This window comes from Mya arenaria, chromosome 14, assembly GCF_026914265.1.
Source record: "Mya arenaria isolate MELC-2E11 chromosome 14, ASM2691426v1".
Classification (NCBI taxonomy): Eukaryota; Metazoa; Mollusca; class Bivalvia; order Myida; family Myidae; genus Mya; species Mya arenaria.
The window spans coordinates 9,815,766-9,887,854 of record NC_069135.1 but is presented as its reverse complement, the minus strand read 5'-3'; the positions used below and the strand labels follow the sequence as shown (position 1 = coordinate 9,887,854).

The following is a 72,089-nucleotide window of genomic DNA, read 5'->3' as shown; positions in this document are numbered from 1 at the left end:
AATTATACTACAGACATATTTTTGCTTACATATATATATTTATTTATTATTTTATGGTTATAACTCCGGGGGTAGTGCTGCGAATATCGCGAAATATTGTTTATTTTTCATTTTTTTCAAGTAAAACTGTCTAAATTTCAATAAACGGGTATCTTTGTTAAGCATATACTGCGGTTCATCGCCGGGGGCGACTTCGTTTTGCACGGAATTATTCCCGTGAAAAGCATGACTCGTTTTTTTCGATATTTTATCATACGGAGTACAGCCCCTTTAATTGTTAATTTCGAAATAAGTCTATACCGATATCAGTATTTAAATGCAATTAAATCATGTATTTTTCCATTAAAAAAGATAACTGGGTATGTCTACCAGGTAGAATTCATTCCTTATGCGTGATTGGCTAGTCGGTGTTATCACGTGCTATTACCGAGGTAGGTATATAGCTTAATTATGTCACCCAATTAGAGTAAGCCGTTGTAGCTCTCAAGTTGAAAAACAATGATTCCAGACTATGATTTGACCAATGAAAAGCCTCAATTCATTTAGGAGTCAGCCATCTTAGAAAGATTCTTTTGCAGTTATCAGTATTTTTTGTGCTTTTTATTGCTATTATCCTGCGTTTTTTTGCATTTGTTACTCATATTGATCAATTGTGAGAAGGTGAGTGTGTTAGGTTTAGCTTTGAAAAACAAAATGAGTGCATTTGTGGTTCAAAAATACAGTGCATTGGTGGTTATATACCCCTCCCCCACCCCCTAGTCTAATAATGAGACCTCGGCCCGGGTAGACCGATTTCTCAAATATTCACACCTTGTAACTGGTGATTAATGGGTGTATGACACCTGATACTAGTGCATAGCCTATATATATACAGCTAAATTAATGCACAACTACGTGCATGTAAAGGTGTAGATAATCAATTCAGGTGTTGATAAAATTGATTTTGAGTAATACCCTGTAGGGTTGATATTGAAAAATATTTAATGCAAAAGATTAAAAATTAGGATAAAATAAAAATTGAGACACATAGATTAGGGGTGTTTTATTGTGGGTGAATTGTGGCTGATTTGACCAAGTTATAAATCAAAATGCCATTTTACATTGGGGATGTTTGGACTAGGGGAAGTTTTGACTTTATACTGTAACCTGCAATCTGACTTGAAGTGGTATGAAATGTTATTGTACAAAAGACAGGAAGTTTGAAAAGTTTGAGTACGAAACAACCGAAAGTCAATATACTGTCATGTAACAGGAATGATATTTTCATTGTATGGTTTAATGTTTTGCTATTATAAACGTAGGTCATTTTCTTTCTTGGGTAGTATACCTACATTAGGAACATTATATTTCATCATCAATATTTACCTGTGATGCTGTTTTAATGATAAACTGTGTAGTGTATTCCACCTTATTTGGAAATGTTATACAATTGCATGAGTATTGCTTTTTTCATGAAACTTATCGCTTCATTAACGCAGAGAGGGCCGTATAATTTTAGTAATACTGTCGGGGTTTGTCTAGCTCTACTATATAAATCAATAAGCTTTATTGTAATATTTTGTAACCGGCTCTTACTTTAAATATATATCTCTTTAAATATAGTTTTTATTCCATGTAATTCTCTGGCTTTTTGGCCATTTAGGAAGGCTGTGATTTATGTCATTCGAGGTCGAGTTAACAGCTAAGAAAGGTATGTACTACCCAGTGTTACTTGTCCACTTTTAGGGTTGTTAATGTTTTTTTATTTATAAGTATCAATTGTTTAACTTAAAATGTAGTGTTTTCTGTGTTGAAATTATAGAAATGTAAGCTATTGAATAAAGAAGAACCTGAGAAGTAACAGGTGTTAGTTCTATTTATTAAATCCTAAGTATAGGTTCTGTTACAGTCAAAATAAACATAAAACTGAAATCTCAATGATGTAAGCTCCTGTTTAGATATCTAATTTTAATACAGTTTCAGAGTGTAAGTTGAATTTTTTTGGTAATTGCCCTCATGCTTTGTAGGTAAATTAAATCTGAGACAATGCAATGAGTTTACTTGGCAGCAATTGCAATATTTCGCCACCAATTGTTTATTATTAATTTGCTACAAAATACATGTTTGTATGCATGAATCTCTATAAGATACCCAGACAAACGTTACTATTTAAAAATAAACATATATTATCCAATATAATCAATATATGGTATGAGATCCTTGTGGAACTAGAGTTGATGCTCTAGTTTACCAATTCTCTGCGATTTTTTTCCCCAAATGTTTTCCCAGTCTAATCTTTAACCAACCTTTGAATTTACAGTGAAACACCGCTCGCTCGAGCACCGGGGCTCGCTCAAACAGTTCAGAGTGCTATTTATTATTTACCGAATTTGCGATGGTATTTTTCTCAATGTTCCTTGTCATTTACAATGTATTTTAAATGCAGAGAAAAATTCAAGAGCAAACATTTGAAATCATCTCCAGGTTTTAATGAAGGCTAAAAGATTGTTCCTTTTCACAGACTTTGTCCAAATTATTGACATCTGTTTTGTGTTTCAAACATTTGTGCAGATTTTTCACATTTTCACTTGTGGCTGTGGCACTAGATTTTCTTTCTTCACACTACTTTCCTCCATATGATTTTGTCAATATTTGTTTTGCAGAGGAGAAACATACCGCTGGCTTTTGGAAAACACACCAGGATACTTTGGATGGTTGATAAACAAACTGAAACAGGATAAGCTATCCCCTTCCGAACATCTGTTCCTGTTCAAAATGACATTGATCAAATATGCCAGCATGTTCCCAGAAGGGAATGAGATTGTCGCCATGAAAGAAAAGAAGAAAAAATCAGGTAAAATTATTTTGATTATGGATTGTCAATTAAAACGCCTTATCTGATTATAATCAGTCCTGTACTTTCAGCTTTGATTATTATTTTGAGAGGTGATATCGAATGAAATTGTAAATACTAGTATAAAGTAATGAATAAGTAGAACAATAACTGCAGTTTGCTTTGCTCAGAAAAGTTATGAACTGATGTATTTTGGATGGAAAAATGACCTTTATTCTTCCAGTATTTTTCAGCAGACAGTGCCAGTACGAAGCAGCAGACGGCTACTGTAGTAGGAGCTGAGCTTGGTAAATTGCTTTCGTTTTTGCATACAGCTTTTATATTATCAGAGTTTTTGTTCAATAACTATAACAATATCATAAGCTTAAGTAAAGTTAAGTCATCGTCTTATTTCTTTGTACCTTTGTTATTACTTGACAGATTTGATTTCTATTTGAACACAACAAACATTTTGACAAAAATTGCAGGCCGAACTACATCACCAAGATCTTGACTCGGGCATATTTTAGTTAAAAAAAAAAAAATGGTATGTCAGCATCTGAGATGGTGCTCCTGTTATTAGATTGGCCTGAAATTGATTAAGTAGATAAGGTGTTTGCATTGTTTTAAGCAGCTTAACAATGAACATATATTTACCTTCAATTTAAGAGGAACTTCTTACAAAAAGGGGCACACATAATTACAAGGTAATCCATCCATTATTTCATTGTGAGTTTCCGCCTAATATATCAGAAGATGTCAGTATGCCACGGATATCAACGACATAAGCGGAACCTCATGGAGACAATTTCGTATTGCTTTCTGCGTAATAACTTCCGAAATAACATGATCTAACTGGTGGCCAATGTTAGATGGATTGCCTTAAATCAGTGTGTGTTGTCCAATTTGGAGTCAAATGGTCTTCCTCTTTTATTTGTGGAAACACAAGTGGTTAAGGCTGCTGACTTCAAAATCAAAGTCCCCATATGACCTGTGTCGGTGTGAAGTTAAACTCAACAAAATGAACAAAACAAAACTGAAACAGATAAAAATGTGAAATAAATGTTCATTACGTTGTGCACCTTTAGCTCATCAAAGGTTCAGGGTGAGCTATGGTTGGTAGTCCAGCCTCAGCAGGATTACACCAACTTGGCCTGTAGTTTTCAGGCACGGATCTATCCCAGGTTTGTACGACTGGTTCCACTTAGCCCTTTTCACAAACCACTGGATGGATATTTATCAAACTTTATCTGTACGATCTATGTATGAAACCTTGTTACTTTAAATTCAAATGAGTTCCCTTGACACTGTTACAGTAGTAGTGTTTAGCTTTACCATGCTTCTGTGTACTACATGCTGTAAAAGCTGATCATGGGAGAAAAAAAGAGAGAACTTCACTTTCCAGGTTTGGCGGTGCATATAGAATACATGCAGTATTTTGTAATATATTGTAAATATATAATTATTGTAAGCTTCATACTAATTAAGTTTGTATTTCTATAGGTGAGCTGGTCGGAGTCTAGTACCTGTATGATAAAACAGGCCTGGAACTTCAGAGTATGGCCCAGACAAGAGAGCAGCTGGAGGAGAGGAGGATGAGGATCAGCAGGAAGAAGACAGTCATGAGGATGAAGGGTTTGTGGAAACTCATAACTCCTCCAGAAGAAACTGCCCTGCTACCCCCTCCAGGAGAAACTGCCCTGCAGCCCCCTCCAGAGGAAACTGCCCTGCTACCCCCTCCAGGAGAAACTGCCCTGTTACCCCCTCCAGGAGAAACTGCCCTGCTAGCCCCTCCAGGAGAAACTGCCCTGTTGCCCCCTCCAGGAGAAACTGCCCTGATACCCCCTCCAGGAGAAACTGCCCTGCTACCCCCTACAAGAGAAACTGCCCTGCTGCCCCCTCCAGAGAAAACTGCCCCAAGGCCTCCCCCAGAAACCGCCCCGATGCCCATCCTTCACATACCCAGTGAGGCCGAATACCGCCAAATGGCAATGGATACTGTCGAAGGTAATTTGTTCAATTATATATATGTAAACATGATTTTTTGTTGTTGTTTTGGCTTTGACACCATTTTTCAACTACAAACAGCAGTTAATTCGCCGAACCAGCGCTCCTGGGGTACTGATCAGCAAACAATCAAATCCTTAAATCTTAGTTCAGAGGTGGAGAAAAACTTACTTTGGAGGGATTATGTCAGTCAAAATGTCATGGAATATCATATGCCTCACCCTAGGCTCTAGGTTAGAATAGGGACATTCTGTCTACCGAGATGATCAGGCAGGCTAGTGAACATGATTATGCCTTATATATAGTTGACCTACCATTTCAATTTATGAAAATTTATCACCATATAGAACTGATACTAGTTCAGTTTTATCCCGAACTAGATTAAATATGGCTGACTGATGGCTATTTTTACATTTCAGTAATTTCTGTTCTTAATTTTATCCCCCCCCCCAAAAAAAAACAAAACAAAAAAAAACAACATGGTCTCTTAACCACTTCTCCATGTCAATTACACTGTTTGTTGGGCATATATATGCATTGGTCTTTGTGGTGCTTGTGATAAAAAGATGATTCAATACAACATCTTTCTTCTTTCCAGGTTTTGAACCACCAGAGGACACCAACCCACCATCCTCCAATGTCCATGTAACTCCCTCCTTGGAAGATTCTAGCACTACAGATCAGAGCAGTGATGTATGTGTTCTAATCATTTTGTTACCATAATTTTTAGCTCATCTGTAGCAAATCAGTAAATATTCAAAACCAATTAAAACTCGAAACACTTATTATGGTTTGCCAGCTTTAAATTCACTTGTACTCACAAAGTCGCTAAGATACTTTGTAAATTATCAAATTCACATGCATCCGTAAAGACAATTCTGGTCTCAACTCTATGATTATTTGCAATCTTATTGATAATAAATATTTGTATTTCACCTATATCTGTATTTCAGGTCCTTGGACCAGACAATGTGCCAGGGTATGATAAAGTGCTGAACCTTGCCAAATTCCTAGTTGAGCTGCGGGATGAGAGGGCTCTTTGTGACAACAAGGTTCAGCAGCTCATCTACCTGTGGGAATAGTTGTCAAGCTTTGACAAGAAAGGAGGTACACAAAGAAGCAATGGTCAGGGAAGTTTGGTGGAAGAGGGAAACATGTTGCTCCAGGGCTGGAGAGTATCAATAAGTAAGTAGGAACATATTGTGATGTAAGCCTATAAGAAAATTGGAAAGGTAGTGGTCAATAAAGGCTAAATAATAATTCTGCGTTTCGGACAACAGTCTTAAAAAGTTAGGTAGGGTAGGGATTGAGTGTTTTTTAACATTTTTAATTTAAGTCTAAGGGGTTGATACGTAAGCAGAAACACAGACCTTTTTTTCTTAGTACCACGAATCCTATTGTTATTTGACCGGCAATACATGAGATATCTAAGTAGGTTGTTATAAGCAAATAAATGTGCTGATGTAAAATTCCTCTTATTTACATGTATGGTAAAAAGGTGATGGAAGATATTCTGCATTAGTTATATATTGATTCTTCTTGTATGACTGAAACTTATATATGAATATAATATCTAATTCCTTGTCAATTTTAATTACAGTTTTTTTATCATTTCCACTTCCTCAGAGTTCTTTTAGGACCCAACCAAAGTCCAGCGCAGTGGCCAAACTGCAACAGATACAGAGGCCCCTTGTTAGCATCTGTTGAGGATCTTTCCTGGCGACCAGAAGCGTGAGAGACGCGTGTGTACTAGATGGCGTCTTGTCCTCAGGGCTTTCCACAACATTCGACAGGTTGTTGTGAAGTCACAAAAGGCCTTGCAGAGGACAGAGATACAACTGGCTTTGCTAAATAAAAACAAGAGATGTTTGTCAAACATTATGCCCCCCCCCCCCCCCCCTGAGCGCCATGTTGTCAGGATTATATGGACAATTGAATGAAATATGCATGGACCGAAATGACAGCTGTTTTGTCGCTGACATTGGATGCCGTTGAGGCAGTTTTAAGATTATGACCATTCAAAGTTTGAGGATAGAGTGTTTTATGACCATGACCTTTGACTCTATGACCTCCAATTCCATAGGAGTCATCAGCTGGTCACCAAAAATCTAAATGTTAAGTTTGAGGGCCATGGGTGCAGGCATTGACAAGTTATCACACAGACAAGATTTTTTCGTTCAAGGTCACTGTAACCTTGACCTTTGACCCGATGAACCCTAAAATCATAAGGGGTCATCTACAGGTCAGACACAACTCCAAGTCAAGTTCTAGGGCCATGGGTGCAGGCATTGTCCAATTATCACTTGAAACATTTTCGCATTAAAGGTCACTGTGAACCTGACCTTTGGCCCAATGACTCCTAAAATCAATAAGGGTCATCTCCTGGTCAGGCCCAACTTACATGTCAAGTGTGATGATCATAGATTTAGGCATTGTTGAGATATCACTGGAAGAAGATTTGTTAACTTTTTTGCGTTAAAGGTTACTGTGACCTTGATCTTGGCCTGATGACCCCAAAGTCAAGAGGGGTCATCTACTGGTCAGGCCCAACCACCATGTCAAGTTTGATGACCATAGGTCCAGGAATTGTCGAGTTTGCTTCCAAGGTCACTGTGACCTTGACCTTTGACCCCTTAAATCAATAGGGGTAATCTACTGGTCAGGCCCAACCTCCAAGTCAAGTTTGAGGGCCATGGGCGCAGGCATTGTTGAGTTATCACTCGGGCAACCTTTTATCGTTCAAAGTCACTGTTACCTTGACCTTTGGCCTAATGACCCCTAAAATCAATAGGGGCCATCTACTGGTCAGGCCCAACCTCCAAGTCAAGTTTGATGGCCATGGGTGCAGGCATTCACGAGTTATCACTCAGACAACCTTTTACCATTCAAGGTCACTGTGACCTTGACCTTTGGCCCGATGACCCCCAAAAAGAATAGGGGTCATCTACTGGTCAGGCCCTACCTCCAAGTCAAGTTTGAAGGCCATAGGTGCAGGCACTGTCGAGTAATCACACGGAAAACCTTTTACCATTCAAGGTCACTGTGACCTTCACCTTTGGCCCAATGACCCCTAAAATCAATAGGGGTCATCAACTGGTCAGGCCCAACCTCCAAGTCAAGTTTGAGGGTCATGGGTGCAGGCATTGTCGAGTTATCACTCGGACAAGGTTTTGCAAATCAAGGTCACTGTGACCTTGACCCCATGACCCCCCAAAACAATAGGGGTCATCTACTGGTCAGGCCACACCTGAAAGTCAAGTTTGAGGGCCATGGGTGCAGGCATTGTAGAGTTATCACATGGACAACCTTTTACCATTCAAGGTCACTGTGACCTTGACCTTTGACCCCCTAAAAACAATAGGGGTCATCTACTGGTCAGGCCCAACCTCCAAGTCAATTATGAGGGCCATGGGTGCAGGCATTGTTGAGTTATCACTCGGACAACCTTTTATCATTCAAGGTCACTGTGACCTTGAGCTTTGACCCGATGAGCCCCAAAAACAATAGGGGTCAGCTACTGGTCAGGCCCAACCTCCAAGTCAAGAATGAGTGCCATGGGTGCAGGCATTGTCGAGTTATCACTGGGACAACCTTTTACCATTCAAGGTCACTGTGACCTTGACCTTTAGCCCGATGACCCCCAAAAACAATAGGGTTCATCTACTGGTCAAGCCCAACTTCCATATCAAGTTTGATGACCATAGGTCTAGGCATTGCTGAGTTATCACTCGGACAAGCTTTAAAATTATTTTACCATTAAAGGTCACTGTGACCTTGACCTTTGACCAATGAGCCCTAAAATCAATAAGGGTCATCTACTGGTCAGGCCCAACCTTCATGTCAAGTTTGATGACCATACGTCCAGGTATTGTTGCCTGTGCAAAGCAATATACCCCTCTTCTTCGAAGGGGGGCATAAAAAACACTACAGCAGTGGTAAGTAATAAAAATGAAATTCAAGCTCCATGAATCGTAATTGTACTGTCTGTCTGTCCATCTGTAGACGAAATCTTGTGCGCACTATATCTCATCATCCACTTGACACAATGTAATGACACAATGTAATGAAACTTCACACAAGTTATCAGTAGTAACCCTTGTTGTGCATGGGTCATGTAAGGTTCTTGCAAAAAGAATTTCCAGAGTTGTTTTTGAAATATATACTATATAGTAGAGATGCAAACGAATATTCGAATATTCGATCAAACGTTTGGTATTCGAATGTCAAAATCGGTATTCGAATATTCGAAAACAAATGTTGAATAAATAGAATAAAAAAACTTTGACCTACAACACTGCTATTGTCTATAAAGTTCGTTTGTCATGTTTTTACAATGATTGGCCCCTTATGCCAGAGGTGTGAATGTGATGACAATACACTAAACACGCGTCATATGTCATTTAGGGACATATCGTCGGGTACTATCAAATGTCCCCGTAATTTTACAACTGGCTATTGGACAAGTGACACCAAAAAAATAAAATATTTTCGGTAAATTTAAATGCCTTTGCCAATTAAGGATATAAGGAATCGGCCTTATCACCAATGTGCTGTCCTGGTTGCAAATTAAGCTGTGAAGCATAGCTCAAATCGCCGTGATACTATGTATGGCATGTGCTACAATAATGTAGTTACATGTATGTGCTGTTAACTGTTTTCCATGTTTCGATGCACTGTTCTTGCTTTGAAATGTAACTGTATAGTATAGCGTTTTAGGATATATTTCCCCAATTAATGTACAATAGAAGAATCAAATTCATGTTTGTTTTTGATTTATTATTTTACTAGTTCCCGAGTTGGTTTGATATATTAGGTAGAGGTCTATCCCAGAACGAGGCTGCTCGTACTACGGAAATACCCTCCATTGGCTCATAACGCCATTTGATTAGGAATCCATCTAATTTAACATTGTTTTACAATATGAAGGCAGCGGAATTATTCGATTTTGATTTTTGATTGTTCATAATGTATTACCTTTTTCTTTGTAAAAATGGGGAATTTCAGAGGCTCATTTGAGGAAAATCAGGGTCCGCCGCGCGTACTTGCTATGGCAAAGTAGGATTAAAATGCCTTGGCTGTTACTTAAGCAAATGATAATAATAGTTTCCTACAACTTCTAAAAGATGTATTTTGGTTATCGAATATTCGAATATTCGATCGAAAGAATTACCGAATATTCGAATATCAATTTTGCCATTCGTTTGCATCCCTACTATATAGACACAATCTTGGGCACACTATACCTCATCATCCCTCGACACAATTCAATGAATCTTTACTCAAGGGATCAGTTGTAACCATAGTTGTGCATGGGGCATGTTAAGGTTTTGCAATAAATATTCTGTAGAGTTATGGGACTTTTTTGTTGTTACTTTACTAAATACAAAGAGTCTGCATATGCAATCTTGTGTGCGCCTTATCTCCTGAACCCATAGATACAATTTACTGAAACATCACACAGGTGATCAGTATCGTTATTAGTTGTGCATGGTGCATTTAATGTTCTTTCAGAAAACAAAAATTCTACGTTATTGACATTGATTTTTGTGTGCGTCAAATTGCAGTGTACTTTGTCAGTGCCTGTGAGGGGTACATTCATCACCATCAGTGATAGCTCTAGTTTGTCTCAATTGTACAGAACTTCTTAGATATCTTCATTGAATTAAAAAACAACAATAAAAGCAATTTCAGAGTTTCTGTGTAGGATGTGAATTAGTCATTGATTATTGGTTGATTTTTAAAAAAAATATTCTATAATTTTTTTGTAACGTTCGTAGGTACAACAACGAGGTCAAGGAGCAAGAACAGAGAATCCTCTTGCAGGGAATATATATGTGCATGCCTCCAATGACAGCCATTTAACAAAAATAATAGTAAAAGCAATTTCAGAGTTTCTGTGCAGGATGTGAATTGGTCATTGATTATTGGTTGATTTTTTTAAAAATATTCTATAATTTTTTTGTAACGTTTGTAGGTACAACAATGAGGTCAAGGAGCAAGAACAGAGGATCCTCTTGCAGGGAATAAATATGTGCATGCCTCCAATGACAGCCATTTAACAAAAATAATAGTAAAAGCAATTGCAGAGTTTCTGTGCAGGATGTGAATTGGTCATTGATTATTGGTTGACTTTTTCATAACAGTCTCTAATTTTGTGTAACGTTTGTATTTCAGGTACATCTAGGAAGACAAGGAGCAAGAGCAGAAGATGCCCTTGCAGGGAATAGATATGCCAAAGCCTCAAATGACAGCCAGTGGCTTGCCAGAGGCCCGTCAGAGACCTGCAGTACTGCCTTCCAGTGAGGCAAGGTTTACATTTCACAACCCCTCGTGTACTGCTGGCATGGCGCATAAGAGGACGAATCGGAAGAGGAAAGTGCCTACCCATGTCCCAGAGCCATCTGTCTCTGTTCAACCGGTACTGCCACCAATTATGCCAGCACCAGAAACCACAATACTCAGGTATCCTGTCATAATGGAGCAGCAGCAATTGTTCATCCTTCCTGGACCATCCTCAACCTTCCAACATTACCAGCACTAACAACTCAAACAACAAAAACACCGTCCAAAAAAGTACAAGATCCTACAAGACCACTGAATATATAAAATGCAGCAAATGTGGACAAAATCGAAAAAAATCTGAGAACCTTTAATCTTTCATGTTTAACATATTTTGTAAAAATTAGGAAACCATCACCTTTGAAGAATGTCACACAACAAGAAATGAACGAAAGAAGGAAATTAAAGAAGAAAAATGTTTAATTTTATTTAAATTATTATACATGAACGTTACTCCATTGTGGCAGGATAGCGTGCAGACAGAAAGAACATTATATTATTCCTTTTGGAAATTTTAAAAACAGTGCAAAATTGAACATACTTTTGGACATTTTAGAAACCGTGTAAAATTTAACTTTCTTTTTGGACATTTGATCAGTGCAAAAAAATATTTTAATGCTGCCTTGTGTGCTTTTAATCCCATATGGCAAAGACGTTCGATGCTTATGTGACATGATGGCAACACAAGAAGGTTCCAAGCCCTTGTAAAAGCAGAGGAAAATTTTGGTTTTGCAATAATTTTTAAGAAAACAATTAATGCACTTATGGATCTATAACCTCACTGAATACATTTCATAACTTGAAATTTTATTCAAGGCTATGGCCTTAGCTCAGTGGATATGACACTGGACTGCAATTATGGCGACACGGGTTCGAACGTCGGCTTAATTTACATCATCAAACTACTCAAATCGCTGCAAAATTGTACATCCAAGAAAAGAAATATTTATACAATTTGTGAGAACATTTATCCTGTCTATTTAACTGTACATGTTAACTTGTTTAATGTGAGTTAAGTGTACCCCATCCGTTTTGAGTTCGCGGGGAAACAGAGGCAAACATGGGGATGCCGAGGGCTCAACAAGGGATGGAAAGAAATACAGTTTGGTTACATATGCACCACCCAATGTGTGTAAATACCGAGAAATGAGTGTTTCCATAGCTGACAGTTACCAGACCAACACGACATTCAATCTCCTGTACAACAGCATATGTACACTTTGCCCAACGGTAGTTCTTTCCGTAAATGAACTTTTGAATGTTATAAGTAGTAAACTGCTTCCACAAGAATGCACTCAAATTGGCCAAAACAATGGTGTGTTTTTTATAGACGACGGACATAACTGCTAGGCAATATGGCAAACAAAGTCACCATCGCGACGAATGTGGGGCACGGTATGGCAGGAGTGAAAAATATGTACTGAGAAATATAAACTCAAAATTGCCAAAATTACTTTAATCCGTGGTCGAAAAACGGGCAATATGTGGTGGAGAGCCGTGTTATCAGAAACATGGATCCCCTACACCCACAGCCACCACATGACAAATTTAACAGTTCATAGAGTACATCTCACTGTGTTGAAGTTTGATGAAGCTTAAATAAAAGGTTTTATTGTCTACCGCCGCCCTAGCGCACTGGAAATATGTCAAAGCGGTCGAATGCTAAAGCCCAAATCAACGACTATTGCCCCACCGCAATATGCCAACTCCAAGGTGAACACTGGGGATATGTGCGTTCCAGCCAACTATGGCTATGCTCACAAGAAGATGACCATTCTTCAGCTAATGGGGCATATTAAAAAGAGGAAGGGGCTTAATGAAGCAGACGGAAATCTAGCCGTTATCGGTATGTTAACCAATCACATGTACAAAGCTGAAAGAATTCACGGCAAAGACACGTGCAAACGCAGATAAATCATTTACTGATCTGAAGACAAGACATTTTCGGTGTGTAATATCGTTGGTATTGGAAAGGACTAAATATTTCATGTCGGACCATGCGATGTTACCACAAAACCCACAACGTTTTGTGACAAAATTCAGGCGAAACTCCAATAGCATTAGGACCATAGGTTAGTTGGGCTGGGAAGACTTCATCATACTAAAGGTTGTATTAATGCATTTTAAAATACTGATATAAATAAATCAAGTATCAAAGCATTCCTAACATGTCTTTTGGTAGTTTACCCTGTCATAGCTGGAGAAAAAACAACACAGAATAACAAAATAACATTACATTGCTTTCAAATTTAGGCTGCATTTTCTGTATTTCTTACAGGTTAGTCACATTTGAAATGTTCCTTAAAATGCATCCATAGTCATAATGCAAGTAACATTCTCATTTAGGCTAGGTTTGTAATTTCACTTCAAAAACTACTTTGATACTGACACATACAGTGGTTAAAGCCTCAGCTCTGAGACAAATCAGAAATCATGTCTTTGTCAAGAATGTTGAAACATTGTCTTCAAGGTTGAAGCTTTAAACTTCCCTTGCATGGACAACTTCATAGATGTTGAAAAGCCACCAAGTGAAAAAGAGAAGCTGTACCTATGTAAACAAACCATGGAAAGAAATTACAACAGATCATGTCTCAGAAGAGAATGCAATGACTCCATAACAAACCTGTTTGAATCAATTAGTCGTTGAAGTACACAAGATGACTTGAAATTACATTATATAAATGAGAACACATCACTTTTGAAAGAGAAGAAAACCAGACGATTGCTTTTTATTTTATTTTTGTAATCAAAAACAGATTTCTCCTCCTATGATTGTCTCATTCAGTTCCACATTTGACATTGATCTCAAATTTCAAGAAATATGGAGAAGACTAGAAATATAGCAATAGTATAGCCATATGACCTTTTTAAGTGTGCCTTGACTTGAAATCGAGGTGGCAGTGACATGCTCTCTGCAATATTCCTTCAAGCAGGTCAAGAGATATGGAGCAGACACAAAATGTAGTCATATGACTTATTCTTTAAGTTTGACCTTGACCTTGAACAAAGCTAGTTGTAAACTAAGCTTATATAAGTTCAGAAAGCTGCTGTGACCTTGACCTCGAAAGTAAGGACAACGGTCTTAAAGGGCAACACATCCTTATACTAATGCGGTCGCTTCTGCCAAATAATTATAAGATATGACCATGAATTAGCAAGATATGGACCAGACACAAACTATTTTCAGTGAGTGATGTTTATAAAGCAAAACATACTTAGTTCAGAAGGTCGCTGTGACCTTGACCTTGAAGGTAGAATCATTGGTCTTGCGCGTGACATACCCTCATACTATAGTAGTCAATTCTGTTATATAAATTCAGACCATGAATGAGAAACGGACAGTTCGACAGTCAGAGGTAACAACCCATGTGATTCCTTTATAGCCCTCACTTTAATTTGTAAAGTTGGGATACAAAAAAAAAATAAAAAAAAAAGGTTAAGTTATTGATCCTGTGAATTTCTACCTAATACAAATACACCTTAACACTATATATATATACATATAAATTTAGTTTCGCTGCAAATCACAAACCTTATACACAAACATTGAAAAATGAGTGAATCCGGTACACTACATGACATTGTATGTTACCTTACATGTACATTCAACAGACTTTACTTGACGGTGCTAGTCAGGTGCCCACTTTGTCAGTACTACTAGATGGTTTGGATGTATCTTCTGTCGATGCTGCAGTCTGGTTGGAAGTAGATTGATCTATAGCTTGTGATTTGGCACTTTCAGACTGGTCGCTTTTTTCATCAGTGGATTGTGATTTGAAATGTTCTGAACTTTCATTGATTTCCTCGGGAGAAATATTATTTGAAACATCATTTTCAACTTGTATAGTTTCAGTGACAGCTCCTGCAAATGGACATTGAGTAAATGAAAATATTCCTAATATACTAGTAATAAATGATGAACAGTGTCAATGTGATTTCTACCTTATGGCATATTGTTCTTGTTTGTTATTTTGATGACTTGTGGAAAACAGAAGGTAATCTACAAGGGTACAGAACCACATTTTTTTTCTCTATATTCATAATATTTATCAAGGTAAACCTGTGTACAGACTAACACCAAATTATAACTAAAATTTAATTTATATTCAAATAAAATAAGCATGCATCTATTATCTCTGCAAGAATAACAAGAGGACTTGGATTATTAATTCAAGCAAGGAGTATTACGCACCAATTAATACAGTCAGAGATATGGGGCCTGCTATTCTTGTGCAAATTGTCTTTAGAAACATGTGTACCAAGTTTCAGTTAAATGTCTTTTGAGTTAAGCCCAACATTGAAGTTTCGCACAGATATACTGTTGACACCGCCACCTCCGACAACAAAGACACCATGGCTATATACCCTGACCTTTATTCTTCAGAAAACAAAATTGTTAAGAAATATAATCTGGTCAGTGATATTCTTTAATTGTTAAAGGAACTGGACACCAGATGATGCAATTGCAAGAAAAAACGATTATTGTCAAAAACTATCTTACTGATCTATCACATCACTTACAACATGTGTCTTTCGCAGTTTTTGTGTATTTTTTTAATTTTGAAATTTACTGGCTTGTCTTCCACGTAAATCCCAGTTAATTTTTAAATAGCATATATAGCAACTCTATTTTAAAAAGGGTAAACTCAGCTGAGACAGCGGCAAAATATTCTTTAAGTCATGAATAATTATATTTTAAAAGCCACATTATAGCTTGTATTGACAATTCTAGGCTTGTTTAACGGTAATAAATTAATAATGTATTTGCAGATTTTGGGACCATCTGGTGTCTGGTCCCTTTAAGAACATCAAAAACATCAAAATCCTGTACTTATCAGAAACATATTTGTATGGCCTAATCCTGTGTAATATCACAGACACAAAATAGCCACGTACCAACTCCTTCTGAGTCTGTCTTTTTATCCTGATTGTTTTTCAAGAACACTCGTCTAACTGTCCACTTCTTATTGGCTATACAATGAAGATCCAGCTCGCTCTCCTGCTTATCTCCAGGAACTTCACTGCTGGAACCTGCTCACACATAAAGTAAATATTCAATATGCAACAAAAAATATCATACTCCAACTGGATTTACCCCGCAAATGATATAAGTGTGATATGGCCAACAACTTGTACTAAAACAAAAGTTTTTTCAGTAATTATAAGATCATTATTAGATGGCAATATTGTCTATATATTTATTGGATTGACTTCAAGTTAATGAACATAAACATTAAAACATCTTTATAACTCTAAAATAAAAACAATAACAAATCTGTTTTATGTTTGTAACTCTGACTTTTCAAGTCCAAAGTATTTTTTACATATTAAACACATGACGAGAGTTATGTGTGACAATGTAATTTTGAAATATTTAAGGAATGTGTGAATGTAATTCAATGAACATCTAAGGCGAGGTACATTATAGGCGTGCAGGTATACTTGAATTCATTTTACCGCACAATATTTATTGATTGAATCAATATATAAAGAATTTTGTAACATTGGTAAAAGAGGTAAAAACTCAAAACTATTATGCACTTATCTGTAAATAAATTTGTGAGTTTTACTTTTTAAACTAATAATGCATTATCAACCCTTCCCGTGGTTCGGTACTTGTTTATAAGTTTAGCAAATGCATTTCAATGAACACCAATTCCTCCAGTGACCTGAAATCATTAATATGACGAATATGATCTAATATCAAATATTCAATGTGTACTTGTTAAATAGGACTACTTTTGCATTGCCAGCATTAATGTGTAATGAAATTTGTACAAACTTGAAAGTGCTATTTAAAATGTTTCATAAATACTTTGTTTCATTTCTTCCCAGGAAAATAATAAATTATGTTTTAAATCATTGTAGAAATAATTTAAATGTCACTATGCAGCCTCTGTGAAGCATAAAGCACATTGGAACGGGTAAACCTTACGTTAACGGTACTGTAGTGTACATAATGTTATGCATAAACTAGAAATGTGTCCATAGGACACGGATGCCCCCACTTCGGTTTTTTGTCACAGAAAATAAGCCATAATGATTTTTGAAGTATTTTTGGCAAAAAAGGGCTGTAACTCCTAAATGACTAAAGCGATTTCCATGACTATCGAACTTGATCAAGATATTATGGTCACAAACATGTGTTTAAAGTTTGGTGAGGATTGGACAAACAGTTTTCAAGAATTAGATCGGAAACAATCTTCGGGACGTATTTTTCAAGTCTTTTTTTGCAAATAAAGGGCCGGAACTCCTAAATGACAAAAGCGATTTCCATGGCTATCGAACTTGATCAAGATATTATGGTCACAATCATGTATGTAAAGTTTGGTGAGGATTGGACACATACTTTTCAAGAATTAGATTGGAAACATATATTTTTGAAGTATTTTTGGCAAAAAAGGGCCGTAACTCCTAAATGACTAAAGCGATTTCCATGACTATCGAACTTGATCAAGATATTATGGTCACAAACATGTGTTTAAAGTTTGGTGAGGATTGGACAAACGGTTTTCAAGAATTAGATCGGAAACAATCTTCGGGACGTACGTACGTACGTACGGACAGACGTACGTACGGACAAGGGCAACCCTATATGCCGCCACTTTGTGGGGGCATAAAAACTATGCTTGGTAGAAAGACAATTATAAAGGCAATTGTTTACTTTTAGTTTTAATATTTTTAAAGAAAATCCTCATGCTTTTAATGGGTTTGGCTATTTAACACTGATGCAATAGATTGTCTAAATAATTAAATAATAAATAGTGTCTTATATTGATGACGGTAAAGTTGGAAGGTAGTTGGTAGTTGGTAGTTGGGGATTCGAATAATCAACTACTTACCAGTTGCCAGTTGGGGATTCGAATATTCAACTACCTGCTTGTTGCCAGTTGGGAATTCGACAACACTGTTTTAATTTACTTTTATTGGTATATTCGCCAGTCGGATATTCGACCATTTCCAGTCGATTATTCGCAAAGGTTCAACTGCAAACCAGTCAGTAGTTGGGGATTCAGTTTATGTCTATATGTATGGTTTTAAAGGTCACATATGGAAAAATTAATCGCCAAATGTTTCTTTATGCATGTACACATATGTATCTTTGCGACAAACACTAGCTGTTTTAATTTGCTTTTATTCGTATATTCGCCAGTCGGACATTCGTTCATTTCCAGTCGATTATTCGCGAATATTCAACTGCTAACTAGTCAGTAGTTGGGAATTCAGATTATGTCTATATGTATGGTTTTAAAGGTCACATATGGGAAAATTAAACGCCAAATATTTCTTTATGCATGTACACATATGTATCTTTGCGACAAACACTGTTTTAATTTACTTTTATTCGTATATTCGCCAGTCGGATATTCGACCATTTCCAGTCGATTATTCGCGAATGTTCAACTGCAAACCAGTCAGTAGTTGGGGATTCAGATTATGTCTATATGATTGGTTTTAAAGGTCACATATGGAAAAATTAATCGCCAAATGTTTCTTTATGCATGTACACATATGTATCTTTGCGACAATCACTGTTTTAATTTCCTTTTATTCGTATATTCGCCAGTCGGATATTCGACCATTTCCAGACGATTATTCGCGAATGTTCAACTGCAAACCAGTCAGTAGTTGGGGTTTCAGATTATGTCTATATGTATGGTTTTAAAGGTCACATATGGTAAAAATTAATCGCCAAATATTTCTTTATGCATGTACAAATATGTATCTTTGCGACAAACACTGTTTTAATTTACTTTTATTCGTATATTCGCCAGTCGGATATTCGACCATTTCCAGTCGATTATTCGCGAATGTTCAACTGCAAACCAGTCAGTAGTTGGGGATTCAGATTATGTCTATATGTATGGTTTTAAAGGTCACATATGGAAAAATTAATCGCCAAATGTTTCTTTATGCATGTACACATATGTATCTTTTCGACAAACACTGTTTTAATTTCCTTTTATTCGTATATTCGCCAGTCGGATATTCGACCATTTCCAGTCGATTATTCGAGAATGTTCAACTGCAAACCAGTCAGTAGTTGGGGATTCAGATTATGTCTATATATATGGTTTTAAAGGTCACATATGGGAAAGAAACATTTGGCGATTAATTTTCTCAACTGGAAAATTGACGAATATCCGACTGGCGAATTTATACGAATAAAGGTAAATTAAAACAGTGTTTGTCGCAAAGATACATATGTGTACATGCAAAAAGAAACATTTGGCGATTAATTTTCCCATATGTGACCTTTAAAACCAATCATATAGACATAATCTGAATCCCCAACCACTGACTGGTTTGCAGTTGAACATTCACGAATAATCGACTGGAAATGGTCGAATATCCGACTGGCGAATATACGAATAAAAGTAAATTAAAACAGTGATTGTCGAAAAGATACATATGTGTACATGCATACAGAAATATTTGGCGATTAATTTTCTCCATATGTGACCTTTAAAACCATACATATAGACATAATCTGAATTCCCAACTACTGACTAGTTAGCAGTTGAATATTCGCGAATAATCGACTGGAAATGGACGAAGATCCGACTGGCGAATATACGAATAAAAGTAAATTAAAACAGTGTTTGTCGCAAAGATACATATGTGTACATGCATAAAGAAACATTTTGCGATTAATTTTCCCACATGTGACCTTTAAAACCATACATATAGACATAATCTGAATCCCCAACTACTGACTGGTTTGCAGTTGAACCTTCGCGAATAATCGACTGGAAATGGTCGAATATCCGACTGGCGAATATACGAATAAAAGGAAATTAAAACAGTGTTTGTCGCAAAGATACATATGTGTACATGCATTAAGAAACATTTGGCGATTAATTTTTCCATATGTGACCTTTAAAACCATACATATAGACATAAACTGAATCCCCAACTACTGACTGGTTTGCAGTTGAACATTCGCGAATAATCGACTGGAAATGGTCGAATATCCGACTGGCGAATATACCAATAAAAGTGAATTAAAACAGTGTTTGTCGAATCCCCAACTGGCAACTAGCAGGTAGTTGAATATTCGAATCCCCAACTTGCAACTGGTAAGTAGTTGAATATTCGAAACCCCAACTACCAACTACCAACTACCTTCCAACTTTACCGTCATCTTATATTGGTATGGATATAATCATTCTGCCATCAAAATTTGGTTGAATACAATTTAAAAAAAATAATGAAGATTTAGTAGTGTCACACTGATAAGTTTCGTTGAGTATGTATACATATGTGTATATATAAATATAAATGCTATTATTCTGTGATAACTTGATCTCAACTGTACCTGGATTATCAGAGGGTTTAACATCAAACATCATGGCAGTTCCAACAGTGTCAGAAAACTCCCCGGTGAAGGTGTAGTCGTCAAGCTGAAGTAACGGCTTACTCGCTTCTATACCCTAAAGGAAAAACCATAAAACTCTCATTTAAAAGTTAGAAATACAGTGGTTAAAAAGTGTGAAAGATTGGTAGAGATTAATTGAGTAAAAAATATTTTGCAGAAATTACAAAGAAAAAGGTTAATATATCAATAACTCTAATCAGGCCACAATACATCAGTAAACATTTTTGACACAAAACAAATCACAGTAAAATCAGTATGAGATGTTATCCAAACATAACCAAAATGTCCTCCTTGTGTTATCCAAACTTTAAAATCATTTACAATACACATTTAATTGCATGGCTTTTATCTCCTTCAATGAGCGTATGGTATATTATTTGAATTTTTATGAAGTACAATAAAAAAAGCTAAGAAATGATAATAAATCAATGGTATAATTCAACAAAGCAGAGCACAATAATGATTGCTTGTCACTTTTTTAAGAGGACCAAAGGGGATAACATGTCAATTTGAAGCCATGGTACACATGATGTGTGTGTTTTGTCACTTGTTACAACTGTGGTGCCATTTCCAAAAGCAACAAAACATGATATGACAATACCTAGTAAAACATACATTGTTAAAATCAAACTTTTGAGGGAAATAGACTAGGTAATCAGTGTACTGAGTACACATTCGTAATGTTAAGTATGAATGAAAAAAAATCAAAGTCTAAGAATGTATAAACTATCCAATGTAGGGCATGGACAAATTAACAGAGAGCCCTACCAGCATCCTTGCAACTTTGACCTGCTCCAGGAAGTTGGTCTCCATCAGCCCCTGTAGCTCCACTAGAACTGTGCTCTCCTATTGTGAGAAAAAAACAAGGTCTTCATGCAAGTCAATTCCCATAACACAGTGAAAACTATAAGCTAGTTGACAAACATTTAAGCAGAAGCCGTTTAAAGATAAATGAGGCAAATCGGCATTGTTCATTTTTACCATTTTAGTCATGATCAGTCACACATGAAGCTGAAGTAATGAACTAATTACCGAGTGTTTTTATGAAAAAATATATCGCTTCCCAATATGCCAACTGTATAAAAACTTATGTGTGCAGTTTTGATTTTTTTAAATATTTAATTCATGGTTGAATTTGGCATAATTTATACTTCATAATCTTTTATAGTAAATAAGTGTTAGTTAATTGAGCTTATTCCATAACAGAAAAAACAAGAGCTGTCACAGTATGTGACGAATGCCCCCGAATGTGACATTGACCTACGAACAAGGTCAGTACATGAAAAGTTGATCTTGCCTTTACGTGTCAAATATATTTTAAATTGCCTCTGAACATAAAAAATACCACCCATACTTGACAACCTACACTGTTATGTCCTTATATTCAGAATTCCCTTGTGAATAAACACTTAGTGTATCTTTCACCTTAGAGGTAGGGACATGGGTCTTGCACACGACACGTCGTCTTCGTATGTGGAACACATGTAGCAAGTTATTTTAAAATCTGTCCATTAAAAGGGAAAGTAACAGCCCTGACACGACAACCTATACTCTATGTCCTTATATGCAGCACTCCATTGTGAATAAAAACTAAGTGTGACCTTGACTTTTGAGGTAGGGACACGGGTCTTGCACGCGACACGTCGTCTTGGTATGTGGAACACATGTGACAAGTTATTTTAAAATCTGTCCATACAAGGGAAAGTTACAGCCCGGACGCGACAACCTATACTCTATGTCCTTATATGCAGCACTCCATTGTGAATAAACACTATGTGTGACCTTGACCTTTGAGGCAGGGACACGGGTCTTGCACGCGACACGTCGTCTTGGTATGTGGAACACATGTGGCAAGTTATTTTAAAATCTGTCCATACAAGGGAAAGTTACAGCCCGGACACGACAACCTATACTCTATGTCCTTATATGCAGCACTCCATTGTGAATAAACACTAAGTGTGACCTTGACCTTTGAGGCAGGGACACGGGTCTTGCACGCGACACGTCGTCTTGGTATGTGGAACACATGTGGCAAGTTATTTTAAAATCTGTCCATACAAGGGAAAGTTACAGCCCGGACACGACAACCTATACTCTATGTCCTTATATGCAGCACTCCATTGTGAATAAACACTAAGTGTGACCTTGACCTTTGAGGTAGGGACACGGGTCTTGCACGCGACACGTCGTCTTGGTATGTGGAACACATTTGGCAAGTTATTTTAAAATATGTCCATACAAGGGAAAGTTACAGCCCGGACACGACAACCTATACTCTATGTCCTTATATGCAGCACTCCATTGTGAATAAACACTAAGTGTGACCTTGACTTTAGAGGTAGGGACACGGGTCTTGCAGGCGACACGGCGTCTTGGTATGTGGAACACATGTGGCAAGTTATTTTAAAATATGTCCATACAAGAGAAAGTTACAGCCCGGACACGACAACCTATACTCTATGTCCTTAAATGCAGCACTCCATTGTGAATAAACACTAAGTGTGACCTTGACCTTTGAGGTAGGGACACGGGTCTTGCACGCGACACGTCGTCTTGGTATGTGGTACACATGTGGCAAGTTATTTTAAAATCTGTCCATACAAGGGAAAGTTACAGCCCAGACACAAAAACCTATACTCTATGTCCTTATATGCAGCATTCCATTGGGAATAAACACTAAGTGTGACCTTAACCTTAGAGGTAGGGACTCGGGTCTTGCACGCGACACGTCGTCTTGGTATGTCGAACACATGTGGCAAGTTATTTTAAAATCTGTCCATACAAGGGAAAGTAACAGCCCGGACACGACAACCTATACTCTTATGTCCTTATATGCAGCACTCCATTGTGAATAAACACTAAGTGTGACCTTGACCTTTGAGGTAGGGACACGGGTCTTGCACGCGACACGTCGTCTTGGTATGTGGTACACATGTGGCAAGTTATTTTAAAATCTGTCCATACAAGGGAAAGTTACAGCCCGGACACGACAACCTATACTCTATGTCCTTATATGCAGCACACCATTGTGAATAAACACTAAGTGTGACCTTGACCTTTGAGGTAGGGACACGAGTCTTGCACGCCACACGTCGTCTTGGTATGTGGAACACATGTGGCAAGTTATTTTAAAATCTGTCCATACAAGGGAAAGTTACAGAGCCGGACGGACGGACGGACGGTGCGATTTTAATATGCCCACCTTCGGGGGCATAAAAAGACACGGTGAGGAAAGGCTTCAAGAACACTAGATTCTTTAGTTTATTTTAAACAATAAATTATATGTTTGATAACATACATTGTTCTTTTGTGAAATTTTGCAAGACGCTGTATTTTTTACAGGTCACCATCAAGGGAAATCCCTGCTAAGAAGATGGAGCGATTACCAATTGCTTGTATACTCATATACTGATGATGATGATGATGATGATGATGATGATGATGATGATGATGATGGTATATTGCTTATTCTAGTATTAATGAAATTTATCTACATATTTAATTATAATTGGGCTCTCATTTATCATAAAATTATACATATTGCAGCCTAGGCAGGTCATATGAGGCTCATTCAGAGTTGGGCCAGTGATACCAGGGTTCATGATGGGTGAATTTACCATTTTGTACCCATGTGGAAGCCATTAGAAGAGAAAATACACCCTTTGCCCCTCTTGTGGTGATAAGTGACTATAAAGTGACTGTATGTCAAATATGTAAACATTTAATTACTTTTTTTCTGAAATAAAATACTTTACACAGTTAAAATATGTTATACAAATTAAAATGAAAAAATATTGTTTTTCCTAAACAACCTGTTTTCGACCATGACCTTTAACTATACTTCACAACAAAAGTAAATAATAAAAAAATAATCCTTAGGCAGGGTTCGACACTTACGGTAGTCCGAGACTACCAGTTTTGTGCTCTGACTACAATAAATTTTAAGTCAATAGTCCGTCGGACTACTAGAAAAAGTAAATATGACATCAGGTAATTGAGCATAAAATATTTATTACGTTTAAACTTGCGTAAAACGTGTTGTAATTTTTTTTAAAAAGCCGAGTATCACCGGTAAATACTCATTCTAAAGTTTGCCGAAGATGGCCGAGCAGTTCCGGACAACCTGAACTGTTAAGCGAGTTTCGCGCACAATTCGTATAGCCTTTCGATCAATATTTAAACCAGTCTGTAAAATGTCTTTATTTAGAAAGGGAAAAAACCATTTTGCACTGTATGGTGTGTTTTAATCGTCAGACACGTGAAAGTCTGCCAGTGTCAGCGAGGTAGATTTGGGTTTAAAATGAGGTAGAATTTCTAGATCCCTTGCATTTTCAGTTAGAAATAATGATAGATATGATGTTAGCAAAAACTTGATGGTTGTTATTATTTTTAGATTTTCTGAAAATACATCATGGTTATTTATTTATCGTTTAGAGTATTGTCAAATGTCGGTGTTTTGATAAAGAAGACAGAAGGAACATTATGTATGGCTTGTGAAATATTTTAACTGGCTTTTAGAAGAGCAGCTTAAAAAATAATCATACTGCTCAAAAATGTCTAATTCAGTGTAAGTGCAGACGACGGCAGAAATTGTGTGCATTAATTTTCGCGCCAAAATGTCGTAACATTTTATACATTGAAGTTAGGGCCAATAACAATTCTTATCTAACTCCCAATTAATTAATAACATTTTGGGAATTAATCTCATTATATTTTTAAAGCATTATTGTATGTCGTTTTAATAGATTAACAAAGACTACTGAATAGTAGGATGCCAATATCAATTATCAAATAGTGCTGACCAGTAGGATGTCTGTCATTTGTGCCATAACTTAGCAACGATCTCGGTCGAGGTGTCAATTGATTTATTGCACCATTTTCCTGAAAGTGACAGATTATGGGGGTATTTTAGCATGGTTTTTAGATTTTTATTCTGGGGTAATTTAGCATGTTTTTTGTATTTTTATTCTGGGGTAATTTCGCATGGTTTTTAGACTCTTTAAGGTTTTAAAATTGAAGGCCAAACATTGCTTTGAAGAATGTGGAAATTTTAAGATTGAGACAGATAAGAAACATGATCAATCAAAGGGTTATTCTGACAATGTTTTTAAGGAAAAGTCTAACAAAACAGTGAAGGAATCCGTTGCAGGCTTGCATTTTTTTTGGACTTTTGCTGGACTACCTGGATTTTAAATCCAGTAGTCCGAGGGACTACCTTGTGAAAAATGTTAGTGTCTAACCCTGCTTAAGCGGTCGAAAACAGGTTGTTACAAATACAAATAAATAACAATAAAACAGACTTTGCTTGACTTTGCTAGGTTTTCATAGGCTTTGCTAGGTTTCGCTGGATTTTTCAATCTTGAAGTAATGTAATTTTACAAATTTAACACAATATTTGCAATCAATTATACATTTTTCCAACAAAATATATAAAACTCATAAAAATAAATACAAATAAATAACAATAAAACAGACTTTGCTTGACTTTGCTAGGTTTTCATAGGCTTTGCTAGGTTTTGCTGGACATTACAATCTTGAAGTAATGTAATTTTACAAATTTAACACAATATTTGCAATAAATTATACATTTTTCCAACTAAATATATAAAACTCATAAAAATAAATAACAATAAAACAGACTTTGCTTGACTTTGCTAGGTTTTCATAGGCTTTGCTAGGTTTTGCTGGATTTTTCAATCTTGAAGTAATGTACAAATTTAACACAATATTTGCAATAAATTATACCTTTTTCCAACTAAATATATAAAACTCATACAAATAAATACAAATAAATAACAATAAAACAGACTTTGCTTGACTTTGCTAGGTTTTAATAGGCTTTGCTAGGTTTCGCTGGATTTTTCAATCTTGAAGTAATGTAATTTTACAAATTTAACACAATATTTGCAATAAATTATACATTTTTCCAACTAAATATATAAAACTCCCATACATGCCATATTTTCTGGAGACCATTCAGGGGGATTTGTTCAAAAGGCTGAAAATTCAGGGGGATTTGGGTGGTATTCAGGGGGATTTTTTTAGCAGGTCTAAGTTGGCGAAATTTTAAAGTATTTTTAGACGCAAGTACGAAAAAATGTATTCACAAATTAAATTAAATTTACCTTCCTCCAAAGTCTTTTAAAAAATTGTGCTTAATTCTATCAGCTTAATGACTTTCAGACAATAAGAGAATAGAATAAATATTATTGATTTCTTTCTTCCAAAATAGTAATATTTCTTTGCCTTTGATAATTACTACAAATGAATTGATCACTTGTTGTAAAAGTTTCCTTTTGGCATTTCACCCTTGTGGAGTTGTTAGTTGTTTCTTTACATTCGGTTTCACTCACATACTGTGGTTTCACTTACTTTGTCATTATTGCCTGATGTAAAATTTCTAAAAAAAAAAAAAAAAAAAATTTTTTTTTTTTTTTTTTTTTTATATTAATTCCGGGGGATTTTTATCTCCCGCCGGGAGACCGGGGGATGGATCGAAATTCCGGGGGATTTTTCCCCCCGCCGGGGGATATGGCATGTATGAACTCCAGGGTTCGAATTTAGACTCGCATACTCGCAAAATGCGAGCGACGTTTGAAAATTGCGAGTGACTTTTGTTCAAGCTGGCAAAATTCTGCGAGTGGCTTTTTCTAGACCACAAAATGTTAAAAGGAAAGTAGAATAAACATGAACTTAATTCCGCTATGTAGTCGAGTGTAAACAGCCTATAAGTGGCATGTTTACACTTCCGGTATAAAGAAGACAGTACGGAGTCACGCTCTAGTAGGTTTTCAAAAATAGACCAAATACGGAAAAGGCCGAGTTTTATCTCGAATCTTTCAGGGATGCTCCAAGGTGTGCGAGGCCTGCATAAAACAAAGTAAATACGAATGACGTAATCACCTAGCCCAATCATTGGCTAAATTTAGCGCTTTTGCGCACTATATGTAAACCCCATCATCCTTTGAATATATTTCCGCCCAACTGTCAAAATGAATAGACTTCGTTGATCGATATATTTCATGGTCCAAAGTATCCACGCTACATTTACTGTTGCTTTTTTATTTTAAATTTATTATTTTATTGTTTTTAATACTTATAGACAAATAATAAAATTGCAAGTTGATTTGTCATTTTGCGAGTTGCCTCAAAATGCACTCGCAAAATTTTGCGAGTGCTCCTCAAAGTTAAATTTGAACCCTGAACTCATAAAAATAAATACAAATAAATAACAATAAGACAGACTTTGCTTGACTTTGCTAGGTTTTCATAGGCTTTGCTAGGCTTTGCTAGGTTTTGCTGGATTTTTCAATCTTGAAGTAATGTAATTTTACAAATTTAACACAATATTTGCAATAAATTATACATTTTTCCAACTAAATATATAAAACTCATAAAAATAAGTAACAATAAAACAGACTTTGCTTGACTTTGCTAGGTTTTAATAGGCGTTGCTAGGTTTTGCTGGACATTACAATCTTGAAGTAATGTAATTTTACAAATTTAACACAAAATTTGCAATAAATTATACAGTTTTCCAACTAAATATAAAAAACTCATAAAAATAAATAAAAATACAACTGACTGCTTGGCTTTGCTTGACTTTTCTAAATTCTAGGCTTTGCAGTGTTTAGTAGGACCCTTCCGGGATATCTTCCAAAATCAGGTACACATTTAAATGCTGCATAATTAATGATGTGTTTAATGCCATATAATTTCATTTTTTGTTTTCTAAACAAAGCAGCTGATCTGAAAAAAAATCGTAAATACCTCATACTCGTATTCTTCATCTTCAATGTTCATTTCAATATTGTTAATACCACAACGCAAATTAAATTCCATGGCAAATTTAACAATAAGGTACGTAACTCTATTTTGCGCGGAGCATATAGCAGTTGCCCTGATACGCAGTTACCTATCTTTACAGGAGGTAACGCTTTTTGACCGAATCGAGCGGGCAGTTCCATCCCGTTAGACGCAACATTTTTCGGCGGTTAGGCCGTCTGAAATCACCTTTTCTCCCTATAAAAAACCCCACAGAAATAATCTTGAAATTAAGATTTTCACTGTTCTTCAGAAACAGAGGGATACTGCAGACCAGCCATGCGTACTGTATATTTAAATAAGGAAATTCTTACTAGTGAAATAAAAGTAGTATTAAAAGTTATTTTATGTTTCATTATGTGCTGTTAGTTTGTTAAACAATATTTTTACAATTATATTCGGTTATTAAAGAATATATTTTATATATTCATGAGTTGAGCGATAAGTTCAACAAGCCACATGTTGCTGAAACTGGCTTGACTACATTCTAGGTCGATCATTATAGTCTACATTGATGATCTCAAGAACTCAGTACCTATTGGTCATATATATTGACGCCCCACAATAAATCTAATAATATAGCACATGGTGTTTCGTTTCCATTTTAGGGGTGAACAAGTTTTTGTATTGAAAAAAAAATACATTTGCCGTGGCTTTGTCAATTATTATTATTCTCTATAATTTACTGTACTACTATATGGTTATGGTATGCCTTTCAAGAAGCAGCACAGCCTCAGCAAATACCCAACAACAATTAACCCCCAAAACAACATATATTACATGTCAAACATTCAAACCATTTGGACACTAGTCACCACTGCCGAGTATCCTTTTTAAAGATACTTCTTGTTTAATTATGTTTTAGAGAAACTCATCCATAACGACCAGTCAAATATTCCTACTCGCTCCAGTTAACACTGTACTTATCCAGCCGGTTTACTGAATGGATCGTCATGGTAACGGACATATGGTGTATACAGTGTATGCCCGTCCCCTGGTAGAGTAGCCATCATCATCAAACCAAACTCGATGAATTTGAGATTACATTGCTCTTTGGTGGGACCATAGTTTTTTATAATATTTTTTTTAAGTGCCGCCTAGCAACCTACATGTAATGTGTACTTCTTTCAGCCCGCTAGTTAGCTGTGTTCAATGTCCGGTATCCAAAAAATATATGATGCTACACAGCTGAGAAGCCCGTACCTGTTCAAGTCATGGTATGAATTGTATGAATTATTAATTATATATAAAATTATATATAGTTCTACATCAATTCACATGATCTGATCCACCTAGTAAGCGTGAACAATCCTCATGCTTTACCCTAGTTTTAATGACATCAAACATCTAAATTTAGATAACCATGTAGTATATTATCTTTTCAAAATGAACCATGCATGAATCATTGAAGTTTGATCGCTGATCTTCACAATATTTCTATAGGTAATATTATACATACTTTACAATGATTGCATCGAGTTTCGCGAGCTTGAACAGGTTTTCTAGATATTGAGTGCACATGAATTGCATAATTTTGTTTGGGATAGTACGAAATCAGAATGTTAATGAGATAGGAATGTGGGAATAGCATTCGGAAGACCTCCTACACAGCAAACCCATGCATTAAATGTATTGGACGCTAACCTAAGTGATACTGAAGAGTTGTTGTTGTTGTTGTTTTCAGGAATAAATGAAAACACACGAGACGTTTCTACGCTGGCGGCTTAAACCATCTGATTTAAAATCCCAGGGTAGCGAAATTTACTAATGGCAGAAGCCTAGATGGGACGTTACATATATGTTTATTCAATTATTAAGTAGGCGAAGGTGGATTGTCTTTTTGTCGTAATAATAAAAGATACTGTTGTTGTGTAACATTGTGGTACAATGATAAAGTTTGACAATATCTGCAAAAAGCGTTTCAATCGTTGAACCCCTGACCTTTCATATTAATCCATGTGTGATTTCTGTAATTTTAGGACGCTGTCATTTCGAATGATATGATCTAATAATATCAGAATTTTGTTGTAGTAGAAAGGCAATCTCTGTTTGAAAACTCTAGTTTAGGGAAAGAAATTGTGTATTAATTTCCTTTACGAAATACAAAAATGACGTTTGGTGAGATCAAATGTCAAAATTCAATGGATCTCGCTGTTTCGCTTCCTTCCTCCATGGAGAATCTCCTGTTTTATACAAGTTTAATGAATAAGTACTATTAATAAAACTACCTTAATGTTTCTCTCAAGGTAGGATTACCCATAAATGCAATGCAATACTGTTCTAACCAGCAGAATAGAAGTTACAAATGATCATAGTCACAATCAATGCACAAGATTTTACTTTGATCTGCGTCATTTACAAAGATGATTTTGTTTTATCAATACGTATATACTTTTTGTGACCTTAAGTTATATGATATTATATCTTTATCTCAATTAAAAAAAATGCAACTAAAATCATTTTGAACTATAAAAGCCTCCAATTTTATGTCTAAACAAACTGAAAAGCAAAATGTAATGTAACTGCTTCGTAATAAGAACTTAATACGCACAAGGAGATATCCTGGATGTACCAATTACCAGTGTATTAAGCAACTTTCCAATGGAATTTTGGCCAGGTTACATGCAAGCTTCTTTAAATTTCACTCATATTTAAGAAAAATCATTTTGCCATCAGTAACAATAAGTTTTGTATACCAGAGAACATAATTATTGATTTCTAGTTGCGTTTTGTTTACCGACCGTGGCCTCCATCTTGGATTTTTAGTTACCAAATTCCGGTGGAATCATGGGAAATGTAGCTACTGCATTAAACTTCCAGTTAGTAAGCTAAAATTATTATGTCAGCAATGTTGGCAGGTCTGGGTATAGAATTATAATTTACCTTGCAGAAATAAAGTGCATATTAAACAAAATATTGCCAAAAAAAATAATATTTTTTTGGAGGAGCATAGACCTCTTTACATTTATTAAATATAGCAATACAGTGCCATTCATGAGAATGTAGATAAAATAGTTAGATAAATAAGTATGGAAAAAAGTTAACAATAAATAAATTATGCTTATATTTTCCCCATTTTTACCAAAACAATGTTATTTTAGCCGTATCAAAGGATCCCACCACCATTTCTGGAGTTCAACATTGGCATCTTCATTCAACATTAAAAAGTCAGAAGTTTAGTCAAGTAGCAGTGCTCCCCAAAAGCACATGCTCAGAGATGACGTAATTAACAAGATGGATGCCAACTGTCAAAATTTCTTTGTGAATTATTCAAAATTTATTCATTCATTGTAACAGATATGAAAAGAAAAAGTTCAAAAAATATGTTTCCAATGAATTTTGATATAATAAATGTGTTTTTCACCCTTAGGAACTAAATATTTATTGAAAGTTTCATATTGAGATATATGAAGAAATATTGTAAACAAAGAATACCGGAAGTGCTCTTCATGACCTAGATATTCGGACTTTTCGGATTACACCGGTAATAGGTAACCACCGGTATTTTGTACGTTGGGGATACATTTCAAAATGAAAATAAATCAAAGAAATAGATATAGCCAGTACACTGGCAATAGCATTTCTAGCATTTCTCGTAAAAAAACAACACTTGTTGAGTGAAAATATCACACATCTTACCGGGTTTTCGTTGTTGTTTTTTAAATGACACACTTTCCATTGACCTACTACATTTAATTTAGTTTGGAATTTGATAAGAGTTAAAAATAACAACGACATTTTTGTGATTGCTCCGCCCATTTAAAGATGAATTGCATTTAATACTCAAAACTTTATGGATATTTTAAAGATTACAATGATATCTTAATACTAGTTATAAAATACAGAACTTCAAGTATTCCACACATGCCAAGTTGAGTGCATTAGGGTACAGCATATTGGCTCAGCCTTCACGTTTTAATTCAAGCTCTCTAAAACTTGGCTCCAGCTCAACCTAGAAAAAAGAATATAAACATGCTGTTCCGGTTAACAGACAGTTTTCATTCTCTGCAAAATAAAAGCACTCGATAATACTTTTTTCTTCTTTATACGTTTGTTTACATGCATGTGTTTGATAGGGGAATCGTTGTCATTACTCCATAAACAGAATGTTTACAAATTAATCGAAGTACGTGTTAAGATTACTCATATTTATATGACACTGAATTACGCGATTTCTCATGTAATCACTCATAATCGTAATATTAGGTAAAGCGACGAGTCATAATTACTTCTTTATAATAATGTCCCCGCCTTTGTTCTAGCTCGGACGTGTCATTGGCCCCTTAAAGAGCTGAAGCCACTGTTTCGCATTCGTGTAATAAATAGCACAAGGTGCACGATCGACTTATTACATATTCGTTGTTTTATGAAAGGTGTTGAACATAAGGTCACAATTAAAAATCCCGGGTGCGATACCCTCTCTAGTCTTACTTTGGTTTTATTGCTGGGCACTCCGGTATCACCTTTAACACAGTACCACACACTCGCGCACCATCGTGTAAATATATGTAGGTCTTTTTACTTTCACAATGAAAACAAACTCGACCGTCGGGAAATGAAAAAACACTTGCGGTCGATGTTTTTTATGTGAGCTGGCCGGCAATAGTCAAAGCAAACTATTAAATGATTGTTGTTTCAGTGTACTATAACTTAGCAAGATACCTGTAATTGAGCTATTTTTGTGTACTCTGGGAACTCTACAACTGGAAACAATAAACCGTATATGATAATACATCTATCTAACATAACTGGGGGTACTGCCTGGTGTATAAAGAACATTGGACGAACAACATGACCGCAAAACTGCACTCGACCATTGAAAATGTAAACAGTCCTGCTACCGATTCGTTCGGTTCCGCCTGGTTAGAACCGTCAATTTCACAATTAGTCTTGACTTAATCCGACTTTAATCAAAGCATCTTAAGACGCCTCACGTCTAGGTGTGGTCGGAAACAGGGTTTTAATGGATGTTCTTGTCATTGAAGGTTGGTTGCTTTCGAAAGCAAAATAACAGAACATACACATGATGGCATCCTAGGCAGGTTTAACCGATAACAATATTTCTTTGCTGCCAAGTTTTCAACGCGTCGATAGGAGATTCAATATGTATACGAAAGAAGCAAGTATGAAATTTATTAAACTAAAAGCTTACAGACCACCATACATTAATCATATCACAAACACTCTTGTTGCAACAAAAATAGTTCCAAGCTCTAGTATATCAATACATATCTTACATCCACTGTCACACAACAGGCAAATGTTTACATTTAAAATTTGCAAAGGTGCAGTACATAATAAACAAAGGTGCAGTACATAATACAATACTATCATTAACAATGTAGCGTATGATTGTAACCAATATAAAAGAGAAATGAATCAAGTAGATAAAAAAAAATAGTTATATGTTGAATATTAATATAAATTTATATTTTGTTTCACCTGAATGTTTTGAGAACAGTGTCTGACTGTATTATGTATTTGGACGTTTTTTAAGGCGTTTATATACAAAATATGATATTACAATATAAATAATGTCAGAGGAAGGAAGGTCGATGAATTTTCAGAATTCCAATAACGCCTAAATATCGGTTATGTATATATGTATTACAACTTTACAGCTAATAATGAGTTACATATAGTTGAATGAATTTATGAATTTGTATATATGGTTATTATGACTGTACAAAACCCATTTGATTTTATTTCAATGTGACACTAAAGTTTGGCAACAAATGTGAACATGAAAAATTACTTTTTCAGTTTTTTTGCATTTTCCAAATGTGCTATGTTAAATAAAGTGCTGACGGTTTAAGCTGATATCTTTAATATTCACTGATTTAACGAATTCCGTGATATCACTATGTGTAATAAAATGGGGGAAAAATAAAGTAAAAGGAAGTTTAAATGTTGATAGTACTATCTTAATTTAAAAATTCTGTACTCCATTAAAATTGGATACGATGGTTTTAAACATTATCATCATATCGATAACATAAATGTTGGAAGATATAACACCACGTGAACATTTCGTAGAAATAGATAACATTATTACAACATGTTAGAATTGAAATTATAAAAACAAAAAGTCGGCAAAAATCAGCTTAAATGCGTAAAAATCACATTTGACTTTAATAGATTGTTTTTATTACGATATTAAAATTTTTAAATTCATTTATAGGGCCCAAACAGGTGTTCTGGTGTCTCTAAGGTTACTACAGGTCTACAGTGTTGATAACACAAGTCACACATGTAGGGGACCATAGGCCAGTTACTGGAGAACTAATGTTGTTTATATCAGTTTGCTGGTAATTAAATATTATTTTTATATCTATTATTATTATATATAATTGCACCAAAACGATACCTACGTTACTGACGCCAGTTGTGATTTTTAATCTTCTGACATTAAGCAACAGTTAAAAAATGCATATAAAACACGTTTAAACTCAGTTTTCAAAAGAAACCAACATTTCCATTGTTATCAAAATCAGAAATCTTTGATACATTATATAATTCTCATTGTAAAAGGTTGTTAAAACGTGACGACAGCATATCAGTACATACGTTACCACAAAATACAGTACGTCATTCAGTTATCTAAAGGCAGTAAGAATACACTATAAATTCAGTATTTAATTTCTTTCTAGCATACCAAATATAATTCAATTTGATTTAATTAGGTCTTAATATGTCAAAAATATATGGAACCGATTTTGTACAAGCAATTCAATGGTTTGAACAATTATAATACATACGTTACTGAATGATAAAATAATACATACGTTACCGATACTTACCAAATAATTCGAAACTAATTCGAAACAATCGATAAACATAATATCACCTAGCTTTACCCGATTTGAAGTTTGTAAACCGCCATGATTTAAATATGGAAGGTCATATTTACTAGCTGTATGTTTTTCGGACGTTTCTTGTCTTAACATAATTTGAAGCAGAGAGGCTGATTTGCAGGTATGAACTATTTTGTTGTTTTTAATATTTAGTTTATATAAAAACTGTCTTTTAAATGTGAAAACAATGATATTTTATGATTTAAACTCACGTGGAGTCTAAAGCTTAGAGGAAAGGGGAGCTAAGGATGACAATATAGTGATACATACGTGACCAGTAGTAACGTATGTATCATTATGTTAAAGCACTGATATAAGTAATAAAATTGTGATTTATTTTATTTTTAGTAATACTAATTGCATATACATATTCATATATGCAGTAGTGATGAAAAAACATACGTCATTGATTATAATTTAATTAAATTTGATTGTTTCATTGATAGTAGTTTGTACAGAAATATGTGAAGTACAATATTGACAGATCGAGCCAATTTTTCTAATTGTTTGCATTTCTTTATCACACACCTAGTTTTAATATTTTTATTAAACCTGCTGACATCATATTAGAATAAGTAAAACGTTCAAAGAAAGGTTTACAGGCGGAACTTTTGGCCAAACATGTTGGTAACGTATGTATCGATACTTACGTTACTTTTATATTGGTCTTTCAGAATGGCGAAATCAAGGAGTGAAATACAAAAGGCGTATAGAGAGAGACAAAAGGCTAAAGGGTCAGCGTTTTTAGAGAAAGAAAAGGTTCGACAGCGCGGTTACTATAAACCTGCATTCACACTATCAGAGAGAAAAGGGGTTGAAAGAAACTCAAAAAACAAATTAAGGAACCGATTTTCCAGAATGCTTAAACAACAACAACAACAACAAGATGGTTTATCTCAAGGGAACGAAACTAGTGGATACGAAAGCGGTACTCCTGAAGGAACACAACAAGAGCTACAAGAACCAAGTCGACGTATCGTTAGGTTACCAACATATAGTAATAAGTCAAGGGGTATAAAAACAGTGAAAGCCAGAGCGCTTGCAAGGTCTAACAAGAAAGTAAGACAACTTAAGGAATTGAATGAGAGTCTGAGAAAGAAACTTAAAGTCCGGAATCGCAAGATATCACGCATAAGCAAGAGACTAAATGAAGTGAAACACAATACAACTGTGAATAGTACACCAAAGAAACAGACAGAAGCAGACCTCCAAAGTTTGAAACTTACACATAAAAGCAAACAAGCTATTAGAAGAAAATTATTGTTAAGTAACACTGTCATGTCTGAAATTAAATCAGCACGAGAATCAACATTAGCAAAGAGGCGACAAGGGCTGCACTGTATTGTATCCGGTAGAATAGCAAGAAAATATAGGTTTCTGAATCAAATACAGCGACAGACAGGTCTGTCTAGAAAATCATTGGCTAAAGTGATGAACAAAAATTTGGTCAATATCACGCACAGTAAAAGTCGTCTGTGCATAGCGAGAAATCTGAAAAGTCAGGTAATCGAGTTTCTAAGTCGGGATGATAACAGCCGTTCCCAACCAGGAAAGGCCGATGCTAAGAAGACAGAGTCAGGAGAAAAGCAGCAAACAAGAGTTTTGACAGATTATGTTGGGAATCTGTATGACAAGTTCTTGTCAGAAAACCCTGGAACAAAACTATCTAAAACAACATTTCAACGTCTGCGCCCAAAGAATATTTTGCTCACATCTTTCATATCAAGAAATACATGCCATTGTGTCCATCATCAAAATATGGCTTTAAATATCCAGTCCCTCCGTAAACTTGGTATCAAAATTGGACAAAATCCAGAACACCTTATTGCCCGACAAGATGAATTAGATAATATTCTCGAGAATTTGCCAGAAAATGTCAATTTTAAAACCTGGAAAAAGGTTGAGAGCGAAGGCAAGATGAGAATGAAAGTGATCGAACAAAACATTGATTGCAATACATTCAGACAGGACATGAAACAGCGGCTAAAGGCATTTGTTGATCACGTTTCACGTGTCAATGAACAGTACAAGCAAGTTAGAACTCTCAAGGAAAACCTAGGTGATGACGAAATCATGCTTCAAATGGATTTCGCAGAAAATTTTGCCTGCCGATCACTGAATGAGGTTCAAACAGCCTATTGGAACCAAGCAACTGTTACACTACATCCAATAGTGGCTTACTACAAGGCTTCTGGTTAACTCAAACATCAGAGTTTCATCGTTGTCAGTGATGAGATGTCCCACTCAGCAAGCACAGTGTGTGCTTTCTTTGACCAATTGATGCCATTACTTAAATTGATGAAACCGAACTTGACTACCATTCATTATTGGACAGGTTCCCTATCAAGCCAATACAGAAATAGGTTCATTGTTTACACCATAGTAAACCATCTAAGCATATACCAGTCAGGGGCAAGGTGGAACTACTTTGAGGTAGGCCATGGGAAGGGCCCCTGTGACGGATTAGGCGGCACAGTCAAGCATATCGCAGACGGTGCCATAAAACAAGGACACACTGTCATACAAGACGCTGAAGAATTCTTCAAATGGGGGATAATGTCAAGCATGAAAGATGTCAAATTCATATATGTTTCAAAGACAGAGACACAGAAAAAACAAAATGCAATGGGATTAATCACTGCAAAACCAGTGAAAGGGACCATGAAAATGCATGCAGTCGGTATGTCCAAAGAAGCAAACATAATAATGACAAGGGAAACATCATGTTATTGTCATATTTGTCTCTCAGGCAATTACTGTTCCACATGGCAAAACAAATATTCACACATACAACCGCATGATCATACGAAGAATGATAACGAGGACAATGCCATAGATTGTGTCACGAAAGATAATGGACCAGAGACCAAAACCACAGTAGGGGTAAGGCAAACAACTGTAGAAACAGACCAATCTGAAAAAGCAGTTCAAAATGAAGAAACAGTTCCTGCTGTTAAAGTGGGCGACTTTGTTGCTGCATTATACGAGAGCAAATGGTACATCGGCCAGGTCGTTGATAATGATATTGACAACGCTGAGTTAGAAATCAATTTTATGACACGCGCGAAGGAAATGAACAAATGGCCACAGTATGAAGACCGTATCTGGATTGAATCAAATGACATAATTTGCCGTGTACAGTCTCTTTCTCCTTCCGGGAAATCGGAAAGACTGTTCAGACTTTCCACAGAAGAAGCAGAGAAGATATAGGACATGTTTTCATGTAAACTGATAGAGTGACTTACATAATAATACATACGTTACCACCAAATGTGACTGTTAGCTATGGCTTACCATGTGCAACTCTGCACGTTTAAAACATTTCAACAGTATTGATGAGCTAATGTGAAGATTTTCATGACATAGGAATGAATTATTGGCGATTCATAACATATGCACTTCATTTAAGTATTAAGTGAAGGTTCCTATGATACATACGTTACATTGTATTTGCTCATTTAAGCAAGTTTATTTTGATTTTATGTTAATATTAGATTCAACCTCGTCTTTTGTAGTTGTTTCAGTGTTTCACTTTCATAGTTTAATCACAGTTTTTTTTAATACCTAGTTGAACTGTTCGTTTACAATGTTTTGTACAATTAGTGTTATCAAAACTGAGATATTTTCATGAAATAAAATGTTAGTACACTAAACATGTGTCAACAAAAGAATGATAAATAATTTAAAACAAATATCCCACGTTAAAAACGTTATAGCAGTATTATCTAACTGTTTATTAACATGTACTCCATCATTTGTGTAATATAACAGTATACTGATACATACGTTATATTTAAACATTCGTTTATTTTGAATTTTATCGAACTATTATTGGAAACTAAAATGAGCAGCAGATAAAACATAAGAGGAGTCTCTTAACGCTGCATTTTTCATTTCTTCTGGGCCGTAGAAGCCGTAGAAGATTGTCATAGCATAAAGAAGGTTTACGTTTTGCTGAATTTATGAATATCTCTTCAATTCAAATCTATCAATAAGTCATTGATATCACCGTAGCTATAAGGATTTGCCGTTTTATCGAAATGAGTTTCCTCAGTATCGGTTTTGTGTTTGTCCCCATGGTAAAGTGTGATAAAAGTGATGATTGCAAACAGTAGTTTAATGCAATAAAACATTATAACGAACCATTTATCTAAACACAAACTAACATGCTGCCAAGTGATGGTTCTAGTTGAGTGGTATTCAGTTGAATCGTTGGCCTCAGTTTTCTTTTCAGCTAAGGGGGCTTCACTTTCATCAATACACGTTTGATTGTTTTCAGGATGTTCATTATCGTCATCTTCCAGACAGGAGCATCGCCTGCTTATAAGAACCAATCGCTGTAGAAACCTTGGGATCGTCTTATTGTTGCGTTTGTTATAAAGCTTTGCATTCAGCAATATGAGTACAACAATCACGGCACTGGATACGTACCAGGTAAAAAAGACGATGGTGATGTACGGTACAGGATCAGATGAGGATGGAAGATTGTCTGCGACCAAAGTCATGTATACTGATACCGCAAGTAATACTGTTAGAGCGAGTCCAAGCCTGTCTCCTCCATCTTTAGGGAGAAGGAACACCAAAGGTGCAAGGGACACGAGCATAAACACAGGAATAATCAGGATAAGAATAGGAGCAAATGGTTTGCGTTCAAATATGAACTCGACCGTCATATGATAAATTAAATTATAATAGCTATAACTCTGATAAACTCTTGTGTCAATCAATCTCCAATTTCCATTGTCCAGTCTATTATTCAATACTTCGTGGCTGAAGTTTAATGCAGAATTCAAGTATGGAATTGGTGCAAAAAAATGCACACGACATATTTGTCTATCAAACGGGAAGTACGTTGTGTCGATGTTGCACATTGTGTTGAAACGTTTGGTGTGTGACCAAATTATCGAGCCTTCCATGAACACATAAAGAACGCTCTGGAATAAAACAAATGCAGTAAAATTGCAAATATGGTAACGATTTGGGTAGACTATAAAATAGAGGTCTCGCAAACCGGAAAGGTCTTTCTTTTACATCGATATCAAGAGAATCTATTTGACGTCATCAGTGATCTAAAATTTATACGCATTATGAGTTCAATGAACAAGGTCACAAGCGCCTTTTTGGTGAAATGTACAAACATGCGTTGACTTTGATAAACATAAAAGTAAAATGCCTAATTAAAGCCTTTTACAAGTGCCCCCACCTTCCCCCGCCCCATAAAAAATCAATAAATAAATAAAAATTGTGTATAATACATAACTATGTGAATAGACCTTTATCTTTTAGCCGTCTGCTGTCCATCAGATCTTAGATCTGAGTTTCCCGCTGTGCAGTTCTGGATGTTTAATTATGGAAATGAACTAATAGGTTTTTGTTTACTTTTTTACTATTTTACAATGCTTTAGAATAAGAATATGTGTAATGCTATATTTTATATACAATAACACATTATAATGACTTGTCCATGGTGCTTTATAATTTGGAAAAAAACAACAATGGTGACCATGTGTTTGGCGTGAAATGAAATATATCTGTTATATAACTATTAATACACTTATAACTCTTATTTGCTTATTATTTGCTTTCCATCGGTCAAATTAATAAATACATTAGATATGCATATTTGTATATGTATAAGCTAGACAATGAGATGATTTATTCCAGAAGTGTCAACTCTAATTGGCCATGAGCCAATAACAAATACACCGGAATTGTAAACCTGTTGTGACGCCCGTGCTATAAACAAGGAACGTACAGCAGTGAATGGTCATGCCAAACATTCCTTAAACTAGTTTAAGGAATGTTTGGCATGATAATCCCCTGCTGTGCATCTCCTCTTTATTGCGCTGGTGTCACAGTAGGGGCCATTTCATGTGTATTTGTTTATTGGCTCAGGGCCATGTAGGGTTGACACTTTTCGAGTAGATAATTTTATTGTCTCACTAATACATATAAACAATATGCATATCTAATAAATTAATTAAACTAATTGGAAATAAATAATCAAGAAATAAAAGTGATATGGTTTTAAATAGATATTTAATATATATATATATATATATATATATATATATATATATATATATATATATATATATATATATATATATATATATATATATATATATATATATATATATATATATTAATCCATTTTAAATACATGGCCATTGTTATATCCATGCTATGTGAAGCATCCTGGTTAATCAGATTAATGGGCTATTATATATAACATAACTCTGAATATTATTCAAAGGCGCGATAATAATAATATTATTATCATTTGAAAAAAAACAAACAAAAAGAGAATATGTATTGTCTATTTTTATAATAAAACCTCTATAACTGCACAGTTGGACACTTAGATCAGAGATCTGATAAGCAGCACAAGGCAATTAAGATAATGAGCAATACACAGAAGTTGTGTACTGAAGACGTTATTTTTTATTTTATTTTATTTTTTTATTTTTCATTTTTTTTTTTTGGGGGGGGGGGAGTCTCAAACTAGGCCTTTTAAGTATGTATGAAAACATGAAAACAATCAATCAAGATTTTTAGGTGCAGTTCGAAAAATCCGACCCTCGGGAACACTGCGTGGCCGGTAATTCGACAAGCCCTGGTCAACCTTGTAACTGTCTTACGCGCGTGCCCTCGGGTTGGAATTTTCTATCCAGACAGGAAGCGCATGATATATATATATATATCATTATTCCGGCCTTGTGGCTTCATTATCCGTAGAAAAAAAACCGCTGGTGTTAGGCAGCGTTGACTTATTTTCTCAAACTTAAGTTATACATTGCGTGCATCAAAAGGATCTGTACATCAAAGATAGAATTATTCAAATGTATTTCATCCTTCACATGTTAAGTATTATCACGGACCTATAAACCGATAACTTAAAACGAGGGTCCGCTTCGCTTCTGACGACCACCAACATTTGAAAAGAGTGTCTAAAATAAGCAATATTTCTAGAAATTGGAAATGGTTCAATTTAATTTGAAGTAAAATGCATCTCTCGTATTCTTTTTTTTCTCGTAAAATACCATTTTGAAAACGAATCATCATAAAAGTCGATATAACTTACGTTGCTCTTTTTTCCATCGTCTTGCGTTTTAGAATGATGCTGATTAGAAATCTCCACGGTAGGAGTCCAAATCTTACTTTCATCAATTGGCAAATAATAAAAACGTTTACTGTCATTTGTCAATGTTTCAGATTCCCATGCAAGTCGTTCATCCTTCCACTTATACATGAACTCCATCACGACAGACAATCGTTCCTCTACTTCATCTATCTCGATTAATTCTTTCGAAACAATTGATATATTTAACCAAAATATGTAGTTATAGCTTCCCATAAAAGGTGGAAGATATGATATGTAGTTTTTAAACATGTTTTCAACCTTTTCACTAAATTGTTCTGCACTAGTTCTTATCGATCCATTATGTCTTTGATTCCATTTAACGATTTGTTCGAACACAGATGGTATTTCATCGTCGCTCTTCGAATATGAATTATTCCCATTGGTTTGGTTCTCCGATGTGCTCGTTGTTCGTTCTGAGTTAAACCCTTTGAACAAAAATAAAACTAACAAAATGGTACGCACTACTTTTAATTTTATATAACACATCTTGTTACCTACTTCTTCGCAACCTCTACCCACTGCGAGTTATCCGTTGAATGCATTTAATGTATTCATTTCTTAAGTGTCATCAGACCGTGAACAGCTATAACTTGCAATAACCTAGGCGGCATTTAAACAGAAGCTTCAAGTTACAAATATTATGTCAAGTCAACGTGTTTCTTTCCAAAAGGAAGTATTGAACAGACATATCCAGTGACAAATATGTCAATGTGTTGTTGTTTTTTTCAACAGGAAATATTGATCGTTGGATGAGTTTCAATAACTCTCCTAGACTGCAATGAAAAAGAAGTATCCCGTTACAAATATTATGTGAAGTCAACGTAGTTTTTTTCAATATGAATAATATAGTTCGTTTGATGAGATTCAATATCCTTACCCAAATTTAAAAATAAAATTTGTAACACTGATGCAAAGTAGTAATCAAAATATTATATCCATGTTGTGTCTGATATTGTACTCCAAGCTAGCAATAACCGTTTAATTTTCAACACCTCCAGCCAATCCACTACCTGTGATGAGCTGGCAAAGTGAAATCCAGGTATATAACTTTAGGCACCTGAATATGACAGAAAGAGATAAAACTTTGCATATTGTTTGATTTATGATTGAACTATATTCTTATCACATGATAGAAAAAATACTGTAAAGTCATCCCTGTATTTAAGAAAGATTACTTTTTTATTGAATGATAAGCCTGCCAACGTTATATTACCTATGTCTAACAATAGGTCAACGATCACTGTCGCGGTGACCATGAACTTAAAAGCTTGTATCTAATAGCTACAGTATCTTTGACATTACGGTCCTAAACTTGGTAAAGAGGTTGGTCATGACAACATGTCGTCCCCTATTAGTTTTGCGGTCAGTAGGTCGTAGGTCACAGTGATATTGAACACAAAAGCTGGCCGATTGAAAGCTATAGTTTGCTACGCTCTATGTTCCTGAAACTATTTATGGAGTTGGCCATGCTCAGCTGATACATCGATTTATTTTTTAGGTCAGAAGATCAATGGTCATGGTCGCAGAATGCCAAAATGATTTCTAGAGCACGGTTAGTCATCGTAACACATTGTAGGGAGATTGGTTATGATCAGATTGGCCCCTGTTGATGTAAAAGTTTAAACTATATATTACAAGATTGTGTAACAATTCTACATCATGAGTATCACTTTCGTTAGCACAATGTAACGCGAGAGCGAGGTATTGTGTCGTTAGGAAAACCGGAGAACCTAAAGGAAACCGTTTTGTCAGGTTTGGTGACCACAAACCCAACCCACATGCGCCCATGCCGAAAATCGAAACTGAGTCTTCTAGGTAAGAAGCAAGTGCGCTAGCCGAATATCTCATTGAGGTTAGTAATGACCTACAGATGACCTGTATTACTAGAGTATGATTGGCCGTATGTTCCTAAAACGTGCTTGAAAAGTTGGTCAAGATTAACATTAGACACATAGTAACATTGAGGTCGCTGGGTAACATTCGCGGTGACATTGAACGCAAAAAGGGGTCCGATTGATAGCTAGAGTATATCTCGCCCTTCAGTCTTTGAACTTCAAAAGATGGATATTCTTGACCTGCTAATGCCCTATATTGATTTTAAGGTCAGTATTTGAAGGTCGCAGTGACCTTGAACTTAAAAATCTTAACCAACCAAACTAAAGAGGGCGTGGACATACGGTACTCAAACTTGTTCAAAACAAATTGGTTCACGCTTCAATTGACCTTTATGCAACTATCTGTACATTTGTTTCATCTGTATTGTCCATATTCTTATATCTATACTTTAAAGTACCTATTAACTAATCCACTGCTCTGTGTTCAATACATACATGGTTATGAACTATAACCCATCAACTCCTATGACAACACTTAGAACTGATTTATTACTATTCCTGCTATCCTAAAAATAAAGGTCATAACCTTAAATTACATCGAAAACTCTTAAATCGAAATGACTAATGTCCTGCCATTTGGGAGTATACATGTTTTACAAACATCTTTTCTTCTTTCAAGGTGGCTACATTTCCGACGAGGAACGGTCGGGGCGCATTTGGCACGTTACGCTGATATTTTATATGAGTGCATTTCGCTTGATGTAGTTTGTTGTCAGTGAAAACAGTTTATAAAATGGTTTTAAATAATTTTTCAATTTTCTAAAGTTAGCAAATCAATGGTACAGTGCACTGTCATTTCAGTGGGTTTCAATTCGGCGCGTTTTTTATATATACGTTTTTGATCAGAACGTTTTCCCTTGGAAATCGCATTTGAATGCAGCATGTTTTATTGTCATTGAGTTTAGACTATGTCCAATGAAAATGATTTTGTTTCTCCGACTATTGTGTAATACCTAAACAAAATAATGATAAAACGATAAAGGTATGTCGAGCAAGTCCCAGTCATTGATAATAGCCATTTAATATGATATCCTCAATGCACCTTGACATTGTATAAAGGCTGGTCAAGATCCAGTACAGAAGTGATACATTTGCGTGATAAGTTATTGTGCAGGGATATTATACAATATACGAACATACACGAATACAACATATTCAATATTTCTTTTTTTAATTATCGTCAATGAACAGGGCGGTATATCGGTAAAACAGCTTATGTTTTAAATGTTACATAATACCCGATAATAATCAAATGTTGACTTGACCTGAACAACATATATCGTTCATGGAATACGAACCACACCGGCCACACAATACCACATACACCTGCCAATTGCTGATGATTATATTTCTAGATTCACTGCCCTGAATTTATACTTCGTCCTTAAACGTAGACCATGGTATACAATTTTAACCTTTTATAACAAGGGGCCGGACACGAAAAGAACATTGGTTAAGAATGATCTCAGGTGACGTTGCCCAATAAATGAACGGGAGGACCGGCACTCGACCATTGAAAATGTAAACGGTCCTGCTGCCGATTCGTTCGGTTCCCGCTTGGTGAGAACCATCAATTTCACAATTCGACTTTAATCAAAGCATCTTAAGACGCCTCACGTCTAGGTGTGGTCGAAAGCAGTGTTTTAATGGATATTTTTGTCATTTAAGGTTGGTTGCTTTCGAAAGCAAAATAACAGAACATACACATGATGGCATCCTAGGCAGGTTTAACCGATAACAATATTTCTTTGCTGCCAAGTTTTCAACGCGTCGATAGGAGATTCAATATGTATACGAAAGAAGCAAGTATGAGATTTATTAAACTAAAAGCTTACAGACCACCATACATTAATCATATCACAAACACTCTTGTTGCAACAAAAATAGTTCCAAGCTCTAGTATATCAATACATATCTTACATCCACTGTCACACAACAGGCAAAGGTTTACATTTAAAATTTGCAAAGGTGCAGTACATAATATACAAAGGTGCAGTACATAATACAATACTATCATTAACAATATAGCGTATGATTGTAACCAATATAAAAGAGAAATGAATCAAGTAGATAAAAAAAATTAGTTATATGTTGAATATTAATATCAATTTATATTTTGTTTCACCTGAATGCTTTGAGAACAGTGTCTGACTGTATTATGTATTTGGACGTTTTTTAAGGCGTTTATATACAAAATATGATATTACAATATAAATAATGTCAGAGGAAGGAAGGTCGATGAATTTTCAAAATTCCAATAACGCCAAAATATCGGTTATGTATATATGTATTAAAACTTTACAGCTAATGAGTTATATATGGTTGAATGAATTTATGAATTTGTATATACGGTTATTATGACTGTACAAAACTCATTTGATTTCATTTCAATGTGACACTAAAGTTTTGCAACAAATGTGAACATGAAAAATTACTTTTTCAGCTTTTTGCATTTTCCAAATGTGCTATGTTAAATAAAGTGCTGACGGTTTAAGCTGATATCTTTAATATTCACTGATTTAACGAATTCCGTGATATCACTGTGTGTAATAAAATGGTGGAAAAATAAAGTAAAAGGAAGTTTAAATGTTGATAGTACTATCTTGATTTAAAAATTCTGTACTCCATTAAATTTGGATACGATGGTTTTAAACATTATCATCATATCGATAACATAAATGTTGGAAGATATAACACCACGTGAACATTTCGTAGAAATAGATAACATTATTACAACATGTTAGAATTGAAATTATAAAAACAAAAAGTCGTCAAAAATCAGCTTAAATGCGTAAAAATCACATTTGACTTTAATAGATTTTGATCCACGATTGTTTTTATTACGATATTAAAATTTAAGCCAGCTATGAGGTAAAATGGAACGTTGACAGCAATATCCGTTCATTAACCTTTAGCAGAAAACATGCCACTTTTCTGAATCAAGGTGAGCTGTTCAATCGTAGTCTAGCTTTTGCTGTAAAAACCAAAACAATTTTTGCACTAGCAATTATTGAAAATATCTAACTTGCCAGGTTTAATCAATATTTTTTTTCAGATAAATAATTGGACCGGTTATGTTTGGTTGCCATAGAAAATAACAAAAACAGAGAATAACTATTTTTTGTTTATATCATGAAAAAACGTCATCCTTTAGAGTTATAAAAATGTGTTCACATAGAAATCATAAAAATGGCTATTTAGATTATAAGTATTTCCATGGCCGAGAGTGTGAGATAGGTTCATTCCGACCCGAGCGTAGGGTGTTTTGCGGAAACGAGGTTTTTGCTGGAACTCTTTTGTGCTTAGTGAAAATAATTGCGTATGGATATGCGATAATTGGTGGTTGTCGTGGATATGCGCGCAGTGATTCAGATTATATTAATAGTCAACCGGTCTTTAAATAGTTCTAAGGAGAGTGAAGCATTATTTCATAAAAGGTGCGTGAAAACTGTTTTATAGTGACATTTGAAGCGAGAACAATTATTTAACGTTCTAAATATTGCCACAAGACATGGTTTCCATGATGCTACAGACGACAGTCTTCAACAAGGGAGGTAATTACAATGTGGTGACCATTAAAAAGGAGTTCCATACGGGCATTTTATCTTCGCCCGTGGACAAGATAAGAATTTCTAGCATGGTTAAATTATTGGATCTACTTATCTGAGGTGGGAGAAAAAATTGACAACAACCTATATACATGTATAACAATTAACGTGTAGACTATGTACACTCGTGTATTATAATGTTGTCATGAATAAAACAATGAATGCCATCACAATAATAAATGATATATGACTATGAATAAAATGTATCTATATGCTTAAGTATTCAAAGATCAATCAAGTGTGTGTTTTTTTGGTTGCCATGGAAACCATACATTTCCAAAAATCATGTTGGATTTATAGTTGTTAGCCAAGGAAATACGTTCTTTAAATGATAATGTAAACATCCCACTTAAATATATATTTTTATATATATATGTTTAATTCCCAGCAGCAAATAAAATATGTTTAAATAACTCTTATAAGTCATGCTATCATTGTCATAGTTAATAAATGGGCCAAAAATACTGGCAGAATAATTAATTAAAACATCCGTAGTTTCTTTAACCACAAAGGACCAATTACAACAAATGTGTCATAAAGCAAAAAATAAAGAAAACAAAGTTTTCAAATTATAATAACTATGCAATGAAAAAATCAGGTACTAATTTATTCAAGCAACATAATTTCAGTAATTGTTAACAATAATTGATCATTGCCATGTACCCATTCTTGATTTATACAATTTACATATCTTGGATTCAAGCTGAAGACATATCAGTCAGATTATAGCAAGAGACAAACCCCATTTTCTCCGAAACACACACAAGTATTCCTAATTCCAATATTCTACTTCAACGTTTTTGCCTTTGAACTGCATTCTTTGCAACTAACGGCCGTACATCTATGCATGGTTATTCACTTTTAATATCCTCTTATATTGGAGTAAAAACAAAATTACAATAATTTCTTAACTTCTAAAGTGATCATGATATTACGGATATTCTATCAGAAAATGAAACTGGTCATTGAGTGTATTGCAGAGAAGTCATTCTTGTTCATTTAAATGCCCCCACGTCCGTGCGTCCGTCCATGAAGTTGCATACCGGGGCTTTCTTTGCCTGCTGCTTTAAGTAAACCAGAGTTATGGCATTTGTTTGCAGAACTTGTTTGTATTTGTTTTGGTACATACCATCTGCCCGTACATGTGACGCCACTTTTAAAGTTGTTTACGTTGTACTAAACCTTTCTGGTTGTTTTGCATCTGAATATATGAACATTGAAAGTACATATATTTATGTTCTAGGTACTTCACATAGCTTTCCATTCCATGTTTACCTAATAACAATATTTAGTTTACGAATAAAATTTGAGTAAAAACTATGTTATCTTTTCAGGCCCTTGGTTGAGCCAAACATAAGTAAACCCAATAGTTGGTTTCTGCTGCATTATTTTGTATGTCAATTTATGCCGTTATCTGATAGTTTTTCTTACTTCTGTCGTTGTTATTTTCAATCAAAATTGAATGATTGGTGGCAAGTGATATACACATAGTGGAACACTACATAACTATCCGTATAGAAAAAATGTATAACATTTGTTTTTTATGAAATGAAGGTGAATTTTCCAAGTTACATCTGCTTTTGAAAAAAAAAACCTTTTACTTCTGAACCAACCTTTAGTATCGGTACTATCAATGTGTCAAACAATAATATACATTGGTATAAACGACATTCTAAAAGGAAATGAAATTCATCTTCAAGAGTGTTGGTATTTTTTTCTGGTATTGCGTGCGATTTTTGCCACCGTTCCAATTCATTTCCTCATCTTTGAGATAAAACTCGTTATCTTTATAATGCGTTTCTGCGATGTTTATTTTGAATTTTATCGAACTATTATTGGAAACTAAAATGAGCAGCAGATAAAACATAAGAGGAGTCTCTTAACGCTGCATTTCATTTCTTCTGGGCCGTAGAAGCCGTAGAAGATTGTCATAGCATAAAGAAGGTGTACGTTTTGCTGAATTTATGAATAACTCTTCAATTCAAATCTAGCAATAAGTCAATGATATCACCGTAGCTATAAGGATTTGCCGTTTTATCGAAATGAGTTTCCTCAGTATCGGTTTTGTGTTTGTCCCCATTGTAAAGCGTGATAAAAGTGATGATTGCAAACAGTAGTTTAATGCAATAAAACATTATAACGAACCATTTATCTAAACACAAACTAACATGCTGCCAAGTGATGGTTCTAGTTGAGTGGTATTCAATTGAATCGTTGGCCTCAGTTTTCTTTTCAGCTAAGGGAGCTTCACTTTCATCAATACACGTTTGATTGTTTTCAGTATGTTCATTATCGTCATCTTCCAGACAGGAGCATCGCCTGCTTATAAGAACCAATCGCTGTAGAAACCTTGGGATCGTCTTATTGTTGCGTTTGTTATAAAGCTTTGCATTCAGCAATATGAGTACAACAATCACGGCACTGGATATGTACCAGATAAAAAAGACGATGGTGATGTACGGTACAGGATCAGATGAGGATGGAAGATTGTCTGCGACCAAAGTCATGTATACTGATACCGCAAGTAATACTGTTAGAGCGAGTCCAAGCCTGTCTCCTCCATCTTTAGGGAGAAGGAACACCAAAGGTGCAAGGGACACGAGCATAAACACAGGAATAATCAGGATAAGAATAGGAGCAAATGGTTTGCGTTCAAATATGAACTCGACCGTCATATGATAAATTAAATTATAATAGCTATAACTCTGATAAACTCTTGTGTCAATCAATCTCCAATTTCCATTGTCCAGTCTATTATTCAATACTTCGTGGCTGAAGTTTAATGCAGAATTCAAGTATGGAATTGGTGCAAAAAAATGCACACGACATATTTGTCTATCAAACGGGAAGTACGTTGTGTCGATGTTGCACATTGTGTTGAAACGTTTGGTGTGTGACCAAATTATCGAGCCTTCCATGAACACATAAAGAACGCTCTGGAATAAAACAAATGCAGTAAAATTGCAAATATGGTAACGATTTGGGTAGACTATAAAATAGAGGTCTCGCACACCGGAAAGGTCTTTCTTTTACATCGATATCAAGAGAATCTATTTGACGTCATCAGTGATCTAAAATTTATACGCATTATGAGTTCAATGAACAAGGTCACAAGCGCCTTTTTGGTGAAATGTACAAACATGCGTTAGCCGTCTGCTGTCCATCAGATCTTAGATCTGAGTTTCCCGCTGTGCAGTTCTGGATGTTTAATTATGGAAATGAACTAATAGGTTTTTGTTTACTTTTTTACTATTTTACAATGCTTTAGAATGAGAATATGTGTAATGCTATATTTTATATACAATAACACATTAAAATGACTTGTCCATGGTGCTTTATAATTTGGAAAAAAAAACAATGGTGACCATGTGTTTGACGTTAAATGAAATATATCTGTTATATAACTATTAATACACTTATAACTCTTATTTGTTTATTATTTGCTTCCCATCGGTCAAATTAATAAATACATTAGATATGCATATTTGTATATGTATAAGCTAGACAATGAGATGATTTATTCCAGAAGTGTCAACTCTAATTGGCCATGAGACAATAGCAAATACACCGGAATTGTAACCCTGTTGTGACGCCAGTTCTATAAACAAGGAACGTACAGCAGTGAATGGTCATGCCAAACATTCCTTAAACTAGTTTAAGGAATGTTTTGCATGATAATCCCCTGCTGTGCATCTCCTCTTTATTGCGCTGGTGTCACAGTAGGGGCCATTTCATGTGTATTTGTTTATTGGCTCAGGGCCATGTAGGGTTGACACTTTTCGAGTAGATAATTGTATTGTCTCACTAAATTAATACATATAAACAATATGCATATCTAATGTATTAATTAAACTAATTGGAAATAAATAATAAAGAAATAAAAGTGATATGGTTTTAAATAGATATTTAATTATTATAATATAATATAATTATAATAATATTATTATCATTTGAAAAAAACAAAAACTAAAAGAGAATATATATTGTCTATTTTTATAATAAAACCTCTATAACTGCACAGTTGGTCACTTAGATCAGAGATCTGATAAGCAGCACAAGGCAATTAAGATAATGAGCAATACACAGAAGTTGTGTACTGAAGACGTTATGTTATTTTTATTTATTTTTTTATCTTTTTTTTTTTTTTTTGGGGGGGGGGCGCTTATAGAAGTCTCAAACTAGGCCTTTTAGGTATGTATGAAAACAATCAATCAAGATTTTTAGGTGCAGTTCGAAAAATCCGACCCTCGGGAACACTGCGCGGCCGGTAATTCGACAAGCCCTGGTCAACCTTGTAACTGTCTTACGCGCGTGCCCTCGGGTTGGAATTTTCTATCCAGACAGGAAGCGCATGATATATATATATATCATTATTCCGGCCTTGTGGCTTCATTATCCGTAGAAAAAAAACCGCTGGTGTTAGGCAGCGTTGACTTATTTTCTCAAACTTAAGTTATTCATTGCGTGCATCAAAAGGATCTGTACATCAAAAATATAATTATTCAAATGTATTTCATCCTTCACATGTTAAGTATTATCACGGACCTATAAACCGATAACTTAAAACGAGGGTCCGCTTCGCTTCTGACGACCACCAACATTTGAAAAGAGTGTCTAAAATAAGCAATATTTCTAGAAATTGGAAATGGTTCAATTTAATTTAAAGTAAACTGCATTTCTCGTATTCTTTTTTTTTCTCGTAAAATACCATGCTGAAAACGAATCATCTTAAAAGTCGATATAAAACGACCTCCAATTTGTGTTTGCAAATCCTAGATTTCGCAAACTCAAGTACCCTTTAAATACGGTGTAATCGAATACTGGCCGATACTTTAGTTAGAAGGCTTCATTAAGGTATGATTTTGGTGTTTTTTGTTTGCGAAATGTTTTTGGAAGTTTGTCTAATTGACCCGCCAACTTCGGGCCCCAGCGGGGTTTTCGCAGAAAAACACGGGGTTTTTCACTATCCCGCGGGATTTTTCTCCCGTTTTTCAAAAGCTGGGGAAAAATCCCGCGGGGTTTCAATAATACAAGATTCAAGTTATTTCAGCTCAAAACAACATCTTATATCAAAAGGAGCATTATGCTTCGACACCGGAAGTGAAATAACGCGAAACAAAAAAAAACCGCTTTTCAGTACGGGGTTTTTCTCCTGCGGGATAAAACAAGATTTTACCGATAATGCAAAATCCGTAAAAAACCCACTTCTAAGCTATTATATTATTGTTATGATGTTAATCATCACTTGTTTAAGGATTTTGAAATACTTGCTTTTTATTTAAAGAACAACAGAAATTTTATGAATGTTTTTTACGGGAGAAAAACCCAGCAAAACCTGTTTTGACTATTTATGATTTAAAACGCGATTATTGCACTTCATTTAAAGCAAAAACAAATGTTACTACATATGTATCTTATATGTTTAATATAACAACCATGTTAGTTATGTAAATGATATTATTAAAGGTAATTTAACTAATTTCGAAACTTATGAAATAGTGTAATGTAACCTTTTTAAAAAAAAAAATCTTCCTTTTTTAACCGTCTTTAAAAATACTGCAGGAATGAAAATTATACGTGACGTCAAAGAGTTGTTACGTTAAAAAGATGATATTGCTTAAAATTGTTTAATTATTGGTACTTAAAATTGTTTAATTATTGGTACTTGAATCTGACTTTAAACCGGTTTAACACAAACATACAATTACAATAATCAATACCAGGGTACATGTATCATGCTGGAAAATTACGAATGTGTCAGACGAATTATTTTGTTTTTCATAGAAGATAAACAAAATCATCGAGCTTTGTAGAACGATGAATCAGAATGACTGAATGACACTAAGTTTTGCAAAATGGATATATCCCTAACTTCCATGGTAAGTCATATATATTTTATTCTATTGCATTTTTGTGTGGCTTGTTGAATATGTATCAGCTAAGAACACAGGTAGATCTACTTGACACAAACAATTTTAATAAGAATATCTTAATACACTTATCCCATATATAAGGCGATTATTGATTATGTGACTTGCACCTGTGGCTAAGAAGTAGGACAACTCTTGGTTATGCACCAGTCAGTTATAACCGCCCCCCCCCCCCCCCCCCCCCCCCGGTCCAGAGAATGGCAGGGACTTTGACTTTCCGTCCAGCTGAGCCCGGGCAAAGGCTCATTTTCCCCAGCTATCCTCGGTATACACCCAGTCTCGGGTAATCACGGCCTTCCCAGTTCCGGAGAATAGAGGGGACTTTGACTTTCTGTCCAGCCAAGCCCGGGTAAAATCCTTGTCCTGCAGGGAGGAACTGCCGGTAAAACCCCTGCCAAATGATCCCGTACCCCAAGGACCCTAGGTAAGGCCTCCGGTAATCACAGCCTTCCCAGGTCCGGAGAAAAGCGGGGACTTTAGCTTTCTGTCAAGCCAAGCCCGGGTAAAATCCTTGTCCTGCGGGGACAAACTGCCGGTAAAATCCCTGCCAAATGATCCCGTACCCCAAGTAGTCCAAATAATTGTACGTTTAGATTTTTTTATGATTTTTGATATGGCAAATCCTTAATGTAATCTGTTTCAAAGATGTGATTACTTTCAATGTACCTGTCCTCAGAATTATTAATTTGTAAGTTGTATACATGAATGTAATGTCTGTTCGTGAATAACTGTTCCCATGGGATGTATCTCTTCATTGTACTAAATGTCCTTATAACTCTTACTATAGTATATGTCAGTGTAATGTTCGTCCTTGAATAACTGACCCCATGGCACGTGTCTTTGTAATGTACCATACATTTTAGAATGACTATTATGATTATTACTATATATTGAAAGTCAAATGTAATGTCCGTCCCTGAATAAATGTCACTATAGTGTCATTTTTTGTTATAAAGTACATTTTAGAATAACTATTTATACTATATTGTATGTAATTGTAATGCTTGTCCCTGAATAACTGTCCCCATGGTGAGATTCTTTGTAGGTACATTTGAGAATACCAATTTCTGGAGTGTGTGTCAATGTTATGTCCGTCCCTTAATAACTGTCACCATTGGGTGTGTCATCACAATGTACATGTCAGAATTACTATTACTATAGTATAATGTCATTTAGTCAATGTATGTTTGTCCCTGAATAACTGTCCCAACGGTTCAATTCTATGTAAAGTAAATGTCAGGATAATTATTAGTGTATGGTTATTGTCAAGTGTGATGTCTGTCCATAAATAAGTCTCCTCATGGTGTGTGTCTTTGCAATGTTCATGTAAGAATAACTATAACAATATAGTGTATGTCAATTAAGTCTAGTCAATGTAACATCCGTCCCTGAATAACTCAGTCCTCATGGCGCTTGTCTTAAAATGTTAATATGTCAAAATAACTAGTACTTATAAAAGTGTATACATCAATGTAATGTCCGTCCCTGAATAACTGTCCCCATGGCATTTGTTGTTACAATGATAATGGCAGAATAACTATTCCTATAATGTATGTCAATGAAATGTCTATCCCTGAAATCCCTGTCCCCATGGTGTGTTTCTTTACAATTTTCATATCAGAATAACTATTTTTATAGTGTATATCAATGTAATGTCCGTCCCATATTAACTGTCCCCATGGCGTATGTCTTTGCAATGTTCATAAATTTCAGAATAACTATTTCTATATAGTGTATGTCAATTTAGTGTGACAGGCCCTGATAAACTTTCCCCATAGTGTGTGTCTTTGCAATGTTCATTTCAGAATTACTATTTCTATAGTGGTGTTAATGTAATGTCCGTCCCTGATTAACTGTCCCCATGTAGGGATTCTATGTAAAGTGCACATCAGGATAATTAATTACTGTAATATCAGTGTTATGTCTGTCCCTAATTAAGTCACCCTAAGGGTGTCTGGTGTGTGTCTTTGCAATGTTCATGTCAGAAATACTATTAGTATAGTGTATGTAAATGTAATGTCCGTCCCAGAGTAACTGTCACCATGTAGCGATTCTGTGTAAAGTACATGTCAGGATAACTAATTACTATATAATTGTATGCCAATGTTATTTCCCTAAATAAGTCTCCCCATGGATTCACCAGTCAATTGTATCCACGCTCCCCCCCCCCACCCAGGTCCGGGGGTATACCGGGGATAGCCGGAGAAAAGGGCTGTGTTTTTACTTTCGAGGTGGTCCCGCAGGGCCGGGTGACCGCGGTGGTTTTGTCATAGGGGCATTTGGCCGGGGTTTAACCATTAGTTTGTCCCCGCAGGGCGGGGATTTTACCCGGGGTCGGCTGGACCGAAAATCAAAGTCCCGGCTATTCCCCGGACCTGGAGGGGCTGTGGTTACAATTGACTGGTGAATTATAATGTCAGTCCCTAAATAAGTCTTCCCATTGGTGTGACTGTCATGGTAATGTACATGTACCGGTAATTATTACTTTAGTATATTATTTGAAAACTAACAGTAGGATGTCAAAATGACTTAATTAATTACACCATGATAAATGATAATATATTATGAGTGGATGGTACTCTGAAATTGCAGACACTAATATTATTTTTTTTAGTTGAAAGATTTTACTATTGTTAAAGTGACTGGAATAAACAGAATTTATGATGAAATGGGTTTCATTTTCCTACATGCCTTGGCGAAACAAAATAATCCGCTGAGTTCTCTCCATTCCTTGAAGTTGTCAAATAAGTTTACATTTGGATTATATATATCTTAAATATATATGTCTAATGCTACACTCATGCACAATATTTTGCTAAGAATTGGGCGCAAGTCCGCTAACGCATTCACAGGAGGTACTTTGAATGACTGGGGAATAGCACGGTAGCGCCCCTAGTGTGCCTTCTTGTTTTCAGTTCCTACTGAAAGATTACTGTTGGTCAGCCTTAGAGTATTTGAGGTTGGCTGATGTAGTTTTTTCAACAGTCAGAGACTTCTGTTGAGGATTTCCACTCCTTTATTCTAAGAATAGTGTTCCTTTTAAATCAGCGATAACAAATAACACAATTGCAATTGCAAATCCAGTATGATTTAAGTCTATTTCATGTATAGTTATATGAATTTTTCATATGTGGCAGGTCTATTTTAGAAGTCTTTTGTTTATAATTGTCTCTGTGGCTGCATTTATGCCACTCTGATCCTGTTGTTGTTGAGATAATGAAGATAAAATTCTCTATTAACAAAAAGTCCACAATTAGAAAATAGTAGGAGAGAACATAATTAAACTTTTCCAATAAAAAAAAATCTTAATCAAGATATGGAAAGGGCCCTTATAATAACCCAATTAAACTTAAAATTAAAAACAAAAAGTAAGACTTGTTAATTGCTGTAAAATCTAGGTGTTAGATGACATTAAAGCTGCACTCTCACAGATATACCATTTTGACAACCTTTTTTTTTGTTTGTCTTGGAAAGAGCAAATTTCTGCCTAGATATCTGCAAATCAATTTATGATTGCTGACAAAATCAGATCGTAGATTTTCACATTTTTCTGTTTGAAAAATTGATGTTTTTTAAGGAAAATGCATATTATATACTTTTTTGGATTTTTTGTTAGTAGTTTTATTTATATAACTGGTTCCATGGATTTTTGCAAAATTGGCTGGTTCCAAGGCAAACAATAAAAAGTTGTCAAAACGTTCAATCTGTGAGAGTGCAGCTTTAAGTGCACTGTACAAAGAAAGCTGGTAAAAATATTGAATAAACACTTAAAGCAAAATTATGTTTAAACTGGGACCAATAATATGTTATCTTACTCCCAGGTTTAAACAATTGCAAATAATAACAATAATTATAGTTTTGTCTGGCTTTTCTTACACAAATAGAAACTATTTTTTTAATCAAACAAAAGACATTAAAACTGCATATCCAGAATATCCTTGAAATAATATCAAAATGCCAAGATAAAATGTACAAAAAAACCCAAAAAAACATCTGAATTAAATAACAATTAGCCACTTTAGCAAAATGGAGAATTATACATTTAAGATATTCACATAAAATTCACCTCAATTTTTCCTTTCCATATGATTATATATATATATTTTTTTCCTCTTTGCTATTAGCCTATAAATCAACATGACCATAAGCAATTATTTATATTTTAAGCATAATTAAGGAAAATGTATTTTGATCAATTAAAGTGCATAACTGCAGATTATGTTTATTATCTTAAATAAATTATAAACCTATTCATAATCATATTTATAGCACCATTTTCAGAATAATGATTGTCACATTAACCAGGCATTCCCTGTATAAAACTGTCATTCATAAAGAAACATTAAAAGGCAATTTTAACTCAGCCAATCAGATGTCAAAAACAGTGAAAGGGGCAATGTCAAGTCCAGTGAAAGGGGCGGAGCTAAGATAAATACTGACATGAAATGTAGATGGATCTTACCAACTGAGGAACTATTTTGATTTGCCTCATTTGCTTGTAATAAAAATTAAACTTTTACATTGATACAAATTTATCAATATATTATTGAATATAAAAGTGAATTATAAAAGCAAAATAATGACACCAAACATGACACATCTTGCATAAAGATTAGCATTTTGATAAACTTCCTGGAATTGTTATAATCAAAATACCTTGCACCAATATATCAAATCCTACTCCCACACAATGCAATGTAATAAAGTAAAAATATATTATAGTATGCAGCAAAACTGTCTTCAAATTAAATCCTTGATTAGGCGAAACAAATATTCTTAGTTTCTACTAACATCCCCCCAAAAAAGGGTAGATAGGTAGGCATTACTTTTTTTTGGACGACCATAATTCTTTAGCAAACTGACCTGTATCAGGGTATTATTTTAGGTCTCTGAAAAAACGGATTTTGATCAAAACGCAAAAAAAATAAAATAGGAAGAATAAAATAAATTCAGATGGGTGTAAACAAAGATTTGTATAGGCCTTATTATGTCCATGTTATCATATCAGTGATCAAAATAATCACAAGCCCACAAGCCCTGCAAATGTAAAGTTCTTTCTTGGCTGTCAGGGGCCCAAATCTTGATTTATGGTAGGTTCTGTTGAAAGTGTTTGAAGCAAAATACTAGTTTAAAAATATTGGCTTTAAAGGTCTCCATAGTAACACTTCTAAACCTAACAAATGGAGTGAATTAGGGGGTTAATTGGGGGTAATAAAACACATCTTGATAGTGACAATTTAAGTTTTAATCTTTCAAGTGGTGGTTCAACTAAGGAGGGATATATATATATATATTCTGTGACATTCTAAACTTTAGCATAAAATGTTAACTTAAATTTAATAAGAAAAAATATAATTAAAATGTGAAACTTTTTTGTCATTTAAAAAAACTTGTCACAGCTTCACATTCTCTTATTTTTAAGGCCTTCGACATATTTGAGTGGGATCCTGAAACAACCCCTGACACAACAACTTAATTTACAAGAACAACCCTGCGTGTAAGAACTTCAATACTTCTGACAAAAACAAACAAAAGCAACTCCAGATTTATGAACAACTCTGATTACTAGAATATGAACACCAACCCCATCTTCAAGAACAACAACTTCAACCCCAGAACATCAACACTTCCTGCAGGGACAACTACAAAAACATCGGCTTCAAGAACAAATTCATCCTAAACACAAACATCAGCAACAACAGCTACCCGAATAAAACTACTCGAACTACAAGAACACCAGCAACACACTCTTTAAGAACACCAGCATCATCATCTTCTTCTAGACTTGCAAATGCAACAAACACCAAAGACAAAGTTGAATGGTATGTATATATGAATGCAAAGTTTTGACATACACATGTTTAAGATATAGTTATTTGTCTTATTTCATAAATATGACCTACTCATTAGAACGTCATTGATTAAATAATGTAATTGAATAAAACTAAACAATCAATTTGCTATCAGGGGCAGCTCCAGGATTTTGGGTTAGGGGGGGCGTAACTTTTAATCACTCTAAAGGTTGCACTAGCAGATCCAGGGGCATACCTATAGTTCTAATATCATAACGAGGTTTCTATTAGGACGACTAAGTGGCTTATATAATTTGTATATTTTCGTTAAGCGGGAAAAACGAGGGAAGATACATGTATCATTGTGAACCCATGTTCAGATACTTTTACTATTCAACATATTCTAGGTGCCATATTCTTTGTACCCAAAGGAAATTAATTGACTGATGTGTTTGTTTGTATGGGTTTTACAGCGCATCAACATGATCATGTTATATAGTGCCGAATTATTACAGTAAGGGAAGGCGGGAACGTTTAAATTGCGTGCACTCTGTGTTGTGTACGAGTACATCTCAAAAGGCAATGTTGTATAAAGATACGCGAGCGAAGCGAGCGAAGAAAAAATAGGAAAATATAGTATATTTTATTGTTTCCATACCAAAGAACACGTAAGCTCCGGGAATTTTAGGGGGGGCGTGCGCCGGGTGCGCCCCCCCCTGGGTGCGCCCCCCCCCCCCCCCCTGGATCCGCTAGTGGCTATCATGGATTCTTTAAAAGTCAATGAGCATATGACTTTTTTTATTGTCTTTTTATTTTGTTAATGTCTCAAAAAAGAATGACTACCTCAAGTTGGCTGATTTCCATTAGATTTGAAACATTATTGAAGTATTCATCAATATATTTTGAATAGACTTTTTTTATTGAAGATTATGTTCATGCAACATACCTACTTTATTTGTGTGCAATGTAGCCATAAACTTAAAGGGACTAGACACCAGGTTGGCAAGTACAGTATTTCTTCAAAATAAGCCTAGAACTGTCGATGTGATCATTTAGAAGGCTGATAATACAAAAGGGTTATTAGTACTGCGTTTTGATCCGGGAGGTTGTATTTAACTTGAGTGGATTTTTGCAGATTCGGATTTCACAAGGCACAAGCCTTCCGGATCAAAACGCCATACTGATAACCCTTTTATTATATATACATTACTAATTTACTTGTAACATCACTTAAAAGCCACATGTTTTCATAATAAATGTCATTTTAAAGGGTCTGTCTCACAGATGATGAAATAGCGAAAAAAACAAATTGTCGAAAAATGACAAACTTGGCATCGATGTGTACAATGCATTGAAACGTACTAATTGAAGTACCACATAGTTTACAATTTATTTAAGTTTAGCAGTTACTTAGTATTTTTCCATTAAAAAAGATTACTGGGTATGTGTTCAAGGTAGAATTCATTCAATCATGCGTGATTGGCTAGAAGGTGTTATCACGTGAAGTTGGACTTCAATTTTTGCGACGCGGGGTCTCCGACACAATCTTTTTTTACAATTATGACATCAAAGCGTAACACATTCTATTAGATAATTGTCCTGAGATTCGTTATAGAAAAAACTTTTTTTGGTGCAAATCTCTGACACAGTCCCTTTAAGGACACATTATTTTGTTTTATGACATCATTTTAACATCACGCAATGACACTTGTAAAGTTGTTATGACGTGACGTCACAAGAGTTGAAAACGGCTGTAGTGCACTAGAGTGGAATACAGCCTACCATGTTTTGCGATAAGTATTACGTGTGGATAAATGATGGGTATATATATAATAAATAATTTTACATGATTAAAATAAACAGAGCAATCATTTGACTATCTCATTTGGGTTTCATTGTGTAAAAATAGTGAATTAAGTTTTCCAAGTTTATATTATATCCATTTATGAAAACAGATAAATATACTGATGCTTTTTTAAACTTACTGGGATATTATATTATGTGGTAAACACACCCCAGAAAGTTTCATATCGACAATATGTGCAAAAGCTGTGAAATTATGTGTCTTAAGCAATGTTATATAGCTATTAAAGTAAGATTAAAAGTTATACACTAGTATATCAATTGTATGTAAGTTTTTGACAGTTATCTATTTTTTTGCAATTGTATCATCTGGTGTCTAGTCCCTTTAATAAACACTGTTAAATTCATACATTATTGAAAAAAATGACAAGCAGCAATTGTCATTACTTGATTGTTATCCTTGCCTTGGGGTTAAGTTTTGCGTTCAGGTCAGTTAAATGGAAACTATCAAAGTTGTCACTTTGAAACTTGGGGAACTTGTACATCTTATACCCTTCTTCACATTATACCCTAAAGATATTGAGTCTCACCTGTTTTTAGGGTAAAAAACGTGAATTTTGGTTGATTTTGAGAAATGGACACTAAGCTTCTTCATAGAAAATGAAAGGATTATGCCTTCAATATATCAAACTCATTTGGAAGGGAATGGGGAGGATGGGGGATATTTTAGTATTTGTGGACTATAGTCTAATTTTTTTAAGTTCAATAAAATAATGTGCTTAGAAGGCGGCTTACAAGCAAACTATCAGAGCTATCACTTTTAAACATTAGAATATTCACTTTCAAATGTACAATATGAAATAAATTTACAATAAAAGGATATAATCAGACGAGGGTTCAGAACCCGCAGGTGGTGCTCTTGTCATATGCCAAATGTGCTGGTATAAACAAGTGCCATTTTTGTGTGAAATTTAAATTTTCCTTTCTTAAATTGCAGGCTAACTTCAATGGAGAGGACAGAGTAATGGCAAAAAGAGGATCATTTGAAAGAGAGGAGGACGAGGGATATGTAAAGAGTGTTCTGAGGCCAGGATATCAGCAGTGCGTTCAGTCAGGCGAGCGTTTACAAAACGCTCACAAACGTTTTGTTTTGTATCTCTGTTGCAACGCAGCGCATATACGTTAAGCGGGAAACCAAACAGCAAACGTTCGCCGCAAACATCTTTACTGAACGCGTTGCAGATTCATGATGGTTGGGGCGGTGGAACAATTTTCGAGAATTATTGACATACATGTGTATAAATATATATATATCATGGTAGGAACTGTTTGCCTTGTCAACTGTGACTTAAATATTTAGTTCTTGTGTCAGCCTGTGCTTATCTCAAATATTTAATGACATTTTTTTGGTTTGTTTGATAGACATGATAATTATATAACTATTAAATATAAATGGCAACAATTATAGATAAAACATTGTAACTCAGGTTAACTTTATAATAGATAATTAATTGTTTATATGCAATATATATTTAAGGATGCATATTTCTTTTATTCTTGAATCTATTTTTTGTGTGTTTTTTTTCATATATCGAAAATATTTTTCATGAATGTGGGTTTTTAATTCTTTGTCAGTCTCAGAAGAATTAAACAACTTGTGTTGAATTTATTTGCTAGACTGAAACTAGGCTGTTAATATTGGTCAGACTAATTGAATCAGAGAATAATATGTACAGCTATTCGGATTACTGACCAATAGAGTGAATTTAGTCAATGATGTATGACCCTAAGATTAAGATTGACTTAAAGCTGCACTCTCACAGATTGAAGTGAACTTCTTTATTTTTTGGCTTGGAAAGAGCCAATTTATGCGGAAATGCATGAAAAATAGTGTCATAAGACTGCATACTTTCTTATTTAAGTTCAAGAAGTGATGTTGAATGCCATTACACATTAATTTTCGAACAGAAATCTATAAATCTGCGATCTGATCTTTTGTCAGCAGTCTGATTTGAAAAAAAGAATGTAGAAATTTGCTCATTTAAGACAAAAAAATAGAACAGCTGTCAAAACCGTAAATCTGTGCGTGTGCAGCTTATTTGCATATTTTGAACTTATGTTTCTTCATTCGTTTTTTTCATTTTTAAAGTTATTTTCAATTTAGATCTTAGAATATTGTTATGCCCCCACAAAGTGGCAGCATATAGGGTTGCCCTTGTCCGTACGTACGTACGTACGTACGTACGTACGTACGTACGTCCCGAAGATTGTTTCCGATCTAATTCTTGAAAACCGTTTGTCCAATCCTCACCAAACTTTAAACACATGTTTGTGACCATAATATCTTGATCAAGTTCGATAGTCATGGAAATCGCTTTAGTCATTTAGGAGTTACGGCCCTTTTTTGCCAAAAATTCCCGAAGATTGTTTCCGATCTAATTCTTGAAAACCGTTTGTCCAATCCTCACCAAACTTTAAACACATGTTTGTGACCATAATATCTTGATCAAGTTCGATAGTCATGGAAATCGCTTTAGTCATTTAGGAGTTACGGCCCTTTTTTGCCAAAAATACTTCAAAAATATATGTTTCCAATCTAATTCTTGAAAAGTATGTGTCCAATCCTCACCAAACTTTACATACATGATTGTGACCATAATATCTTGATCAAGTTCGATAGCCATGGAAATCGCTTTTGTCATTTAGGAGTTACGGCCCTTTATTTGCAAAAAAAGACTTGAAAAATACGTCCCGAAGATTGTTTCCGATCTAATTCTTGAAAACTGTTTGTCCAATCCTCACCAAACTTTTAACACATGTTTGTGACCATAATATCTTGATCAAGTTCGATAGCCATGGAAATCGCTTTAATCATTTAGGAGTTAGGGCCCTCAGATTATCCTGAATAATCATTATGGCTTATTTTCTGTGACAAAAAATCGAAGTGGGGGCATCCGTGTCCTATGGACACATTTCTAGTTTTTATATTGATTTATAAATATGTAATAGTATTATACTAATATCAAAGTAAATTTGTACTGTTCAATTTTAAATGGACAGTTAAAGCTGTACACTCACAGATATACAATTTTTACAACTCTTATATTCTTTGTCTTGGAAAGAGCACATTTTTGCGTAAATATCTGTAAACCAGTGATAAAAGATTGCTGCCAAAATATCAAATTGCGGACTTTCATATTTATGTTTGAAAATTAATGTTTTATTGCATAAGACATCAATTTTTGAACTGAAATATAAAGATCTACAATCTAATTTTTCAGCAGTCTTATTTAACTGTTTTCTATGGAATTTCGAAAACTATAATGGCTCCAAGACAAAAAATAAAAAAAAATGTCAAACGTTCAATCTGTGAGAGTGCAGCTTTAATAAATGGTTAAATGTTGTTGTTTTTTAATTCTGATTTTTATAATAAGTTGATGATCGCCATGTATCATTGATAAAACATGTAAAATAAAATAAAAATTGTTTATTTTCCAACACTGTTTTGCATTTAAATTTGCTGACATAATGCTCTCCAAAAACTTCTGATATGTGGTTTTAAAATGTGTGTTCATCCTTTATTCAGCTAGTGGATGGAATTCATTAAACTACTGTATTCAGTACACCATGCAGCTCTTCCAATTGTTTGAAAGCAATTATTTCACAGAATCTGATAATAGAGGGACCGGACTCAAGATTCTACATTGCAAGAAAAAGTGAAAATTGTCAAAATTTATCATCAAACTGTTATGTTTCAACAGTGTACAGTGCACTGAATCTTACTTATGTAATCATATAAGTTGAAATAAACTCACTTTGTCTACCATGTAAATCGAAGTAAATTTAGAAATAGCAATCATGTATTTATCTGTATTTATCTGTATATATGTTTATGTGACCTTTACATGCTTAATGTAGATATGATAATACTAATAAACAGGAAAATCATTATGTGCTATTTTTTAAAGATTACTTGTCTCAGAGAGAGAGACAGTGATGAAATCTTTTAAACACATTAAATGATGTAATATCAGTCTCATAATAATTTGTATTGATTCGGCTAGGCTTGTTTTGAGGTAATATTGAATATCTTGTTTTTGGATCATCTGGTGTCCAAGTCCCTTTAATGTATGTCTGGGTGGGAATCAGCCGACGGGATCAGCCACCGGGGCTGAGTAGGAGACAATGCTAGTGCATTGTCTATCATGGGTTTAATCCCCATATTGAACACCCTTATCCATACTGTTTTACCAACCCTTTAACATTCAGTATAAAACATTGTGGACACAGGGTATAGATTACAAAAGTATTACATTAGTATGAAATGGGTCGTGTCACTTGTGTGTGTGTGTCTATGGGGGAAGATTTTTGTTAAGCAAAAAAAAAATTGTAGTCATTAATGGTATTTTTCCTAGACAATAAAATAATTAGAGATAATTATTAAAGCTGCACTCTCACACATTGAACGTTTTGACAACTTCTTTAATTTTTGTCATGGAACCTGAAAGTGCATTCAAACCATTCATATAAGACTGCTGACAAAAAAATAGTCACAGATTTTTTCTTTATAAGTTAAAATTTTATGTTTCATGCATTTTTCTTGAACCGTAAGAAACGGTTTATAGAGATAAAAGATAAGTTTTCTGACTGAAATTTAAAAATCTGCTATCATATATTTTGACAGCAGTCTTTAACCACTGGTTTCAAGATACCAATAATGGGTAATTCGAAGACAAAAAATAAAAAATCTGTTAAAACGGCAAAACTGTGAGAGTGAGAGCTTTAAAATGTTAAGTGGCAGTGAAGGGGAGTGGGGTTGGGGGTTAGTTATCCATTATTTAAACGAAATTATATATCACTTGTTATTTCTTAAATGAAATTTTAAAGCCTTGAATGAAAGTGATCATGTAGACAATAAATAAACTGGAAGATCACTGATGGCTATAACGGCTGTATATCGACTATGCCGACGGTTACAAACAACTAATTATTAAAATCTGACTTTTTTTTATTAAAAACACATGTTAACTTAATATTATTGACTCAATATAAATATGTAAAACAACTTCACTTCCTTAACAACATCCAACCGCTGGAAATTGAAATGGCTTTTGTCGGTGGGTTTTTTTCCGTTAAATAGCATTCCTGATTTTTGCTGGGTTTTTCTCCCGTAAAATATGCATTAAATTAATAGATTTCTCAAATGAAAGAAATGACTCTAGAATAGTCATTCAAATTAGTATTTACATTAAAGTAATGTATAAAATCTCAAAAACATAAAGCTTGAATTGATTTTTTTTCTTTTGATAAAATGTAGGAATTTTATCCCGCAGGAGAAAAACCCCGTACTGAAAAGCGGGGTTTTTTTGTTTCGCGTTATTTCACTTCCGGTGTCGAAGCATAATGTTTCTTTTGATATAAGATGTTGTTTTGAGCTAAAATAATTTGAATCGTGTATTATTGAAACCCCGCGGGATTTTTCCCCAGCTCTTGAAAAACGGGAGAAAAATCCCGCGGGAGTGTGAAAAACCCCGTGTTTTTCTGCAAAAACCCCGCTGGGGCCCGAAGTTGGTGGGTCAATTAGACAAACTTCCAAAAACATTTCGCAAACAAAAAACACCAAAATCACACCTTAATGAAGCCTTCTAACTAAATTATACGTCAGTATTCGATTACAGCGTATTTAAAGGGTACTTGAGTTTGCGAAATCTAGGATTTGCAAACACAAATTGGAGGTCGTTATAACTTACGTTGCTCTTTTTTCCATCGCCTTGTGTTTTAGAATAATGCTGATTAGAAATCTCCAAGGTAGGAGTCCAAATCTTACTTTCATCAATTGGCAAATAATGAAAACGTTTACTGTCATTTGTCAATGTTTCAGATTCCCATGCAAGTCGTTCATCCTTCCACTTATACATAAACTCCATCACGACAGACAATCGTTCCTCTACTTCATCTATCTCAATTAATTCTTTCGAAACAATTGATATATTTAACCAAAATATGTAGTTATAGCTTCCCATAAAAGGTGGAAGATATGATATGTAGTTTTTAAACATGTTTTCAACCTTTTCACTAAATTGTTCACCACTAGTTCTTATCGATCCATTATGTCTTTGATTCCATTCAACGATTTGTTCGAACACAGATGGTATTTCGTCGTCGCTCTTCGAATATGAATTATTCCCATTGGTTTGGTTTTCCGATGTGCTCGTTGTTCGTTCTGAGTTAAACCCTTTGAACGAAAATAAAACTAACAAAATGGTTGTCACTACTTTTAATTTTATAAAACACATCTTGTTACCTACTTCTTCGCAACCTCTACCCACTGCGAGTTATCCGTTGAATGCATTTAATGTATTCATTTCTTAAGTGTCATCAGACCGTGAACAGCCATAACTTTCAATACACCTAGGCGGCATTTAAACAGAAGCATCAAGTTACAAATATTATGTCAAGTCAACGTGTTTCTTTCCAAAAGGAAGTATTGAACAGACATATCCAGTGACAAATATAATGTCAACGTGTTGTTGTTGTTTTTTCAACAGGAAATATTGATCGTTGGATGAGTTTCAATAACTCTCCTAGACTGCAATGAAAAAGAAGTATCCCGTTACAAATATTATGTGAAGTCAACGCAGTTTTTTTCAATATGAATAATATAGTTCGTTTGATGAGATTCTATATCCTTACCCAAATTTAGTAATAAAATTTGTAACACTGATGCAAAGTAGTAATCAAAATATTATATTCATGTTGTGTCTAATATCGTACTCCAAGCTAGCAATAACCGTTTAATTTTCAACACCTCCAGCCAATCCACTACCTGTGATGAGCTGGCAAAGTGAAATCCAGGTATATAACTTTAGGCACCTGAATATGACAGAAAGAGATAAAACTTTGTATATTGTTTGATTTATGATTGAACTATATTCTGATCACATGATAGAAAAAATACTGTAAAGTCATCCCTGTATTTAAGAAAGATTACTTTTTTATTGAATGATAAGCCTGCCAACGTTATATTACCTATGTCTAACAATAGGTCAAAGATCACTGTCGCGGTGACCATGAAGCTTGTATCTAATAGCTACAGTATCTTTGACATTACGGTCCTAAACTTGGTAAAGAGGTTGGTCATGACAACATGTCGTCCCCTATTAGTTTTTATTATTTATGAAGTTGGTCATGTTCAGCTGATACCTCGATTATTTTTCAGGTCAGAAGATCAATGGTCATGGTCGCAGAATGCCAAAATGATAACTAGAGCACGGTTAGTCATCGTAACACATTGTAGGGAGATTGGTTATGATCAGATTGGCCCCTGTTGATGTGAAAGTTTAAACTATATATTACAAGATTGTGTAACAATTCTACATCATGAGTATCACTTTCGTTAGCAAGATGTAGCGCGAGAGCGAGGTATTGTGTCGTTGGGAAAACCGGAGAACCTAAAGGAAACCGTTTTGTCAGGTTTGGTGACCACAAACCCAACTCACATGCGCCCATGCCGAAAATCGAAACTGGGTCTTCTAGGTAAGAAGCAAGTGCGCTAGCCAAATATCTCATTGAGGTTAGTAATGACCTGCAGATGACCTATATAACTAGAGTATGATTGGCCGTATGTTCCTAAAACGTGCTTGAAAAGTTGGTCACGATTAACATTAGACACATAGTAACATTGAGGTCGCTGGGTAACATTCGCGGTGACATTGAACGCAAAAAGGGGTCCAATTGATAAATGTTACATAATACCCGATAATAATCAAATGTTGACTTGACCTGAACAAGATCTTTCGTTCATAGAATACGAACCACACAGGCCACACAATACCACATACACCTGCCAATTGCTGATGATTATATTTCTAGATTCACTGCCCTGAATTTATACTTCGCTGTTCTACCCAAGCTAAGGACGTCTTTGGGCTCTCTAAAATGCAATCATGTGAATTCGAGTCGTGTCATTGTCTTAGCTCGTCCTTGAACGTAGACCATGGTATACAATGTTAACCTTTTATAACAAGGGGCCGGACACGAAAAGAACATTGGTTAAGAATGATCTCAGGTAACGTTGCCCAATATATGAACGGGAGGACCGGGACTCGACCATTGAAAATGTAAACGGTCCTGCTGCCGATTCGTTCGGCTCCCACTTGGTGAGAACCATCAATTTCACAATTCGACTTTAATCAAAGCATCTTAAGACGCCTCACGTCTTGGTGTGGTCGAAAGCAGTGTTTTAATGGATATTTTTGTCATTTAAGGTTGGTTGCTTTCGAAAGCAAAATAACAGAACATACACATGATGGCATCATAGACAGGTTTAACCGATAACAATATTTTTTTGCTGCCGAGTTTACATCATGTCGATAGGAGATTCAATATGTATACGAAAGAAGCAAGTATGAAATTTATTAAACTAAAAGCTTACAGACCACGATACATTAATCATATCACAAACACTCTTGTTGCAACAAAAATAGCTCCAAGCTCTAGTATATCAATACAAATCTTACATCCATTGTCACACAGCAGGCAAAGGTTTACATTTAAAATTTGCAAAGGTGCAGTACATAATATACAAAGGTGCAGTACATAATACAATACTATCTTTAACAATATAGCGTATGATTGTTACCATTATAAAAGAGAAATGAAATCAAGTAGATAAAACATATTAGTTATATGTTGAATATTAATATAGATTTATAGTTTGTTTCATCTGAATGTTTGGAGAACAGTGTCTAACTGTATTATGTATTTGGACGTTTTTTGAAGACGTTTATATACAAAATATGATATTACAATATAAATAATAATGACAGAGGAAGAAAGGTCGATGATTTTTCAGAATATTCGAATAACGCCAAAACATCGGCTTGTATGTATACTCAATGTTACTCTAAAGTTTGGCAACAAATCACAATTGTACATAAACAAATTATAATGTGTTATAAATCAATGTTATATACATTGAACACTCATTCTAAACATACATGTATTAACTATGCAATGCTAAGATGAACAGTAGTAATCTATATAAACTTAATATCTATCTATGTGAACATGAACAATTACATTATCAGCTTTTTGCATTTTCGGAATATGCTATGTTAAATAAAGTGCTGACGTTTTAAGATGATGTCTTTAATATTGACTGATTTAACGAATTCCGTAATACCACTGTGTGTAATAAAATGGGAGGGGGGGAATAGGTAAAAGGAAGTTTAAATGTTGATAGTACTATCTTGATTTAAAAATGCTGTGTTCCATTAAAATTGGATACGATGGTTTTAAACATTATCATCATATCGATAACATCAATGTTGGAAGATATAACACCACGTGAACATTTCATAGAAATAGATAACATTACCACAAAATATTAGAATTAAAGTTTATAAAAACAAAAATTGAACGTTAACAGCAATATCCGTTCATAAACCCTTAGAAGAAAGCATGCCACTTTTCTGAATCAAGGTAAACTGTTCAAACGTAGTCTAACTTTTGCTTTAAAAACCAAAACAAAAACAGTTTTTGAAAGGGTTGTTTTTTAGTGTAGCCACAAACTCGACACTCACAACATAAAATGCCTATTAATACTAACAAGTGTCGTCTGCCTCTTTACCACCAAAAATATAGTTGAGAAAGTGCGGACTATATAAATTGCAAGCTATGTTTCCAATAACCGAGCTAGATTTGACAAAGCAAGAAGCAATCATAACGCAATATCTATTTTAATAATTAAAATTTGTTGAACTTAAATAAAGATAATATTAAAGTAGTATCCCTGCGCCAAAAAATGAATAAACATCGAAACGTAAACAAAGAATTACTATCCACTCAAAGCGCATCATTCCATCACGTGACACAATGATCTCATCCAAAACATCACGTGATAGCCCACGTGAGAATAACAAACGCACGCCATTTTGACAGACACGTACTAAAGTGCTGACGAGTTAGCTGGCGATATAGAAATAGAAGAGAGTTGCTGACCATAATGACAAAGAAAGAAAACAAAAGTTTTGAAATTAAAGATTTTTCAAGGCTTATAATTTAATTTATTTTGTATACTTTTATAGTGTACTTATAGACGGATGTTTGTGTATTTTTTTTTGAAAATGGCATTTCATTGAAATGAATTGAGTTATATATTTTGCTGGTTTGGTGTAAATATGAGAAAATATCACGGATTTAATAACTTTTTAGGTGTTCCATTTACAATTGTTTGAAAGCAATTATTTTAATTTTGATAATGTTAATTAAGAAATTATTTCTCTTTAATCTGTTGTACTTTCGAAGTTGTTTTGTGAATAACAAGGCAAACATAGGCTATATCTTGCTAATGAGTAAAGTTTGATTAGTATATATTTCATTTTCTTGGTTGGAAATAGCACAAGCATTCACCCTTTTTTATTTTTTCATTTTCTATTATTAAACCTCACACATTTATGGGGAGGAAGGCTCCGTGGAGTTTGTTTCTATGCTGTTTCAATAATTAACCAGCCGTTGCATATTATCTATTTATCGTTCCTCCCGGGCGAGAATCCATATTTTATGTAAATAATGTAAGCACTGTAGTTTGATAAAAATCCAGTTTCATGACGTCTGTGGTCCATATCATATTTTGGCCGGTCCGGACCACGCCAAAATGTAATATGGACCGCTGACGTCATACTACTGATAAGTGTGGCTT

The 72,089-nt window shown here is 34.8% G+C and overlaps 3 protein-coding genes and 1 long non-coding RNA gene across 6 annotated transcripts; 1 reads left to right on the top strand and 3 right to left on the bottom strand.

Annotated features, from left to right (window-relative positions):
- Nucleotides 1–13,879: 13,879 nt before the first annotated feature.
- On the bottom strand, nucleotides 13,880–31,076 carry LOC128217685 (general transcription factor 3C polypeptide 6-like). Of its 3 annotated transcripts, none has more exons than XM_052924995.1 (5): nucleotides 31,058–31,076; nucleotides 21,306–21,383; nucleotides 20,478–20,592; nucleotides 16,055–16,189; nucleotides 13,880–15,020 (listed from the first exon to the last, which is right to left on the bottom strand). In XM_052924995.1, exons 2-5 carry the CDS (start codon nucleotides 21,348–21,350, stop codon nucleotides 14,791–14,793), a joined length of 525 nt encoding a protein of 174 aa, XP_052780955.1. In that variant the 5' UTR covers nucleotides 21,351–21,383; nucleotides 31,058–31,076; the 3' UTR covers nucleotides 13,880–14,790. The 3 variants fall into 3 exon arrangements, with proteins under 3 accessions (XP_052780955.1, XP_052780956.1, XP_052780957.1); XM_052924996.1 differs by lacking the exon at nucleotides 31,058–31,076 and adding an exon at nucleotides 28,308–28,383; XM_052924997.1 differs by lacking the exon at nucleotides 31,058–31,076 and adding an exon at nucleotides 25,340–25,402.
- Nucleotides 31,077–33,480: 2,404 nt separating this feature from the next.
- LOC128218191 (acetylcholine receptor subunit alpha-1-B-like) lies at nucleotides 33,481–43,282 on the bottom strand. The gene is made up of 2 exons (XM_052925778.1): nucleotides 42,300–43,282; nucleotides 33,481–40,149 (listed from the first exon to the last, which is right to left on the bottom strand). Exons 1-2 carry the CDS (start codon nucleotides 42,843–42,845, stop codon nucleotides 39,190–39,192), a joined length of 1,506 nt encoding a protein of 501 aa, XP_052781738.1. The 5' UTR covers nucleotides 42,846–43,282; the 3' UTR covers nucleotides 33,481–39,189.
- Nucleotides 43,283–46,680: 3,398 nt separating this feature from the next.
- LOC128217687 (acetylcholine receptor subunit alpha-1-B-like) lies at nucleotides 46,681–68,070 on the bottom strand. The gene is made up of 2 exons (XM_052925000.1): nucleotides 67,138–68,070; nucleotides 46,681–50,798 (listed from the first exon to the last, which is right to left on the bottom strand). Exons 1-2 carry the CDS (start codon nucleotides 67,681–67,683, stop codon nucleotides 49,839–49,841), a joined length of 1,506 nt encoding a protein of 501 aa, XP_052780960.1. The 5' UTR covers nucleotides 67,684–68,070; the 3' UTR covers nucleotides 46,681–49,838.
- LOC128217688 (uncharacterized) lies at nucleotides 53,525–65,336 on the top strand. The gene is made up of 3 exons (XR_008258264.1): nucleotides 53,525–53,741; nucleotides 59,215–59,614; nucleotides 62,385–65,336. It is a non-coding gene; the product is annotated as an uncharacterized LOC128217688 (long non-coding RNA).
- Nucleotides 68,071–72,089: the final 4,019 nt, after the last annotated feature.

What these genes read in the sequence shown, in the direction of transcription:
- LOC128217685 (XM_052924996.1), bottom strand. Translation starts at nt 28,379, where the DNA reads ATGGAATTTAATTTGCGTTGTGGTATTAACAATATTGAAATGAACATT. An exon ending in TAAACCCTCTGATAATCCAG is followed by an intron (nt 16,190 to 20,477) that starts GTACAGTTGAGA and finishes ATGTGTGAGCAG; the next exon opens with GTTCCAGCAGTGAAGTTCCT. An exon ending in GACAGACTCAGAAGGAGTTG is followed by an intron (nt 15,021 to 16,054) that starts GTACGTGGCTAT and finishes GTCCATTTGCAG; the next exon opens with GAGCTGTCACTGAAACTATA.
- LOC128218191 (XM_052925778.1), bottom strand. Translation starts at nt 42,845, where the DNA reads ATGTGTTATATAAAATTAAAAGTAGTGCGTACCATTTTGTTAGTTTTA. An exon ending in ACGATGGAAAAAAGAGCAAC is followed by an intron (nt 40,150 to 42,299) that starts GTAAGTTATATC and finishes GTTTTATTCCAG; the next exon opens with AGCGTTCTTTATGTGTTCAT.
- LOC128217687 (XM_052925000.1), bottom strand. Translation starts at nt 67,683, where the DNA reads ATGTGTTTTATAAAATTAAAAGTAGTGACAACCATTTTGTTAGTTTTA. An exon ending in GCGATGGAAAAAAGAGCAAC is followed by an intron (nt 50,799 to 67,137) that starts GTAAGTTATAAC and finishes GTTTTATTCCAG; the next exon opens with AGCGTTCTTTATGTGTTCAT.